Source organism: Accipiter gentilis, chromosome 3 (assembly GCF_929443795.1).
Source record: "Accipiter gentilis chromosome 3, bAccGen1.1, whole genome shotgun sequence".
Classification (NCBI taxonomy): domain Eukaryota; kingdom Metazoa; phylum Chordata; class Aves; order Accipitriformes; family Accipitridae; genus Astur; species Astur gentilis.
In genome coordinates this window covers 7,223,037-7,295,125 of record NC_064882.1, presented here as the reverse complement: position 1 = coordinate 7,295,125, position 72,089 = coordinate 7,223,037, and the positions used below count along the sequence as shown (strand labels likewise).

General features: G+C 37.9%; 2 long non-coding RNA genes across 3 annotated transcripts in view; both read left to right on the top strand.

The window, feature by feature from the left end:
- The window catches only part of LOC126052877 (uncharacterized), a 12,426-nt gene extending 6,548 nt beyond the window's left edge, over window positions 1-5,878 (top strand). For both annotated transcript variants that reach the window (XR_007510173.1, XR_007510174.1), the window contains exon 3: window positions 1-5,878. This exon is cut by the window's left edge and continues 701 nt beyond it. This is a non-coding gene — a long non-coding RNA (uncharacterized LOC126052877).
- A 24,537-nt stretch (window positions 5,879-30,415) lies between these two features.
- Window positions 30,416-41,944, top strand: LOC126052883 (uncharacterized). Its single transcript, XR_007510175.1, has 5 exons — window positions 30,416-30,466; window positions 32,902-33,256; window positions 34,162-34,304; window positions 36,761-37,024; window positions 39,545-41,944. It is a non-coding gene; the product is annotated as an uncharacterized LOC126052883 (long non-coding RNA).
- Window positions 41,945-72,089: the final 30,145 nt, after the last annotated feature.

The window sequence follows — 72,089 nt, the reverse complement described above, 5'->3', positions numbered from 1 at the left end:
GATTACACTCCCTATTGAACTGAGGCAACTCTGGTCAATACACAGACAGCTTTTTATACCAGAGGGTGTTGGGATCACTGGAGTTTTCAACGAGTGCCAGAGGCTTTATGCAAGGGCTGCTATATTTCCAGGGTTTTGTAAGGTCCGCAATATATTATTGTTTAAAGCCTCCTTTACAGTGGAGACCCTAATCAAGATCAGAGCTCTACGGAGTTGTATCATGGATGACATCACTTATCTTGAACAACAAATATTGTAAGAAGCAGAGATGAATGTCTGCCAAAAGGATTATGGATGCAGGAATACTCTTCAATTAACAGGACATATACTTATCAAAAAATATCATTTCACTAGGACCTTCTGAGTTTTTGTTATGAAGAAACAAATAGTAGTATTTTGGTGCCCAGTAAAACAAATACTGAATTTCAACTTTTTGGTGAAACTCTTAACATTTCACAGAGATAAAAATCCCTGCTCCAGTTGCTCTAGAAGTGGGATAAAAACATAGAGAAATCTGGATTTGCAGATCTTATAGCTGCCGCTTGGAAATAATTTCCATTTGGTAAATATTAGACCATTCCTCCTGAGTCCTGAAGAGGGATAGCTAACTACTTGTCATCAGTTTGTTACTTTCATTTAGGAACACTTTTTCCATAGGAACAATCTTTATTTTTCAGTTATTTTCACTTTTTACTCCCCATCATGTGTTTTTCTTTTTATTCCTTTCTTTTCTAAGAGGAAAAATAAAATAAAACATTAAGATATTTTGTTTTCTGAAAACTAATGTGATTTTTTTGTCAAAGAACAAAATATGTCTGTAGAAATTGCAAACCAGGCTGTGTTTATCTGGCTACTCTTCAGAGAACTTTGTAATTTTATAATTACAAATCATGTTGCAAAATACTAGCAGAATTTGAGGAACTAAAGATTTATAGAAAGTGACTGAAGGAATCAGTACAAGTGAAACAGAATTAGCTAAGAAAACTGAGTGAATAAAAATCCAATGTTTATTAATCTCTAACAATAATCCTTATCTTTACCATGAATTTTTTGTGATATTTGGCTTCAGTGGAAATTATCATACTAGCTATTCAGCTTTACAATTTGGTTGTGAACCTGGGAGTAAAATTAGAATATTATCCATAGGTACATATAGTATGTGGTCATCATCGTGAATTCTGTTCTTAACCTTTTCATAGATTTTTAGAATAACAAATAGCATCATAGAATCATAGAATGGTTTGGGTTGGATGGGACCTTTAAAGATCATCTAGTCCAACCCTCCTGCCATGGGCAGGGACATCTTTCAGGTTGTTCCAAGCATCATCCAGCCTGCCCTTGAATGTTTCCAGGGATGGGGCATCTACTGCCTCTCTGGGCAACCTATGCCAGTGTCTTGCCACCCTTATCGCAAAAAATTTCTTCCTCACGTCCAATCTAAATCTACTCTCTTTCACTTCAAAACCATTACGCCCTGTCCTGTCACTAAAGACCTTGGCAAAAACTCTCTCTCTGTCTTTTTTATAAGCCCCCTTTAAGTATTGAAAGGCCACAATAAGGTCTTCCTGGAGACTTCTCTTTCTTCTCCGGGCTGAACAACCCCAACTTTCTCAGCCTTTCTTCACAGGGGAGGCATTCTAACCCTCTGACCATTTTCATGGCCCTCCTCTGGACCTGCTCTAACAGATCCCTGTCCTTCTCATACTGGGGCCCCAGAACTGGATGCAGTACTCTAGGTGGGGTCTAACAAGAGGGCAATCACCTCGCTCCACTTGCTGGCCACACTTCCTTTTATGCAGCCCAGGATACAGTTGGCTTTCTGGGCTACAAGCACACATTGCTGGCTCATGTCCCATTTTTTATCCACCAGTACCCCCAAGTCCTTCTCCACAGGGCTGCTCTCAATCAATTCATCCTCCAGCCCGTATTCGTACTGGGGATTGCCCCAACCCAGGTGTAGGGTCTTGCACTTGGCCTTGTTGAAATAGTGCAGTCCTTTGTAGTTCTTTATCAGCATCATTCACCTACTTATATCATCCTTAAGAACTGGAAATGCTTAGAAGCCTTCAGAGCCCACTGCTATAATATACTGGAAAGTCTAGTAGCCCAAGTGTTGAAATTAAGGGTGACAGAAAGGACAAGCACTTCTTATCAAGAGATTTTTCCACCTAATTTATATCAAAGCAGTGATTTTCAGTTGACTCCTGGACTTAGTAAGACAAAACCCAGATGTAATCCATTGCATGTAAAATACTATGCTTATACCTTTGGTTATGTATCAGAATGATGTGTATTATTTTTTCATTAATATAGGGGAGGTGAAACAAAACCTTGATGCTCTTATGTATTTAGACAAAGGTGGAATTATAATTCCTTCCAAAATGAAAAAGATAGCTTTTTTTTTTCTTTCTGATCCAAAATCTCCCTCCTTTTTCCCCTCCTCCTTCTTTGAATGACCTCTTTAAAATTCTCAGCAGGCTTTCTTCTCCCTCTTGCTCCCAAATTCAGTCACAGAAACTTCGATTCACATGAGTTTCACCGTCATTCCCCATTATCCTCTATTTGATAATTTCACTTTGTATTAAGAGCAGATGACCTATACCCTTGGATTTATATATTTGTATCATTATGGAAAGCAGCCATATAAAGCTATTCCAGCACGCATTATGTCACAAAGTTAATTTGGTATTGCTCTCTTTAGCCAAGGCAAAAATGGAGTTTCTTCTTTTCAGCTAATGGAATGGCTGCTACTCCTGTAGCCACTTGCAACCTTATTTGCATTGCTGTCTGTGTGCAGCCCTGTTTCTCCTGTTATTGAAGGATGCTTTGAGTATTTTCTTTCCTCAGGATTTCCCCTCAGTTAGCTCATTATATCTTTGTCTCTGCGAATGCTGTTTATACCAAATGGATTTGGGTGCATTTTAAGTCACAGGGCTGAATCTTATTTCTTCTTGGTCCTCTATGCTAGCTGGATTTATAAAAAAAAAAGATTTTAGGGATATAATTCTAAACCTGGACTTTTTCGACCTGTGAGTATTTTAATATTTCATATTAGAAAAATATTGTTATACCAATATGAATACTAATATTAAAAAAGGTATTCGTTCTGATATGTATATGAATACAGTCTTTTGAAGCATTAGATTATAAATATCTCAAGATGACAAATAAAGCTGGTGGATGGACCAAACAAAGGAAAGACCAAAGGCTACACATTAAAGCTTGAATAATTCAAATGAAGAGTAAGGCAGACAGTTTAAGCAGCAGAAATGGATAAGAACAAACTTTAATAGGATTCTCCATTGCTTTTAGTCTTCAAATGAAGCCTTGATGTCTTTTCAAAGTCGCCTAATCAAATCAGAGATATACAGGTCTTTTGACTGGGGTGGTTGAAGAAGAGCCCCAGCACAGAGAGGGACCTCAGAAGACCATCTAGCCCACCCCCTCCCAGGAGATGTCTTTGTCCTACCTTGCAGGTGTTTCTAATAGGCTAAAGACTTTCACTAGTGGGCACTCTGGAGAAAAAGTGCCCCTACCTTTCAGTAGTTTTCCTCTAGTACCTAATTTGAATCTTCTTTTGTGGAATTGAAGGAAATTTATTTTATTTTATCCATGATAGAAATTAGGTGTTGGAAGGTCTTCTGAAACTCTCTCACTCCCCCTTGCTCTCATCTCCTTTAAGCTAAGCAACCCAAATTAGTATTTTCTCAGGAGGATGAACTTGGTGCCCTTGAACAGGGATTAAAAAAAATCAGGTTTTTATTTCGCACGTTATATCTTCTGCACATTTGTTGGAATTCAGCCAAAGCCAGGACACATGGCCTCTGGTAGGGGCACAGTGCTGCTGATGGTTTTTTGGGCTCCTTGCCTTGTGCACAGGTGCTATCAGCTTTCCTGTGTGCCACTTGAGCAGTTTTGAGATCTTTCTGAGTTCAAAGCGTGGCGTCTGGGGGTTGCCACCTCTCATCAACATCTCTCTCCATGGTCCCTGGCACCCCACTGTCACCTCTGCATCAAGCTGCTGCCTACCAGCCCCAGATGTGTCCATAGATCCAGTAGATACCACGGATCCAAGGCTGATTTCTAAGCCTTATCTATGAGAATTAGTGCAAGTGGAGAGCTAGAAGTTTCTTACTTTAAAACAAAACCCAGCAAAGCCTCCTTGCGTTGCTCAGTACCTTCTAATAGGATCTCAGAACCTTCTGGTACAATTTACAGACCGCTCTGTTAGTCCACTGGTTTTGAAATATCAATTTCCTGCATGCAGCGCTTCACTTCCATCTGCTTTTTGTAACATCTGATTAGGGATGCCTCTCCAGGTCTGTTCCCTTCCACTTACCATCACTGATGCAGTGTTGATTCCCACCTCTGGGCAGCCTGCAGTCTGGGCCTGCATCCACTTGTTATTTTTCTCTCAGACAAGAGGTTTCTTTTTTTTCTCCCACTCCATATACAGGGACAGACTGCTGCATGCAGTAAATAGCCATGGAAGGTAAAGCAGTATGAAAAGTTACTGCCTTCGGTTGCCCTGTCAAAGCTCCTTGTCTGGAGAACTTGGCAGAGCAGACAGGGTACTGAGGCAAGTGGCTATTACAAAAGGACATGTTTTTTTCTTGTTGGTTCCCCTTAGCTCTAACTCCCCATCTACTTCTTGTTTAATATTTACAAAAACAGTTATGAGGAGAGTGGTTTTTTCTTTCAATTCCATGCTTTCACAATGTCTTGCACATTGAAATCTTCATCTATGACTAGGGTCCCTAGCTATTACAGTGATGAAGACGCTTATGCTGCTGTTAACAATAATAATCATAGGAGTGAACATAATTTGTAATAGGCATTAAGTGGAATAACATCATCTGAGCCTCTGAAGGGGAAATGGAAAGGTTTTGTGGTTTTGGTTTTTTTTTTTCGAATTAAGACAGAGAGTCTGGTTGCGAGACAACTGACTCAGAGCTTACACATGGCATAGACTCTAAATTGAAATATTTGGCTGAAATACTTCGGTAGGCTTTGAAATCTCACTATGGCCCTTGGCATTATTTTGGCTCAAACAGTCAAGAATATTATGAGTTGGAGCTCACTTCCTACTATAGGACAAGAGTGTGCGCATACTACTGTAGTTTAATTAAAAATGTTAAGAATGCTGTTAGTATTACATTAATATTTTAAGTGATTATTACTTATATTTTCTATGTTCTCTATTACTCTGAAATTAGAGATACTTCTTATTAGCTCTGGTTACATATCTAATGCACACAGGTTAAAAAGTAATCTTTTCAACATATTAATATTTTAGCCATGTTTCCAATTTATTTAATGGAACAGCCTACTGCAACTTTTCTAACTCTTACAGCTCCTCTCTGCATTTGTTTTTTAGGCATGATTTTCACTGCAGTTTGTATTCATTGGTTTTGTATCACGATTCTCTATTTTTCAAGCAAGGTAATTTTAGTTTGATGAGAGAAAATTGTGGAACACACCGTACTGGTAAACAGGACATTATGTTGTGCTCCACAGTAGCAAGGAGAGAAGTATCAAAATGAGTTGGGCACTAGAGTGCCACTGGTATTTGGGGCAGCAAGGTGGAAAAAAGGAAAGTCATGGTTGGTTTGTTGGTTCTGTGTTCAGTGCTTGCCTTAACAGGGACCTGCAAAAAGTAGAAACAAATGGAAATCACTGAGTTTCTCAGGAGACCTAATGGCATAAGACAACCTATACCCTTTCTTCCAGAACGAAATTTTGAACATAACCATTTGTTAACCTTGTGTGACGGCCTCTGTGTAAAAACATATAAACAATGTTATGCTGAAAATAAAGCAACATATCAAAATCTATACATAGAATTAGTACCGACTGTTATTTTTCTCATTTTTGTGTATAAAGTCTATCCTTTTCTCAGAAGTCCATTTTAAATGCATGTCTCTTCTGCTGCACTTTTTTTCCCATTTACAATATTCAACTCAACCAACAAATACCAGGTTTTGAAAGAGAGGAAGTTCTTCATAGAAATACAGGACTATGAGAGATTTTTCTTCATATTCACAATGAGTCGGGACACATACATTAAAGACAACAGTGGGAGAAATTTTAAGGAATGTAGAAAAATTATCTATTCAAAAAAATTTTAATATTCTTCTGAAAACCTATTTTATGTGAGTGATTCCTTCAGAAATGATTTGCAAAAAACATCTCAGCATCATGCAGGTTTTTCAGGAAAGCCTAACTGAATGTGCTGTTTTAATGTACAATTATTTACCAGAAAAATAATTTTTTGGTAAATTAATTGTAAAGTTTCATAAAAGTCAGGGGGGGAGGTTTAAATAAAAGACTAAAAGCTTAGTGCAAGGTAATAAAGAAAAAAAACATATTTTCAGATACATAATTTGAACTTTTAACAAAGCAGCGAAAATAATTTGAAATTCTTTTCAGGCATTTCTGACCTGTCTAGCACGAGAAAATAAAATGAAAAACTGATTTTTATATTTACTTTTAAGATACCTTACTTAAAAAAAAAAAAAAAAAAAAGTCTATAGAGTCCCCAAAACAGTGAGAAGTTATTTCTACACCCAGAGTGACATTCTGGGCTGATATGTAGGGTTGGGGTTTTTTTCTCTGACTAAATATGCCCTCTGTTTAATATTACCCCTTTACTATTAAGAGTTTGAAAAAGAAAAATTAAGGCCAAGGTACAGAACAGTGATATTTTAGGGAAAAACAAGTATTGGTAAATTCCTTTAGGACTCATGATTGAACAGCAAAGACATTAAATCACTTGCAAATTTCACAGAATCCCCCAGCTCAATTATATTCTGGCTTAGTGTGTAAATCTTTGATGACTTCTGCCTTCAGCATAATGTGCTTTTTTAACTATTACATTCTGCCATATATTTAGAGAAAACTCCTTAAATGCTGCACACTAGCAATAACTCAAGCTCTTTTTGTACTGTCCCTTGTCTGCACTTCATTCCACAGGTATCGTTGGTAAAGCAACACAGTCATTCATTCTTTGTATCCTATAAATCATAGTCTTTCCTCATTACACTGGCCATAACATGCTGATCCTTTTGAGTTATGTTGTTTACATGGTGCTGACAGCAGGGACTCACTTGAAATCAAGACACTTTTCTTTAAATAGCAACCAAACTTCAAAGGGAAGATGGCTACCCTATGGGCTTGCATTTGAAGCAGCAATATTTCTGGTTGGTTTTTATTTTGATAAAAAAACATCTTAGAATCACGGATGAGATTTTTAAATAGCCAACATACCTAAAAGTAACACCCAACTCTGTGAATGTGAATTTTCTAAAAATGAATGAGTAGTGGTCATGATCTGTGAAATGCGTAACATTCAGTAAATTTGCCCTGCTGTTATGGATGGGTGAGGGCTCTTTCAGAAGGGCAGTCATTGCATTACACTAGCATTACTCCATATTCTTGGCCATATCGCTGTCTAGCAAGCTAAATGTATGCAACATGGGAGTGATGCTGTGGAAGTAGACATCCGTCACTGATTACTAACGTAATGTAAGCCATGTAAACTTACACAGGCACAGTACTATTTAGTGCCATAGCAGCTGTTCAGATACCATTCAATACAACAGATGTGCTGAAGTTCCTAGCTATGAATCTCTGTAGTCTGTACTTGTTTTGAAGGAAAGATCAGAAATTATGTGCTAATCTTCACTATTCATGCATTTCAGCTGCACTTCAGGTCTCCACTGAACCTCAGCAGAGTATTTTAGAGACAAAGCTTTTAGCTCCCCCACCTCTGCCATGTGATTCACTGGCTGTTAGCCACTTTACTGGCTGAAATGTGCTTAATATTCTGATCAGCATAGAAGAAAAGTTTGATTAAGGGGGACTAGGTGCAACTTGTCGAATACTTCTTTAATACTGTGGAACCTTCTGAAGAAAACTTCTGGATATTTAGCTCCGATTTAAGCGTTTAGAGCCTTCCACTGTCCTCTTCAAATCTTCTTACATACCCATTTTGGTTGGGACATCAGTCTATTGAATCTGAAATTCACCGAGGAAATAACTTTCATATAATCTATTATGATAAATGAATATGATGAAATACCAAATAATCCAGGAATATTTATTTTTTCATTACTATCCGATGCCCTTCTCAGTTTTTAATTTATATTCTGCAAGTGTGTATATACTTTTTCCAAGTAGAAGGGGACAGATGCTTTAATTTTCTTTGTTGTTTTTTTGTTGTTGTTGTTGTTAATTTGCTGTACCTTAGTGGTTGAAATACAACCATGCAATCTATCATATTAGTTCTCTTAAATTCCCCTTGTTTTTTTCTAAACAAAGCTTCTCCGTAGCTTAGCTTCTCCTCTGTCATCCTTTATCTTCTGTATAAAATGGGCATCAAAGTATCAAGCTACCAACTGGAATCTGTCTAGATACAAATTGGGAACGGAACCAGTATCACTGTGGATTGGGCACACATAAAACATGTACCATATACAGACCTCCAATATCCATATTTATTTTTAAAAGAAGAGCTCTGGCTGATTGTGTTAGGTAATATGGAAAAAAAAACCCAAATGTAGTTCCCATTCCATACAGCATTCAGCCGTGGAGTAAATCTCTATAATAATAGTGCACAGTGCCCGTAAAGCATGAGACTCAATCAATTTTAAGTTGATTATCAGGTTTCACAAAGAAGACTTGTTATCTGGAAATCATAAACATTATTAGATGGTCAAGTACGTGGTATCTGAATGTAAAGTTCTCCACGATCATGATGAATTCAAAGTTTAAAACCAGCAGTGAATGATGAATAAATACTTATTATAAGGCTGTGTTATGGGGTTGAACAGTCTCTTTTGAAAGGAACCTATGGATTTGTCAGTGATAATTCCTTTTAAACTAAGTTTTAATTTTAAAACAAAGCTCAAAAATAATAGGGAAAGAATCTCCTGTTACTCTACTCTCTGACACTATTTTAAAAAAAAAAGATAATGAAATATATATTTTATTTTAATGCAGTACATTGACCCTCCTTACCACAAAGATTATATAAATTTATTTATGTATGTATTTATATATTTTGTCTTTCTTTCCTATGGCCATAAATTTGCACTGAACATCTGGCAATCAAGCAACTGTAAAAACTTTGCAGAATGCAAAACAGAATCCATTAAGAAATATCCTGGTATCTGACTGGTATCAAGCTTCTTCTAGTAGACTGGCAGATTTCTGACTGTGACTGTGTCTGCTTCCAGCTACAGCTTTTTGAATATAGTTTGAGACAAGATTCTTTTCTCATTTTTTTTTTTTTTTTTCCCCTAGAGCAGTTCCAAATACATTCCAAGTCTGAGCACATAGTTCTCCTTGATTTAATTAATGTTTCCTCTACAGCAGCTCACTTTCTTAATTTAATGTGACATGTTATTCAGTCAGAATAAAGTAGCTTTTTCATTTGCATGTATTCACCCAAGCCAGTCAAACAGTTCACAAACAAGTAAGTACTGGGTGAGAAGTGAGAGTATTTTATAAATTTACATAGAAGGAAAAGATAAATTTTATTAAATTGATGACTGTAGCATATACTTATGTATGTAATCTATTCTGCTTTTTATTAATGTAAGGATGCCATTCCTCAGGTAAATGCTTGAATTAAAGTGTAGTAAATTCATGGCACAAAATCGGATAATATCAAGCTATGACATGCTGATAGAATACCAAATTGTTTTTATTAGTTCTTCAGGGTTATAAAAATGCATCTCTAATCCATTAATGGAAAGCAAAAGGAAAAAAGAAAAGTAAAAATGTTAGATATTAAATGAACAAAAACTATTCCTGTCTTTCTGTTTCAGCCAGGGCTATTCAATCATGTCAGAATGACTTCTGCAGTCCAGTATCTTCATGTCATTGCTTTACCCTACTGCAAAATGTTTTGCACGCTCTCTGGAGAAAGGACAGGATTTTGCCAAATGGAAGGATGTGGAGGGGAGCAGAGAGAGCTGGTTTCCATTCTCCCAAACAGACATCAAAAGCAGCACTGAACTGAAAATCTTGTCCTTATCTGACAGTTTCATGGGAGCAGAGCTCATTGCTGAATGGGAAAACAGACACAAAAAGTTTTACATTAAGGAAAACTAGCACCCTCATCCAGGAGCAGGATCATTTTAGTTTTATGTTTCCTAATTGGTCATTCCCACAACTCACACCATATATTGCCTCAGGGTTTCCATCTACATTTTTTTAATTAGAAGAGAGACTAATTTCTCATTGTAAAAGAGGATAAGAGATAAAGTACTGCACTAGTGTATTTCCTTTGACGTCCAACTGTGGGACGTAAGTGCTTTGGAAGGCCTATTATGCATCTCATCCTAGCATAGCTAAAAGCAGCTCAAGTTAGAAATGTTCCTGAGTCCATTTTCTCATCAAAATGGAACTTACACAATGGTTGCTCCTATTAATAGTAATGGATGCATGTAAGTCTCCTAAAAGCCCTGGTGTTTGTACCAGTGTGGAAGGACACAGATCATTATCATCTTCTTTTTGCACTCACTCAGTGTGCAAAGATGGTCACATGAAACTGAAAGTGCGTTCAAATGTCTTAAATACAGAAATCTTCTGTGTATGGAAAAGGAAGATTTTCACATCACATTGCTTTACTTAGGATAACAGTTTGCCCTACAAAGAGCTATATAAAATGTATATGAGCTATCATGTACATTTTGAGACATTATTTGAGAAGCTTATTTCAGCTATTTTTAGTACCACTATAAAATTCTGCTCCTACATAGCTTCCAAACAGATTTTTTTCCCTATTTATTCCATATAAGACACTCAACCTAGAACAGGTATTTGGAGTACCACTTTCAGTTTGACACCTTCAGTATTTACTACACCTGAGTATACTTATTCTTGTTGCTGTTGCTATTGTCCATGTCCTCTTTTCCATATTTTTCCTAGGTCAGCTTTTTCCTGGGACAAGATTTTCATAATAACATAACCTTAGAGTGCCAGCTATGATGATATATCTCCCTAATAGTTTGTCACCTCAGCTGAGAATTAAATAGAAGGTCTGGGAATAGTCTGTTGTGGAACTTGGTGTCCAGCATAGTCTTTTATGTCATATCTGTACTTTAAACTGTGCATTCACCTTTGATCCAGATAGCATATCCTGAGCCCTGAATATTTTCATTTTTATTAAACTAATACTGTACTTTATTATACTAATACTACTCTTTTCATGACAACATATAGAGCACATAAATAGTTGCTGACTGAACTGGGTAGAATGAATTCCAAATAGTTATCCCATTTTAGAGAAAGCTTAAGTAAGTTACATAACTCCTTAGTCAGGTTTTGTATTTTGGTCAAGAAAGCAGGTAGTTTTCTGAAATACCTGTTTCTGATAAAATTAGGAAATGGATTTGAGGATCATGATAGAATCAAATTTATATCAGCCTGAGTATGCAGTTCTCCATCACAGTAACAGAGGGGGCAAGTTAAAAAGCACAGATTAGATTTTTCTTAGAAATACATTTTTCTACTCAAAACCCAGAAAGCCATTAGTGAGTTTGGGTGTTTGTGTTGTCATGGACAGGTATATGGAGACCCAGAAGTGGAATCTAGAATTCTTATTTATATTGGCATCCACTCTGAACTTGACTGTATGGATCCTTTGAGGTCCAGGGGACCTTTATCAGTACAGACAAGGGCAGATTTAACTATCTACTACAGTCAAATACTCTGCTTTAAGTGATATTAACCTTAATTTTTCCCTTGCCAACACTAGCCTTTGCAGGCAGCTCCAGTTTGGACATTCACAGAGACAATCAATTCCCTCATCATGTATTAATCACATCCTGTGTGCAAGGGCATCCTTGAAAAACATTTTATCCTCTGCTTATATTGTGTACTTAAAAAATTGATTGTGTCTTAACAAATTTTATATACAGATCATGTAGTCCTGTGTGATGGGTGATACAAACCTTCTCCTATATTCTCCACAAAAGCAAGATGCATGGTTTGAATTTATTGTTTTCACTTAGTATGCCCAGGATTGCCATAACTGTGGTGCTTTTATTTGTATTAGTATGTATATGATGGTGCAGTAAGCAGATGATATTTATTACATATTAAATTATATATTTATCATCTACAACAAGCTTTGAAGAAAACTGTTGGGATTTTAGTGATGGCTAATACGTCCAGCTTATATGTTCTGCTTCATTTTTTTTTTTTTTTTACTATACTATCCTGGAAATTAGTATTCCTTTATTTTTTGAAAAATCTGCTCCCTGTTCTGTCTTCCACTAAAACCAAAGAGAAAGGTTTTGCACAAAGATTATTTACCTATGAGTTCACATATTTATACTGTAATACAGACAGCATCCTGTCTTAACAGAGTTATATATTTCTTATTTTATGATACCCAGCAGGGTGCTGGCAGCATCAGAAGAGTCAAAGAGCTCAGAATGTGTGTATTGGCTCCTTCCATGGGCCAAACCAAGGTATCTTTAGTAGTCAAGAGTGCTCTGATCTGTGAAAAGGTATTTCCTGGGGTACAGTGACCCTTGGAATGTGTATAAATAACTTTGGTATATATGTATATAATTGGTTTTGTAGTAACTAGAAATAAAACACGGCCAAATACATAACCATCAATAACACTAACACGTCTGAAGTTAAGTCTTGGTCATTTTTTCCAGCTAAGCCCTTTACAGATGCACACATTACCCTTAGTGAAATCACCTTTCTAATGGGATGTAAGACACAGCTAAGGGGCTTGTACTCAGTCTGTTTTCAGTGTCTGCAGAACTTGTAGGAATAAATATGGAGAAACCCAAACCCCATGTCTTTTCCCTTTTCAGCCCTTTTTTCCATTGCAGATTATTCCGTTGCATCTCTTACACTAGGGAGAAGTGAGCAAGTGCATAGAAGGTGACCGGATGAGCTGGTGGAGTTTCTCATTTACATTGCTATCCCTGTCAGAAAGGTGAATGGCAGTTGGTTCTGTACCCTTTGCCAAAAACATGCCGGAAATGTCTGGAAGGCTCAGCCCACACATTTTCTGTCAAGCTGAAGCATGGATCAGAACATGTGCTCAGCGTCCAGGTATCTTCACTGTCTTCCAGCTGCTCACTCTAGAGCTGCAGCCTGACTCATCTCTGCTTGCCAGAAACGAGTTGTGGCTGCTGTCACTTAGACAGAAAACGCCACTCTGAAACTCATCTGGACCTCTATGTGCCACCAATACTTCAAAAAATAAAGGATTGTATACCTACCTCATTCTTCAGCTCACATGAATAAAAAACCTTTTCCCTCCAAGTCATTTTTTTAGGTTGAAATATTATTCAAAGTAATGATTTAACCTTCCCTTTGATAAGCTTCACAGATGGAGTCTTTCATTCTCCATCCATAAACTAGTATGTTTATGGTGGATAAAGTGTGGGGTTTTTCACTGTCTGTAAGTGCCTTGGGGAATGTATTTGATACCAGGAGGCTTCTCATTACAGAAGGAAAAGATACAACAAAATCCCCCAGCTGGAAGTTGAAGCTAGACCAATTCAAGCTAGAAATCAAGTGGGCAGTTTTGACAATGATGGTGATTGCCTTTAGGACCACTTACGAAATAGTGAAGCAGGTTCTACAAAACTGTTAATACTTTAAGTCAAGACTGGATTGTTGTTGTTATTGAGTTTTAATTAAACAGGAATTACTTAAAGAAAGGTCTAAGGCCTTTTTATGCAGGAGATCTAATGATTCCTTCTGGCTTCAGAACTTCTGAAATATATGCTGTAAAACACAGTTTATTTTTCAAATCTATTCACGCAGCAGTATTTGTTTGCTCTTTTTTGTTGCTACTCTTCTGTGCTTTCAGGAAATTCATAAGAGACAGTCTAAGTCTAATGCCGTTTTAGTCACAAAGCAATGTCCCTCCTGGTAGAAGGAAATCTCTTTCTTCTCTGAAACACAACCAGAAACATAAAGGAAAGGAAACGATTCTCTCACTGTTATATTTATCTTCTTTTTTTTGTATTATTAATCAGTTCACAAAGCTTCAAGCCACTCAGTATGGCTTTCATGGCGTATTAAGAGGATGGAAACGAAAACTATGAAGATACAGATATATGACTGAAGTCAGAGGACAAAATTCTGCTCTCATTTTACACCAAGACAAACCCAGAGCTACCACTTCAGAATTTGTAGATTTTCTCTAGAATTCCTACCACAAAACTAAAGGTAGGATATAGACCATCATAAATTAAAAAAAAAAAAAAAGTTTTTAAACATAGTTTTCAGGAATTATTTTACACATGTTCTTATTTCCCAGCATCTTCTCCCTCCCAAACTTCCCAAAGATGTCATCTGTAGATTTACAGAATCCGGGAATTTTTTTGTGTCATGGAGATGCTTTTGTCTTATACTACACTGCCAGGTAACTCTAAATGTCAAAAGGAACCCATCTCTTTGCAGTGTCACTTATGGCTCTCATCATAATTTCTTTTTTATTTCTGCTGGCTCCAAAGAGCAGGTTGTTGTGTTTCCTACATTACACACAGCTGAAATGATGGTGGGTTTCCAGATGGTCAATTTTGTAATGACTTCTGTGCCCAGATCCATCTATTTTGAAAGTCTAAACCACCAAAAAGTAAAACTGCAAGGAGCAATAAACTTAATGCACTGTAGCTACAGGTCAGTAGTCTTCTGCACCTTGGGACCTGTGAAAGCTGTACCATATCTTCTGATAATTCATTTAACCTCTTCCCACTCTTTAATCAAGGGTTCTAACTGAGGAAATAGGTATTAGCTTCTGTAAATCTATATAATTTTTTACAAAATCTGCTTTGACAGTCTTCCTTTGTTTATTTATCCCATAGCTGTTGTCTGATTACTGCAGGTACAATTCCAATTATGTTGTAAATTGATATATATGATATTTATCTTTCAGTAATCATATGCAAATCATAGTACACACTCTACAGTACAGTATAGTATTTCAGTTTGAAGGGAGCTGCTTCTGAATGCTCTTTTTCCTTAATTCTCATGACTAACTGACATAGAGGGTGCTGAAGATCAGGCTACAGCAGTTACAGTGTATATACTTCAGCATAGCTATTAATCCAGCTTTTTGCTGGACATGTATGCATTATAAACAACTCATTGCAATTGTGATACTTGGATAATTTGACTTTTAAAAGTACTCTTTTTCTTTTCCTTTGGTATGTTTGAAAAATTTAGATATGGCCATAAACTTTTCTTTTTCATGTGGTGATTGACTTTTCTGCCTTTTATTTTACCCTTTTGAAGAGTTTTTGCACTTCTTCCTGTGTGATCAATTCACCATCATTCATGTGAATACTCCATCCTCTGACAGCAGACCTCCATTTGTGGCTCTTAGGATTTCTTCAGACATTTGAAGTGGGTTTGGTCATGCAAACTTCTCTGACATGAATCCTCAGACACATCTGTTCCGTTGTTCCTATTTAATGAAAAAGATCCACAATAAAAGCCCTGAAAGAAGACTGGGTTGAACAACACATATCAATATCCCACCTTTATTAAGGTTTACCAAATACTCAAATTTCACTTTGGACTTCTACCTGGCAGAAGAATAGCATCACATCAGAAACCTAGGACAGGAGTTGCTTAAAATTAAAGGGGGGAGGGGGCAAAAAAAAAAAAGGCACTTGAGAACAGATTTATATAAAAAGCTTGACATATGATGAAAACACTACTCTGAGGATTAAAGAAGATGTGGGAGTTGTGTGGGAATACAAAACTTTTATTTTAAAATTGGCACTGCAGTGAACTATGAAGTCTGGCGCTTTTTTTCCAGATAAGGTCTTAAATTTCATCAGACCTTTAAAAATCTTGCCTAACCTGATAAATATATAGCAATCTCTGTTTTTTTTTTTACAGCTGCTGAAGACTGGAAGGCTTTGATACTTTTATACTTCAATATTGTGTGACCATCACTGAGAACATACTGCTATTATTTTAATGACTGTTTCTTTTTCAGCGAAATCCCAGGCACGGTTACAGTTATGCACAAATCTCTATGATTGTGCTGCATTGCCTTTGTCAAAATAGCAAACATACATTTGGAATCAACATCTTATAGCAAAATATACACAAAAATAGAATTTATCAAATTTTACTTTTGATTTTCATAGGCTTCAACAGGATCTTTGGTTTGGTAGCATCCATATTCTTTTATCACTATCCAGATGAAGGAAGTACAAAACACAATTTACCAATACTGTAACTAATTATGACTAGTTATAATTTAATTACTGCTATTGGTCAGTGCTATCTTATTCAATCAAATTAGTATTTATGTATAGACTGGTAAAAGGCTGTTATTGACATTTAACAAAACACAAAAAATAAAACAGAATGAAGCTTGAAGCCGTATGTGGAGAATAAATAATAAATAAATGATCCAGGTTAGAAATTTCATAATGAATTTACAAATTCGGGTTTGGATTCGGGCACTTTTCAACATAATTTGAAGATAAATTAAATAATTATCTGACTGTTGCTAACCAAAATTTTATGGATAACATCAGCATTTAATTTTCTAGTAACCCATTAGTTATAGGATATTTAAAATGTGTCCAGGGGAGATTTGTTTTCCTACAGGTAGGGATTAGAGGAAAAATAGGGCAGGTTAGAGTTGAGGATATGAAAATGGTTGGAGTTATAACCATCGTGGCTGCAGGGCCATTCAGTGATCTGGAGTGTAGCTTGACTGTGCCCCAAGTGAAAGCATGCATGGACCCAAACATATCCTGTTTTGGCAATTTTCTGATTTGACAATTACTTGGTGCATGCGGACACTGGAATATGTGGGGTGTCTTGACACAGCACTGGATTTTTACAGTTTGGAAATTAAATGGGCAGCAGATCTTCCTTGTCACTGGTTCCCAGGATTGTCACAATGGATGCATTATATGGTATAAGATATCCAGCCAGCCAGGTTAAAGGAAGAAAAATTTCCAGAAAGGTCATGTTAGCTCTGTCTTTTCACTTTTCTCATAGCATCAAAAATGGGGAGCCAAAGGAAAGTCTTGCCTTCTTCCTCCTGCAGAACAAGTGCGGATAGCTCAGTCAATGGCCTCTCCTCAGCAATAAATATATGAGTCTGAGGACATTAGGTTTGAGAAAGGTGCTTGGCAAGACAGAAATATCTCAGAATTCTTACTAACACAGGCCCTATCAGAGCAGGGGTGGCTGACTGTTCTCAGCCTTGGGTCATATGCTGAGTCCTGCACTCACGTAGTGAAAATTACTTGTCTAGGAATGGGTTATTATGAATACACATTGTAACCTGCCTCTCACTACAGCTACTACAGTTCCGTGCCACTCTTTTACTTGCATGCCTAAATCAATTTTCACTGCATGCTTTATAGATGCTTTAATCCACATATTGGCATAGAGGACATCAGAATTGGAAAAAACATTCATCTATTGAATAAAATGCTTCCTACCTATGCTCCACCTTTCCAGACTTTTTTCATTTATCTCCAGGAAAAACACAGCAATCACCGTAGGTGCTTATTAAAAAAAAGGTGATGGTTCACGAAAATGCTCCTATTGCTCATTCTCTTCTCATGAGGGCAAGTGCAAAGCTCTTTGAAATATTTCCTCAATGAGTGGTTCAACAGGAAAAAGCACTGAGGTTAAAAAGTGCAGCAAAATCAAACTACAAGGCCTAAGAGAAGAAAGATTTGTGTAAAACTAACACAGCTTACTAGTTTATTGTTGATGTTGGATCATTGTATTTTATAACATACTTTACCGAATATATGATACTTGTAAATCTTAGAAGCAATGCTATTTTTTGCTTTCTGTTTATTTCTCCTTCATAAATCTATGGGGGTTTTGTAGCTTGTCTTTGTCACGCAGCGGAATTTTCATTTCCAAATGCGATTCCATTGGCGTATAAGTAATATTCATTTCTTTCATACCTTAGTGACTGCACTGAATGGAGAGTATTTTACAGAATGGATTTTATGAAAGTAAATGTAGTGTTTGAATGCCATAGCTAGCTAATAGGTGATATTCTTGTATCTCCTGCAACAGTTCATTTACCAGAAGTATAGGAGTGGATTATAATAGCAAATCCCAGTGTCCGCTAAAACTCACTTGAAACCTGAGATCTACACTTTCTGAGGGCTCTGCTTCTTTACCAGGTACTGAAAGATTGGTGCCACATTTGCAAATCCTCTGCATCCTCTTCCTGACAGAGCACCAGCTAGAATAAAAAATGGACCCTAGCTTCACAGCTGCATTTTTAAATGTGTAAAGCATGGATTATTGCCTTCTGTATTAATGAAAATCTTTAACAAGTCTTTCAGCAAACAAAATAATATTTCCCTTCTTCCTTTCAATCCCCAACACTTTAACAGTTACTCTGCTTAGCAGGGAACGTGGGTTATCAAGAAGCCTTCACTGCCCTTCAGTGAATAGTTAAATGTCTGCAAAGCATATACAAAATAGTATTTATCACTCCATCGTTATTACTTACAACTGTTCTGTTTGCACGATACATATAAATAAGCAGGCAAGTTTTCTGACTAGGACTGGGTACACATCTTCCATAACACTAACTAACTGTGGTATAATCTAATAGGAGCAGACTGTGGATGCCCTGGCAGGTAAACACCAGCAAATACTGTGTCTTGCTTGTGTTGTCACTTTCTTAGGGGTTGTGCTCCTCTTTTGCCCATCACTAGCTTGCCAGTACTCTGGGCAGCAACCCTTTTGTTTTGACTGCATTTAAAAATTCAGAGACAGAATAACTGGAGAGAAAATATTTAATGGTGTTAGCACTGTCTTCTCATTCATTTCAGATGACGTTGCAGAAGTGATTACCAGTTTTCAGAAGAAGCAGTTATTAAAGTAATATTTTAAAAGTACAACAAAATGCAACATAATCCAAGCCAATTTAGCAAGCGTTTTCCCTTGCAGTCGAAAACCAGAAAGTAAGTGGATTAATTAAGAGAAAACATTTTATTCCTTGCTTAAGGAAGCTATACAGGGACAACTGTAGTTAGCTTGCTTTAAAAGCACCTGTGTTCACAAGCATCCTAATTGCACAACAAATTACTTGGTGCCCTAGAAGTTAGTGAGTAATCTCCTCTCAAACAGGAAAACATGCCATTTCAATGCTACAGTACTGCCTGGAGTGAACCTATCTGCTACCTAGAAGTATTGAGTTGACTAACTGTGACAATTTGGGGATGCTGAAGTCATGGGTAGCCTCATCCTTACCTTGCCAATGGGGGAGCAACCTCATTCTCCATGGCTCAGCACGTGGCAGGGCCAGTTCTCAAAGAGCCACTTGCAGGTTGTACGCCCCAGTTAATGTCTTCCAGGTTTGAGTCACTGAAAGACTACCTGCATGCACTGCTTTTTAGAGTTTATTATCTATAGAGGAATAAATGGAAGATTGTGTTTTCCAGCTTCGATTTCACTCTTAATACCAGCCAAACCTAAAAATGAAATGTACTAATTCCTGCATTTCTGTTCCATGGGCTTTAGGCTCTAACCACCAGCAATCTTCAGCTCTTTTTTTGGAGCTGTTGGTGCCTCATTTACCATCATCAACCTTCATTTGAAACAGAAACCTATGTTCCTTGCCTCAAGATAGCAGGCATACACAGATATTCATTACTGGTGTTTTTAATATTAATTACATATAATAATCTAAAAAATATAAATAGTTCCATCAAACTATTATTATAAGAAATATATAATATGGCTATACTATACTAAAGAACATTTATATTATTTGCAGAGAAAAATATAATTTAAAAGAACTGAAGAGACATTGGGTCACTAATTCAGGAGTCTATTTAGGTTTCCCTGAAGGCCATGGGCTTTGCACAGCACTGAAAATAGAGTTAGGTTTATATATAGGTTTATATATTTGTTGTGTAAATTGTGAGGAATGTGTTATGTTCACAAAACAAGTAATCATAATGATAACATTTTCTTGTCCAACCTTTTCCTATTAAGGTGTATCTCACAATATTTAGTACTGTTCAGCTGCTGTAGTTCCTCACCTGTTTGTCTTAGGCATCTTTTAAATTTTGCACAGCACAAGATCTCCTTTACTTTGGAAAGACAGAGCTACTTTGCTGGACTTACAATGAGACATGCCAGCTCTGTGGTACACTTTCTTATTCTACTGCATTTCCTGGGTGCCATCCTTCCACAGGCTCCTTGTGCCTGGCTCAGCTCTGACTGTTCTGACCAAAATTCTTCCTGAGCTCTTTCCCTGATCATTCAATATGAATACTTTTTGGAATACATCTCTGAATCTGACAAGGCTTTGCACTCAGTGTTTCCCTTTATTTTGTCCCAGAAGTTCTTCAGAACATTTAATTCCTTCTCCTGCAAATGTTTTATTCTAAATTCAATGGCCCTATAAAGCTTCCTCCCATTTCTATTGTGTGGCAAATTCTGTTCATTCTTTGAGCTACAGTCAGTCTCTTAATGCTTGTTGCTATGTATTTTTGTTGTGGTTTTTTGGCCCATTTTACTTTCCTCTCTTTTCTTTTTCAAATCCAAACTGCATCATAATAGAGCTAACAACTTAATTTCTCTGTGTTCAGGCTTGGTAACATATAAAACTGAAATAGCAAACAGACATTGACTTCTGTCAATGTGCATAATAAAACTTATCATCCAGAGAGATTGAATATGGAACAAGACAAAGCTCGTATTCACTGAAACATGAAGCCATCGTTACAGCCACCATTATAGCCCTATATTAAGAAAAATTGCTGTAAATTAACATTTTGAAGAGATGGAATTAGAGGCCTAGGAAAAGCTGTTCATGTTTTATCAGGAAGCAAAGCTTTCAGTTACCGTACGACTGAGGCATCCTAAACATACTGTGCTTTTTTTCTTCTAGTCAGCTGGAGCTAGTCACAACATGCTGAGATTGATCTTATCCCAATTGTTACCCCTGGAAGGCTGCTTGAGGTAAGACCAGAATCAGACGTGATTTAAAAGATCTCTGTTCCTCTCAAACACTGAAGACAGAAGTCCAGGACATGGCTATTTAACCTATTCTTTGGTACCAAGCCCATGTTTCAGCCTGCCTGCTCAAACCATTGCAGCACCAACTTGCATCAGATTAAAACAACTTAAACTTTTTCCCTTTGTTGGAAGAATGTTTCATACTTTAGTCTTTATTCAAGTGTTTACTTTTTAAACAGCCACTTTTAAACTGAATGTCGCTGCATTTTGATTAGGACAATGATATGTTGCTGGGCCTGAAGAAAAAAACACACGCACAGACATGATTGTTAGTAAGTCTGACAACTCACAAATTCTAAACAAAAAATCTCCTGGTCTGGGATGTTGTGATCTAGCAGTTATTTATAATACTGTGATGAAGATGACAGAGGTTGCAAGATCATGTCCATTTATTTACAACTAAGAAGCTTAAAAACAAATATTGTTTATGGTGATGCACAAGCTTGGTTATCTAATTTTCCCTCTCATCAATCATGCTTGCTCTCTAGCATTCTTTTGAAGATCCTTTCACTAGAAGCTGACCTATAAAAATGAACATGTAGTTCTGTAAGTTATTTCTGTCTTTCCCTAATTTCCAGATTTCTTTAGCCCATGCAAGAAAGAAAGACTACATTCAAGCATATTTCTTCAGCCATTTTTCATTCAGCTTGAGGTTTCTGCAACCTTTCACACTGTCTGAAGATACAAGTACTGTTGTGAAGTACTCTTCTGGGGTTTGAATATGAAAGCACCAATGAAAACTTAAGCTATTGTACTATGTAGCTGGATGCAAACACAGCAATATTCCTTTCTAGTAGCTTATGACAGTAATTTGTCATTTGTACTAGCCTCTAACTTATTTCCAAATTCAGAAAAAATAATAATAAAAAATCCCCCAAATTGCTCCTGATTCTCAATAATGTAGGAAAATCACAGCTAAAATGTTTTGTTTTTTTTTTTCATGAAAGCCACATGGCTTTGGCTTTAGCTACTTCCATATGCTTTAGCATTTCAGAGTCAAGTTTTGATATGAATTAACAAGCTCCAAATTTAAAGTCGATGCAAAGCTTATTAAAACCCATATATTGAGAATTTATTCCAAAACCTGCTTTGAGAGTCTGCTTTTGAACTTTAGGGCATGCCTCAAGGCTCTATGCCGGGGCTTTTTCTTAAATATGAGAAATTAAAGGGATTGACTTTAACCTTCTTTCTGTAAAATCTTATCAGCCAATTAAATTAATACTTTGTGAATTTATTAAATTCCTTTTAATTTACTGCACACATTTTACATGCACATTTCACATGCACAATAGACTTAAATGTTTATTGATGTCAAAGGCTGTTTTGACTAAATTCACATTTAGTCTTAGTAAGGAAAGAAATTTGGGCTTAGTTTGTTTTATGTCTATGTTATGGGGATGGGAACCAAAATCCCTGATCCTCATCTCACAGAACACATAATAATGAACATACAGACTTAATTTGTTGTAATTTCTCACCCAAGCTGAACTGAGTGGGTTTTGGCAATGTGAAGAAAGCAGACCTTGATATTTGATGCCTGATTGAATACACATTATTAGACCCTAGACCAAGCTTCCAGAAGACTGGGAAGGAAAAACTTGTAGGCAGTCTGCATTCAAAAAACTGGGAGGCCAGGCTGCCTGCCATGTGTATATTTAGCTGTGTGAGGAGTATACTGTGGGGAGACCCAGCTGAAAACAGAGGTGTGGCCAGCAAATCTGCATGTTGTTCAGGTCTCCTATACAAAACCTTCAGTTATGCTAGCACATAATTTGTATTTCAGTGCCGCCTTCCCAAGAGAAAGATGGGAAAGCTGAGAATGAAGCCATTGAGGAAGCTTAATCCAAGATCAGGAAAATATTATTGCTTGTTGCTGCTTTATGCAGCAAGTAAATGTCATAATACAAAAAGAATTTCGTATGTCCTTATCCTAGGTATTCATCTGTCAAGTCTGGAAGCTGACTGTGATCTAAACTAAACTGTTTAAAATAGCTTTATTTATAGTATTATTGACCTGGAAGAGAGGTGATGAACACCATAACATGAAGTATTTTTAGTGAAAATATAGTCTCAAAACTATATGACTTTACAAAAAGTTTCTATTGAAATAGTTACTCAAAACATCTTAAAGAAGGAGATACATGTGAGAGAATACAGGGGAAAACCACATTTGAACAGAAGAAAAATAGATTAAATGATGAATGTAGGAAAAATTTAAATAAGGGGAAAGTAATAAGCTGGCACTTTTCCAAACCTGAAAAATACCAGTAATTTTCCATCCCTTAGAAATGATAACCAGTCACCTATTTTGCCAAAGAAATACTAATGTGCGAAGAGGAGGCAATACATTTAGAATTTATATAATGAGGCAATTTAAATTTATACAATGAGACAAAATGTCCACTGAGGTCAAAAGCATAAATATTATGTTTGTTCCTTACCACAGGTGAATTTATCAGTTCAATACTAAAACCTATTGCATATGTTTCCCTCAAAGACAGGCTAACACCAAAGAAGTTTGGATCTGCTGACAATTTGCATTTTTCATTTCAGTAGAGGCAACATGCTTCTATTTTATTTATTTAAACTCTAAATAACTAAATTACGTGCTTTCTTTAACACAGCAAAATGTCATGTGCAAATCTGATACAGATTAAAATACAGTAAATACAGTATTGGTTTTCCTTCTAAAGACAAAAAAAAAAAAAAAAAAAAAAAAAAAAAGAGAAAGAAAAAGCTGCATAAGCCAAAGGTTTAAGTAAAGAAGGTTTATGTGTAAATAATACACGCGTTTTTATACCTGCCTCATTTAATACATGAATAAGTTTTTTCCATGGAGGTAAAAATGAGCAGAGGTATCCTGAGAGGAAGATCAGCAAAATAAACTGTTCAGGGAGTTTTTCTATCTTGCCTATTTGGCTTGGGATTTTGGAAAGCTGCTCTGTTAGAGGAAATTCTTTCCACTCGGTTTGCTCTGCGAGGATGCTTTAGTGGAGACGAAGTGGCCCTTGCTGAGGGATAGGCCCTTCAAGGGCCCTTTGGCATCTGCCCTTCAAGCAGCTGTATAAGCAAATTCATTATATCCCCATATTCCTCCTCCCACGGATGGCAACAGCTTGATCCCTTCTCTGTGGACCACCAGGAGTTTCAGGGCTACCTCAGCAAGGTCCTTCCAGTGCTTCCTCCCAGGCACTAACTGAAGGTTGTGTGCACCACACGCAGCCTGTGACCGCACCACGTGGGCTGGGTTTTAGGGACCTGCCTGCCCCACACCATTGCTCCTCAGGGCCTTGTCACACAAGGGTGGGATGTGGGGGTGAAGGGCGAACCACTGATGGGAACTCTGGTGGCTTCTGAGTTTTTCAGACTCTTCCTTTAAGGCATCCTGGATCACCCATAAAACACCTGCACAGGGACGTCCTGCAGGCGTTAAGAGTGAGGGCTTTACGCGAGACAACAGCTGAGCATGCCTGCGCAAAGAATGTGAAGGTATATGTGCCTATTTGTAGCAAAAATCTATTTTGTCCAGTTTCTCTTGGCCATCCATCTGGTTCTGAGCAAGAGTCATGTCCATAAGAAATAACACGCTGAGCAAGAGCAGAGTCAGGATGTGCCCAGGGTGTCACCGGTTACATCTGCTCGCAGTGGCTGCTGAGACAAAAGTACAGGTTCTCCTAAATGCAATTGCTGGTCATCCAAGCACATGATAATTGGATGGTAAGACCTCAAGTTTTCATGCTAATCTGCTAAGCAGGTTTTAGTCATGTGGAAGCCCCAGACCAGTATTTGCCTGGAAATGCTGAATCAGAGGTCCAGGCAGTAGAGTTGACTGTCTACGATGGTACACATACTGATCTACTCAAGGTAGAAAGCCATCATCTGTGGGATGTTTTTTCCTTGTTGCTGTGTCCACATGTGAAACCTTTTGTGTGGATGTCTCACTGACACTCCTCTGCTTCAAGAAAGCACAAACATGATAGATGTTCTTACTACTCTTCCTCCCCAGCCTCCTGAGTACCCTCCAAGGCCAAGGCACTTTGGACATGCAGGCATTGTCACTCCAGTGGTGTCTCCAGCAATGTAGTGTAGATGTATGAGCTTCTCAGGAAAAAAAAAAGGGTAGAAGACGGGCTTTGGAAAAAAAATGTAACTAATGAATTACTGTAAGAAGGGGAAGATAACTTTGCCTTCTGGCACCTATAACAGCTGTCAGTAGGTGGGAGCAGGAGGATTCAAGATATACAGAAGCTTGCACAGAGAAGGAGGATTTCCTCCCACTTCAGACCTTTGAGGTTAATAACCTCTTTCAAGATCATGGTGCATGTTAACAATATTATTAGTAGTAGTATTAGTATTTGTATGGTTGTGATATCTATGTTAGTGCTTTCCAGTACATATAGTAAAACTATAACTTCTTCAAAGTTCCTGTGCTCCATAGCTGGACTCAGGAGAGAGATCTGGGTTTTGTGTATCTCAGGGGTCACTTTCTCTGTGCCAGGCAAAGTACCCCCTAAGGGATCAATTAAGTACCAACTCTGCATGTAAGAGAAACCTCAGGGAATTTACTTCTCCCCTACACCAGTTTTATTTGCACAGAAAACAATCTGTCCCAAAAACTTGAGACACAGTAGAAAATGCAGTCCTCTCTGCAGCTCCAATAGTGTAGTCCTCTGGCTTTCTATACAATCCGTATGTTGAAGCACAAATGATATGTATAGGGGCTTTGTGGAATTCTTAAACAGGAACGAAATCCAAGGCCAGCCATGACAATGCATAGGCTTGAAGAAGCACTGCTCAGGCTAATTGCTTTACCCAATATTTGCTTTTTTTCACCATGCAGACAAATGCATCACTAATGAGCAATAGTTATTTCAGTCTGGCTTTATGTGCAGCCTAGCTATTTCTATTTTTTAACCAATCTCCATACCTTGCAGGTAGTTTGTTTCAATCATGAAGCCAGTCAGCTTATGACAAAAGCATACCAGTATGAAGTGAGTGACTTGAATCTGCAAGCATAAATTTGAAACATCACTACAACAAGTTTCCAAACCCTTCATTCCTTATTCATTCTTGAAATGGAGAGACTGGGCAAGAGTAATAAATTCTGTGTTTTATTTGTCAGATTGATTTAACTTTATCTTGAGGTCTGAATTATTTCACTATTTATTAGAGAAAAAAATCATTGGTTAGCCCAACTATGCTATTTTTGATGCAAGTGTAACATTTATTTTGAATTTCAGTGTAAGATCTTTCCAGTAATTGATAGAATCATAGAATGGTTTGGGTTGGAAGGGACCTTAAAGATTATCTAGTTCCACCCCCTCACCATGACCATTGTTTCTTGGAAATCAGTTATTTGCATCGAACTATGAAATAAAAGTACATCTTTTTCTTTACTCGGATGTGGAACTCGCTCAAAGCCCTTTAAAGCATACTGACTGCTTCCATTAAATAATATTAAACAGTTTAAAGATTAACAAATATCAGCTTTCCTAAATTTTCTGATCCCACATGCTTTCTGAAAATAAACTACACACAGTGAAAGTTTTGCCTGAATGGGAATGGTTAGAACATACCCCCATCTGTTCCTGGGGGTGCCATAATGAAATAATTCATATTCAAATAAAAAGGACTTTATCTGATGAGCTTACCATTTAAGAACACAAATAGGAAGAGGACTCCAGATGCTCTTAATATCAAAGGTCGTATCTTGTTAAAATGAAAGTTTGCTGCACCTCATGTTAGATTGAGCTAGCTAGGCAGTGACAGATACATGTTTATATTATTATATATATATTATATATATATATAAAATAGGAATTAAAATGACTTTCTTATTTTCTCCAAAGAAACACAGAAGTGGACTAGTTGTTAAAAGAAATTTATCTTTTCATGTCGCAGTGCAAGCAGATATGGCTAGGATGTGTGAAAACCTTGAGTTTTAACTGCATATTTACTGCCTGACAAACCACAGGAGTCTTTCTCTGTTAATCTTCCATTCTGTAAAGTGGAAGTTGTATTCGACCCACATTTACTCTATGTAAGTGTTATGATGGAAAGTAAAAATATGTGAGTAGTTTGCAAATGTTATTACTACTTAACTACACTTATGCATTATTACCATATGATTCATTAATCTTCTAATGGATAGTTTGCTTCCCACTTGCACACTCTGTAACCTACTACCAGGATATATCATGACCAAATGGAAATTAATTTTTTTAAAGCTTAATCTTGGGTGTTAAACCAAATAATTTATTGTAGATGCATCCTGTGAGTCAGTAACTGTCCTGGAAACCTTTTTAGTTTAGCTGTAGCTCTGAAATAAAATTTCATTCATGTCACTGAATCAGCCAGATAAGACTCCAATTCAAAACTAAATGAAATTAGCTCAAAATTCTCAAAAATGTTCTCATTCGACTTTAAACAACTAGAATTTTACTTTAAAAACATTTCAGCTACCCAGTATATAAAGAGAAACATCACTTATGATTATAATTTTGGTTTTCCGAAGACCCTTACCAAGCTCTGCATCATGGTTAAAAAATGTGAAGACATGGCTGTAGAAACTGCCTCTGGGAGGTATAAAGATAAATTATAAGAACTAAGAACTCAGCTTGGGACTTGACATTTTTTTACCACATTTTTATTACAGTTTCTTGCTGTACAGATTGAGGCATGCAATAGTATGAAACTGTAGTATGAATAGTGCAAATATGAAAAAAGCCCCACAGCTGAGTATATCAACATTACGCATGTATTAAAACTTGTATTGATCATAATCTATTTCAAGCTATTTTCCCAATTTTTTTTTCTACTTTGATGCATTTGTTAGATTTTTCTGCCATCCGCCCAATTTGTGGGTCACTTCTGTAAAGTGCTGAAAACTCAACAGCCATTAAAGTCAGTAGAAGCAGGGCCTGTATTTGTCCCGTGGGACCAAGTCTTTCAGTATTAATGCCCCAACTTTCTGTTTACAAGATGCACAAATATTCATCCAGCTCATCCCTTCAAAGAATTTGCCTTAACCTATGCACACCCTCAGGTCATGATCCTGCATGGTTGCTAGGTGCTATATTCAGGGTATAAAAGTTAGTGCCTTGTTCAGGTAACTCCTCCAAACTTTAACCTGTTGACTGGAAATCTCATGATGTACGTCCTAACCTCAGCAAGTGAATTAGGACAAATATACATCTGAGCTAAGGTAATATGGGAGCTTCTTTACTGAGCATACCCAGCTGATCTTGCTTCTGTAAACTTTATTCTGTTCTATTCTTTTCTTCCTTCATGGGCTAAATTATGCGTAAAAGCCAGAATATTTATATTTTGCAAGTTCTGTTTAGAAGTTAGAACTTTTTTACTAAAGAGAAAACTAATACACTGATCATTGATTTAATCAGAAGCTTCAATTAAAAAAAAAAAAGAGAAAAAAAAAAGGAAGATCCTTGATGTTTGACCCTAGGTCTAAAATGCATACAGGCTGAGAAGTATTTTGGGGAAGAAAAATGACATGCAAATGTAAAATATGACTTCTTTTTACTAGTGACATCATCAGGGCTACAGGTAGATCCATTAGTGAAAATAAATAATGCAACCCCGTTGCTAACATTTCAGGCCTTCACTTAAAATGTAAATCTCTAACAGTGAAAAAGAAAAAAAAAAGAATAAGCTCATTTTTGGTGCAGGCTGGCATGAAATTGTTCCTTTTCACTGCTAAAAGCATTTGCATCTCAGTGCACACTAACTCTCTATTTTCTTTTCCAATGCCCTCTAGTGCTAATTGAAGATTTTTTTACTAACTGAATATGCAGGAAATGCCTACCAGGAACCCAGAGCTTTTGAAATGAATGAAGTTTCTTGCTAACTTGTTACTTAGTGCCAGCATTTGGGCATCATTAGTAAACACATGTCCTCCTCAAGTTAGCTGAAATTAATACAGCTTAGATTTAAAGATGACTCAGAAAGAGTGGGTGTAATTCCACACATTCAGATTAAAAATGTATTGATGAAGCAAAATTGTGTGCTGTAGATATAAATCTGTAAGAAAGATTTTGCAAAGACATGAAAATAAATATCAACACCTAAGTTTTTGCTGGCTTGTTGCTCTTATCTTTTCTGGCAATCTAATTTTCAAAATTGGCTTATTATGCCTAATTTTTTTTAAAGTTACACCTAATGAAATCACCTATAGTAGTTGAGTAACATTGCTGTCACACTAGGGAAGAGTGAAATAAAGCATCTAACTTACGCAGCATTTGTAGATTGGCAGTACAGATTTTATTGGTTTAATAGTTGTGACTCAAACCAGTAACTCCTAAAAAAGTAGATTAATTAATTCTCATATGTTGTGCTTTAACCCCAGGTGGCCAACTAAGCCCCACGCAGCCACTCACTCACCTTCCTCACAGTGGGATGGGGGAGAGAATCAGAAGGGTAAAAGTGAGAAAACTCATGGGCTGAGATAAAGACAGTTTAATACGTAAAGCAAAGGCCACGCACACAAGCAAAGCAAAACAAGGAATTCTTTCACCACTTCCCATGGGCAGGCAGGTGTTCAGCCATCTCCAGGAAAGCAGGGATCCATCACGCGTAACCCTTACTTGGGAAGACAAACACCATCACTCCTAACGTCCCCCCCTTCCTCCTTCTTCCCCCGCTTTATCTGCTGAGCATGACACCATATGGTCTGGGACATCCCTTGGGTCAGTGGGGGTCAGCTGTCCCAGCTGTGTCCCCTCCCAACTTCTTGTGCCCCCCCAGCCTCCTCGCTGGTGGGGTGGGGGGAGAAGCAGAAAAGGCCTCGGCTCTGTGTAAGCACTGCTCAGCGGTAACGAAAACATCCCTGTGTTATCAACACTGTTTTCAGCACAAATCCAGAACATAGTCCCATACCAGCTACTAGGAAGAAAATTAAATCTATACCAGCCAAAACCAGCACATTATATTAGATTAAACCCACATGCATTTCACTGTCATCAAGAATAAACTCATCAGATGATATGCTTTAAAGCCAGATATACAACCTATTTAGGAACCTATCAAGATCTGGAATTGATTTTCTTTTTTAAGTTAAAAAGTAAGAATTTCTTATTAAAAATGCCTCTTTGGGCTTGCTGTTTCAAAATGTCTCTGAAATATAAAGAGTGTCCCAAAAGCAGAAAATGAATCTGTGAGGAAAACTATGCAAAACAAATATGGGGAATATGTGGATGGAGAAGAGAATCACTGCTGGGGTGGGGAAAAATTCTGGGTGGCTTATTAAATAAGCATACGGGTGCACTAAGGCACGGAGAGCTTTTTACAATACCGTTGGTGGAAATTGTGGCAGCAGACTGAAGAATGAAGTGGGATTAAGTAGCACTTTGCATTTTGTGTAATACTTCTAGGTTTTCAAACTACATGGAGATATTGATTAATAAAGCCTCACAACCACATTCTCGTAAGTACTCTTATCCCAATTTTATGGGGGAGGGAAGCAAAGATGTGAAAAATGAAATGCCTTGTGTCACTGAGTCTCTGGCAAAGTTGGGAACAATTTAGGTCTCCAACCTCACTGTTAGGTAGGCAAAGAAGAGTGATGTGTTTCCATGTGTTAACAGCTAGAAATGAGGTTGACTTCACTATTTAAATCATCTCTAAAAGTTGTTGCTTAAAAAGGCTGAACAGAAATAGATTTCTCTTAGCTATTGCTACGGTTTCACTACAGTAATGTCTGAAAAATTCTCTGTTGCTAATGCAAATAACGCTTCTGTGAAGCTGGTATTAGTTACTGTTCCCATTCTGTACCTGGGGAAATAAACCAGGGAAGGTTATGTTCCCATTTAATCATGGCCGGTTTTCAGAAACTCCCCAGTGAAACCTGCAGCCCACCAGTACTCGGGTTTCTGCTGGTACGGCAGTGTGCTGCTGGGCGTGCACACAGCGCTGGTCAACTTGCAATAGCATGCGGTCGTTCAGAGTCTCTGCCTGAGCTATGAGCTATCACGATTCATCAAGACAGTTGTCCTCTGAAAGTGCGAAAGGGCAGGCAGATGTCTGTATATCAATATGTTCCTGGATTGTTAAACCATTTTGTTTTGTCGTTCTGATTGGTATGGATATGAATTATGCATATGACAAGTTAGATCACTCGAATAGTCTTGCCTTCTCATCCTTAATCTTCCTTTCACTAACCGTCAGACTGCTGTGTCTGAATTGTGTCGTCATTTTCACTCAAGAAACGCATTCTGGCTGCAGAGTTTCATCCCTCATTACCAAAAGCAAAAGACTACAGCATCAATGGTCTTTGTCTTGTTGCTGAAAGTTATATACATTGGTGGGAAATTGGACTGATCAATGTGATAACACAGATTTTAAAAGGCCATTTGAAGCTTCTGTGCCCAAGCATTTAAATAGGTCTTCTGATGCCTGGACCCAATAGTCTGTACCTGTTTCCTTTGAATTTCTTACATCCTGTTACTTCTATGTGACTTCAGCCGGCTGTCATGGAACAGTGAATTGATTTTGCTCTTCTAAAAGAATAGTCTTAAATAGTGGCAGTCATCTTATCAAGCTTTTTACATAAAGACTTTTCAGACTTTATTAATTTAAATTCACATTAGAGGCCTTGAGGGCATGTTCAGTAGTCATTTTTTTCAATCACTTTTGCATTGTGTTTATTTCCCCTAAAAAATCCCCCAAGGCAGGGCTGTGTTCCTGACACATTTCAGATTTCATCTCTTGGGTTTTGGCCTGTCTTCCTACATATATCCTGTTAGTTTTACTGTTGCCTGTCACCTTGTGCGTAAGCTAGACCGAACATAGAGAAGCCCCAAGGAAATCCTTGGCTCTGGTCTTTTGAGGGAGGAGAATACAGGTTGTGATGTGCAGGAATGAGGAAAGAGACTGGTTTCATCTGGCTTGCTCTTCTGTGGAGAGGACAGAGTAGCTTTTGGAAGTGCTTCCCTAGGTGGAGTGGCACGTCTTCAGTTTAACCTGCTATTTATTCAAACCAAATACTCTCCGTTTACTTAGGACCAAATTTCTTGTACCCAGAGCTGCATCTAAATAATGTTGTTAGAGGTGAAAATGAAGAAAGAGACACTGGCCTCATCTGGTGAAAGGTAGTAAGCAATCCTATAATGAGAAAAAAATGTAATCTGTACAGTACTGAAATTGCTTCAAACATCTGAAGAGGCAGTGCTCAGACTTTTTCCCCTGTCACAAATCATCTGTAGGCAAATAATAAGCATGGATGTTCTGGTAGAACAGTTGACTATTAAATACTCTAATTGAAAATGGAGCCATAATAGAAACATTTCTGTTTGAAGTCCTAATATGGGTGAAGATGACAGGGTATTAAATATATGTTGTTCATTTTCAGACAGCTTGTGAACAGGAGTGGTATAACTGGTCTTTTTGGCATGAATCCATTGCATTGGTTAGTAAAATGTTTCAGCATGGCAGCCTACTAATTTGATTAAACGGCACCGATTTCACTATACAGCCATAATATAGCAGCTTTTAAAAATTTCCTTGTCATTTTTTTCCCATTTGATGTTGATGTTATTGTGAACATATACTATGTCTCCCTGGAAACTCTCATGTAGTGCTGAAAAGTAAAGCACGGACTTAATCTCCGTGACTGATATATATTATTTATAAAGTCTGGTTTAATGTATTCTGAGCTAGGGGATCAAGCTATTTCTCTGCCTCTCTATCTGTTGTTTATGGGCTACTGACCTTCAAAATATCATTTCTTATAAGACAACGCAGTGGTTTATGTAAGTCGATAGACAAATAGATGGGTTTCTATTAATAGGCTGATTGCTGTGACTGAAAAATTTAGTTATGCAAATGAACAGTCTTTTCCTCTTTGCTGAATTAATTATTAAGGAAGAAGAACAGAGACCAAGGCACAAATTTTCAGCAGAGGTGTAACTCAGCGTTTGCTGGTCCTTGGTGGGAGCCTGCCTGTCCTCCTGAGCCGTGTCCATCCTGGCCCGTGGCTCAGGAGCTGCCCAGGCCAGCCAGTGCCCGGCTCTGGAAGTCAGGGGAGTTTCACTCCCTCTCCAAGGCCGAGGCTCGGCGTCCTGGAAAGCCTGCCGCGGGGTTCCTTTGAAACCAAGCACCACAAATTCCATCCACAGCACTTTTTGGTCAACCACATGGAGGCGAGGACCTGCCTGAAAGCAGCAGGGAAGACTTCAGGCATCTCATCCCTCCGGATTAACTGAGGCAGCACTGGAAGGTGATGAGGAAAAAATAATCTGGCAGCCCCGGTTCGTTTAGGGTTAAATGAATCAAAGTCAAGCCCGGCTTGCTGGGCTGCTGCTAGGCAACAAGTAACTTTCTGCATTCAGAAGTTCCCTGCTAATTGATTCCTGACACCATTCCCTGTTGGTTTGTATAAATAGAGAGCTGTTGCTGGGGGGAGGAGAGGAAAGCTGGGGTGCGAGCGAGCACCCCGCTGGCCCGGCCCCCCCAGGTAGGTCGGACGTGCAGAGGGTCACCTCCCATCAAGGAGGGGGTTCAGTCGCTGTAGGGGATGGCAACCATTTTGAGGATTCATACCTGATAAAGCAACACTGATGTTAAGGAGCAAAGAAATCTACAGGAGCCGTAGGAAATATCGCAGTACGTCAGCCCTTTAATACGTGTCCACCGAGCACACGTCTTTTGCTTCCACTTGTTCCTTGCTCATATGTAAGTGACCAACAAAAGAATTGGAACCAGCCTTCCTTACACGGCTAATATTTTGCAGGCTGGCAAATAGTGAGTGTAGCGTCACCGGGATATCCTCCATGTGGAAGCCTAAAAGCACACAGCGGGGAGAGCTGGAGCAGGGATTTATAGGGGTTGGAGATACTAGGAGAGTCAGGCTAATGGAAAGAAAGGAGAAGCTTGCCTGAAGGAAAAAAACAAGCCCAGCAAGGTGTCTGAGTGTCAAAATCCTCTTTTATTGATGGCTCACTTCTGGAGTCTTTATTATATTGGCTCTATGCCTAACCCTGATAAGATTTTACCCTCACCAACAACTGCAAGACTCAGGCATTTTAAAGACTGCTTCATGAATTAAACTATTGTTCCTTATAAATAAACTCTTAATTCTTTTTTTTTTTTTTTTTTTTTCCTCATACATTATTTATTCCCTAGCTCGCTCTTCTGCTGCAGAGAAATGAAAGGCAGAGAAGGAGGAGTGCAGAAAGGAAGAGAATGAAAATGGGATGTTTCAAAGATGATGGGAAGAACATGATTGGTTTTTGACAATGGTGAAAATTCCCTTTCATGACACGGAGGTAATTGGCAGATGTTACATGTCTATATCTAGCATGCACATGCTAAAACTTACATTATATTCTTACTTTGCTTCCTTTGTGACATGATAGAAAAACATGCATTATTACACTCTTTATATATATATTTCCATATTTTCTTGCAGATGTTAGGGGCTATTTCTTTCTTCTTTGACATCCTCTCTGAAGTGCTGTGTTGCAGTAATGCTGATATTGTGCTGCTCAGGTGATATGCTCCCTTAAACAGCTGGGAGGGTGGGGGGGTGAAAGGAAATAGTTTTTCAGAAATATATCGGTTCTCAAGCATATTGAGTGATAACAGAAAATACTTTGGATTTTGTCATTCATTTCACTTGGCCAATGCCTTCAAACAGGGTTTCATTATTATGTTAAGGGAGTTGTATTTAATTGCTAATGACCATATTCATCCCCTTGCTAGATGAGATGGAACTATTGCCAGTGAGCACTACGTGATATTTTTTATAGTTTCGTTTATAAATCAGTAGCTATTCCATGCATATTTACATGTTGGAAAGATTGCATTAATACATTTTGGCATGCTTTTCAAATATGCTGCTACTGCGCTTTTTTATATCTGATTACCTCTCACTACTTTTCTTTTTTCTTTAACAGTGACGAAATCTATTTAAAGAGCAAATAATAATTTTCTATTTTTTATTAGAATTGCAGATTGTCTGTGTAAGGTACAAGAGAGAAGAAACAGGAGACTTGACTAACATATACTCATTTATAAATAAGTGCATCCTGGTACACTTATCGTTTTTAAAATAGAAAAGCATTCTGAAAGTATTTAGGCAAATTTAAATCCTGACCTCTGCTGTTTGCAATTCCTTGTGGAACAGCAAAAATGAAATGCACTACCCAAGACCAATATGGGGCCAAGAGAAAAATCAAGCTGACGTATTTATTCCTTTTTCTTTAAAAATTACATCTAGTACTCTCTTGATGCAAAATAGTTCTGCTGCCATTTCATACAGGCTTCCAAGAAAATCTGAATAAATTCTTCCAAAACCACTTCTTTTTTTCAGATTTAGACCGATTTTATCTCCAAAGTTATGTAACAATATAGATTGCATATAATCTAATTTACACTACCTAGTTATTCAGAAATATCTACCAGTCGGATCAGTACTCTAAACCTTACCTTTTGCACGTACCAGTGCTGCTAAACTGGCCCTGAACTCTTCATAATTTCTGAATATTTAGGACTCACTGTATAATACATGCTTATCTGGATAGTAATGTAAAGTTACTTTTTGCAGAAACAGAACACCTGACAAAAAGCCAGTGGGCTGCTCACTCCCTCATGGGAAACCTGAGAAGCCCTTCAGGGAGATACAAAGATTCATCTCTAGTGTAATTACAGGGACTCCTTAGAGAGTTCACACATGAGACCAATTAGGCACAGTCTGTGCATTCCCATTGCAATGTTTTTCTGTCTCATCTCTCTGCCACCCTTTGCCACTTTTTGCAGTATCTTTTCAGGCTTTAAAATCAAATTTGCAATCCACAAGATGGAGATGAATTAAACATTAGGTAAAATAAGTTAAGGCCTACACAGGAGATGAACATGAATACCCCGATCATGCCTGAAGAGCCAAAGCACATCTACACATGCTTTAAAAAAGGATTTTAATCTTAGACAATCTTTGGCAAGATTAACTAAAAAGGAGACAGCCACTGTTGCCAGTGATGTCTTGCCTTTGTTTATGTTGTTTTAGGAAAGAAAATACAAGTTAATTGTTATATCAATTTTCTGTAATCATTCTGTATTGTTAAATATTGTTTCTGTTAGAGGAATAACTATTTATTTTATTGTTGTTATTAAAATATTGGTGCACTGCAACAAAAAGTTAAACGATGACTTAAATGTTCCAGAGAAGTTTTTAGCTCTCCTTTTATATTGAATCTTAAATAGAAGGTAATTGCAATGATGACTTTGAGTAACCTCAGCTTAATGAAGGAGTTGTGACTGTCTGCATTTGGAATTCTTGTGAGGCAATCATGTAATAGATAATAATATCTACTGGGTTCTAACATCACCATATAAGCATTATTTATGACTGCTTGCTGGCAAAGCAGTTACTCCATTTTCCAAGCCAAGTTGCGGTGAAAATTCTGGCGGCAAACAAAAAAGAGTCTCAAAAAATATGTATGTGAAATAAATAAGATTTCAGCCTTTTAGACATTATTGACAAGAAAAGGTGAATAGCGTCGCAAACTGTTACCTTTATTAATCTCTTTGTCACTCGTTCTTTTGGATTGTGGCACTAGGGTAAAGAAGGTAAGGTGCAAAGGTAAATAACTTCCCTCTGCTTTAGACCAAGGTGATCTAAACTAATCTTTTTTTTTTTTCAGTACTACATATTTCATTGCTGTTGGAGAGGCTTTATTTAATATGTAAGACTGAAATCTATATATCTGTGATCCCTCAACAGTGTGCTGAAGAAGTGCAGGGGCTTCATGTTCACATTCAGCCTTACCCTGGTGCTATCGGTCTCTGTGACAAGCATTAGTGATAGTGTCCCTGGGATGATCCTCAGACAGCTTCACCTCATGTCTCATCATGCTACCCATGAAGAACAGGTTTCCTTCTGAGCTGCCACTGTCTACAGAAGTGGCCAGGAAACAATCAAGACAGGTATATCTGGTCCAGCCGTTCCCGAAAGAGCACCCACGAGGGTCCGACATCTGCTGACCAGGTAGGGAATATGGACTCAGGGCGAGGGGAGCACCCACGATGTGAAGTTGGACCTGTCTTCATGCTCCTTTCGGCTTGTGTCCAGAAAGATTGGGGGGCCTGACACTATGCCATGTGCACTCTGGCTTGCATGACTGCAGAAATCACTTATATCAGCCACACCAGCCCCGCGGGCAGCCAGGCTTGCCCCCATCTCCTTCTGATGCCAATTTCCCTCATGCTGTCAAGCTCATGGTGAACATCATCTGCCTATGAGATCCTGCCAGAAAGGATATCGTCCTGGCCAGAAGCCTCACGGCTACACAGATGAAACCGAGTACAGTAAAGAAGGACTAAATAAATATTTCATGCTTGCTGCAATGTGATTTTTAAGCAAACATAGTTTCATAAAAGCAAGAGAAGGATGAGTCAGCAACTGATTTTATAATCAGTTTTGGAGTTTTTTGAAGAACTGTCTGTTACTGGCATAAGAGTATGATCATTTCAGAGTCTCATATCCAACACATTAAGGAGATATTTGAGGCAGAGTCCCGGGGTGTTTTAGAAATCTCAGGGACAGAGAGGAGGACTCCCACAACACCAGAACCACTAAAGATTCACGGAAACTAAGTGCACACAGAGTAAAGAAAAAGAATACAATAATATATTGCCAAACCAGTGCCTATATTTTGCCAGGCTCCAGCAATGGGAATGACACAGAGCATGTTGTACAAGCCTAACCAAATTCCCATGGACAGCAAGTTGAGATCTCACATCCTGTCCACCCTTTCTCAACGCTGTTGTAATTTTCCTTGTCTGTTAAATAAGCAAGTAGCGCAGAAACCCTCAAAGGTCTAATGCTGGTAGTCACTATAGAAAGCACACTAAGACAAGCAGAGAGTCTTAGAATAGATGGAGCTGTGCAAAGGTACTCAAGGTAGGAAAAACAGGCACAAGTAATGGAAGGAGAAAAGGAAGCAGACAGAGGAGTTTGCTTCGTGAAAGTTTAAAAGTGGAGTTTCATTCTAAACAGAGTGTTGATCAGCTAGTTTGGGGTGGGAGAGTTGTTTTTAAAGTGTGAACTTCTGTATTTGCAACAGAATTTCCAGGCTGTTAAGAAGTAATTACTGGTTGTGTTTACTGTCACTGTGTAATTGTAAAAAGTTACCAACCAAAATGTGTGGGAGATGAAATATCTTCGATGACAATATCCCTTGCTAAAAAAAATAATTGCCTTTTCCTTGCCCACTAATCATCTGCCAAACAGTAGTTCACATTGGAAATGTTCCATTTTTTATGCTAATGCTACTTGACAGTAACTGAGATTTCAGCACTGGGACCTATATAAGCATCTCAGGAGAAATTCAGAATTGTCTGTCTTAGAGCTGGGAGAATGTACAAAATATTACTTTTAAGGAACAAGGTTATGATTTGGCTATTTTTTAAATAGAACTAAAACTACTCACATACTGCATAAAATAGTCTAAAGCTACGTGTAATGCTAGAGATAAAATTGAACCTAAGGGCCTTAGTCTCTGCTCGTTTCCACCATGTCTAATGAAGTCTGTGGAACTACAATACTGTATGAACAGTTTGAAAGAATAATAACTATTGTATTAAATAGTGAATACAATTAATAGTTTAGGAACAAATAACTTGTTTCAATGAAAAATGAATGAAAAATGTTTTTCCTTCTGTATACCATTAGGATGCAGGAATTATAGCTGACAGACATAAAATATCCAGGGAGAATCACAAGAATACATCATCTTTTGCAGTGTTCACATTTTAGAAAGAAAAACAAAAGATGTTGAGAAGGCAGGTTAAAAAGCAAAGGAAAAATTGTTTACATTCCTTCAAAAAATTTCCTCTGCTTTTTCACATTTCAGATGTTTAAAGTTAGGAATGTTAAAATGGCATAAGAACACACGTCAGTACTGAATCAGATAAAATGCACATCTAATGCAACATCTTGTCTCTTGGCCATAGTCATGCCTAAGGACAAATAAAAAACCAACAAGGATGGACGATATGATGCTTCACAAGCATGCAAGTGATTTGCTTTCACTGCTTAGGGGTCACTATATCTCAAATGCTGTATTTTATTCCTCGAATAACATTACTAAACAATTAGAATTGTACTCAGAGAAGTAATTCATGTAGGATAAACAATTCCCACTAAGTAACAAAGACTTCTGTTTATCAAATACCTGTTGTGCTTCATAAAATATGCATGCCATTGTTTAAGAAAACAGGTAGCTTTTATAGCTATACATGAAAATTTAATATGACTCACAGATTATCATTGATATTGTCTTTTGTTCCCATTATTGAGGTTGAGAACTATTGCGCTAAAAATTCAAGCAACAGTAAAAATCTTTGTAATACTAACAATCTCAACATCACCGATATCTGCTTTCCATGAATCTTGCTTGATTATAATATAAACCAAAAGGACAATAAATGTTTGTACTGAATAAAAGCCAAGGATACTGTGTAAAATGCACTGCTGCTGCTAACGTAATCTTTCTCTTATTTTAAGTTGCTCTGCTCAGGGCACACCAGCTCTTCTGGACGCTGTATCTGGAGATTACTCTTGCTGTTGGCCTGGTACCCAGAGAGGTATGCCTGGAGAGCATGCTACGGTTTCTACTGCCTACTTCTCTTCTGTCACCTGCAGTGAAACAGCCTTCACACTCATCAGACAGCTATGGATCAAAAAGAGCCTCTCTGTATAGGCAAGCTGATCCCTATTTCCTATTCACATCACATCATGTGCTCAGCTGGATTTGTTTTATGGTTTGAAGAGATTTTAATAGGTTCCTCACCTCATTTTTTGACTAGGTTGATCCAATAGCTCAATCTAATATTTGTTTATAGGTCTTGCCTCCCTTTGCTCAGCAAAGTTCCACCAATCTGCTAAGTCTGTTTTCCTCTAATTTCAGTATTTATCAAGGTTTGAAGCAAATAGGTGCTCATCTTGCAGGAGGTTACACCACCAGGTACACTTGTCCGCCACATGAACAACCATTGAGGAAAGTTTGGAGAAGATGTGTACAAATAGAAGGGATTGTTCTGAATCCCCAGCAAGCACTGTGCGTGCTATGTTCACGTTGAATTAAGAGACCTTTCGGTCTGAAAAAAAGCAGCTGAATAGTGGTGCTAAATTAGCTATTACTAATAGATATCCCTTACAGCTAATGGAAGGAGAAAAATTCTGCAAGTTTTAATAAATGTTACTCAATCAGAAAATAGCACATTTCTTCCTTTTCTACATTTCTTTCTTCCAGACATTTTTTCTAACATTCTTCTGTGTTAATTCAGAAAACAAACTGGTAAAATTAGTAATTATCCAATAGTAGCAAGTCTTTAAGTGTATGGAAATGAGCATCAAGAGCAAAAAACCTATGCAATAAGTGGGTTATATCTGTTAAATAGACCACTTTGTCATTGCAACATGCCATTTACTAATTTCAGTTTTTTTTAAAAAAATGTGACTGCCCAAATTAGTAGTAATTATTATTATATCTACATATGGGTGTGCAAAATCTATGCCTTGTGGCTCCTGAAACTGACTTCTGTTTCAGCTGTCAAAGCCTAATGCTAGCATCAGTCCTTTATTTTGACATGACATTTTTTTAAATTGTTCTGAAAAGACAATGAATTGTGTATTGAGAGTAGTACAATTGCCACTTTGAAAACAGCCAACCCTGTTCTTGAAAAAATTTACTTCATGGAGCACTGGCAATGCTTCAGTGAGCAGTAAGTATAATATTATCTGGTTTCCAAACCAAGGTTACATTGTAGAGATAATTAATGACTGTGAAAACATAAAGAGGTCTGTTATATATCCACCATAAAAATAATAATAATTGTAAAACATGTAAAATATGCACAAAGAAATATTCCTTTTTTTAATTACTGAAAGCATATCCTTGTTGAAATATAGACACATCACAACACAAAGTGCATGCAGCAATAGTATTTCATATAGTGATCATGTTTTGTTTTATATAAGGTGGGAAAAAGAATGATTTCACCATTATGCATTACTTTCAGGACAGAAGCTGTTCTTTGGTCATTTTATGAGCATCTGTGCTTTATCTAAATAGCTATAGGATTTCATAAAGTTTGAGTGCTTTAGCAGTATCCTGAAGTTTTTCTGAAATTTGTGAGCATACTGGAATTGACCTGAGTATTAGAACCTGCCAAAGCACAATACACTCTATGCACAATGAATATTTGCTGAGGTAGACTTCTAGCAAAATAGGAAAATTGAGATGTCTTTGTAGTGTATCAGCCTGCAGTAACAACATGTTTGAGAGATACTCAAATGATGTAGAGGAGATGGCTGGTAGGAATAATAATTTTGGCAAAGGTGATGCAAAGGAAGTGCCAAATAGCACAGATAACCTCTCAGCCTTAAACAAATCTAAAAACCTTAAATCTGAAATGTTTTTTTTTTTCTCATGGTCTTATCTTCAGAATTCATTTATTCCCCTTTCTTGTGCTTATTCTTTCCTGAAATGATGCAGGATAATTGTAAATATTCTTGAGCCAGGGTGTATCTGTCCATTATAAGAGGGATTTAATGTGGGTTGGAGCGTGGAAATAAGTTGCATATTGTCATTGCAGAAAATTTTTCTCTCACATGCCTTCCCAAAATGTAATGATAACTCCATATTAAAAGCTTGTACTCAGCTATTATCACTGAGCAGACCTCTCCTGAAGTGGTTGCCAATAATCTCATTTACCACCTGAGAAACTGTTCCTTTTATGCACCTAAAGATTTCCATGTAGCAGAGGTGGAATTTGGTTTGCACAACTTTCAGCTGCAAAACAGACAAATATTTGATATTGTCGGGGTAGTTTTCAAAGATACTATGATGTTTGTACTTGCTTCCAAAAAAGTCCACAGCAACTCTAAATGCATACAACTATACACTTATGTTTTACTTCAGGGTATCCTGACTTGAATAAGCCACAGAAAATCTTTTCTATTTCTCAAATGGGAAAATCTGGAAATGAAATCCTTCCATTTCTCTTTCCTACTTTCCTTTTCCCACTTATTTACGGACCTTTCAATCCCACTCTTTTTTCTCTTTCATCCCTTCCCACCTTCCTGTTCCCTGTTATTCATCCTCCTGTCTTTGTCTTTTCCTTTCTAAATTTCTCTTTGTCTTTTCCTTCCTAAACTTCTCTTCTCTTCCTTTCTCTTCCTTTCTCTTCCTTTCTCTTCCTTTCTCTTCTCTTCTCTTCTCTTCTCTTCTCTTCTCTTCTCTTCTCTTCTCTTCTCTTCTCTTCTCTTCTCTTCTCTTCTCTTCTCTTCTTCTCTTCTTTTCTCTCCTCTCCTCTCCTCTCCTCTTCTCCTCTCCCTTCCCTCCCTCCATCCCTCCCTCTGCTCTTCCTTTACCTCTCCCCCTTCTTCCCTCTCTTTCTCCCTTTCTGCCTCCATTTCTCCTTTTGTTTCTTTCTTTATCTTCTTTCCTTGCCTTTTTTCTTTCTCTTTGCCCTTCTTTCTTTTCTCTTCTTTCCTCTTTCTTCTTTCTTGTTATTCCTTACTTTAATTCTTTTATTCATTGCTCTTCATAGAGGAAAAAAGAACCTAAGTCTCATATGAAGTTAGTGTAACTGAATAATCTTCATTAATCTCAGCATTATTTTCTTGGCCAAAAAAAAAAAAAGACTGCATCTTTGTAGTTAGAGATCCTATGAGGGTTTTTTCTACTGCTGTAATTAAGATATCGTGGCTGGCATTGCCTGTGAAGGTCTTTTCAGATATTTGTTAAGGAAAAAAACAAAGGGAGGGTCTGAATTTAAAAGAAAAATCTTTTCTTCTTTACTCCTGGACTGAAGATAAGACACAGAGGACTAAGATCTGAAGCAGCTCGTGTATCTTTTCTAGCAGTTTTGCAGACTTCTATATCCCAAAGACAGTCTCAGTCATGCCATATGAAAGGTCTCCCAGCATGCAGATGGGCAAATACTAATTTTTTTTTAATTTTCAGAAAACACCAGAGAGGTCAAAGGGAGTCTTTCTGTACTGACCATTTAAAAAAAAACAAGAGGCAACTGCTCAATTAATCCTCTATGGTGTATTCCCAGGTGCCCAAGGGGGAAAATGTGGTCAATATCTTTCTCTTAGGGAGATAGCAAATAAAATTATTTAGTACTTATTGCATGGATTTTGAATCAACGTCTATCTGCACATGTAGAAGTCTTGTCTACTCACAGAGAGTAAAATTCAGACCCTAACAAAAAACTGCAGGAACCAGCAGGAGCTGAATTCCTGCCTGCTTCGTTGCAGCTATCATCCACATGTGAGACTCAGATATCAGCAAGTTCCCCAAAGTGGGTTCTGTTCTTGACCAAGATGGTGTCATCTCTACAAACATGAAAAATGTATCCCTGCTACCTCCCACACTACCCCCAGAAACCCCAGGGACAGTGTTTTGGCAGCATGTCTTGACATCAAATATACAACACAGAATATTATCTTAAAAAGCACATTCAAAAACACATTCAAAATAAAAATCATCAAAATTTCATAGAAGGAAGTATACTTGCTCTTTTCCCAATATTCTGTATGTGCTTTTCAAAATAATCTAAAACAAATTGCTAAAAATACTTTTGCAAAACTAAATAGTTTTACTCCCTTTAAAAGAATTTTGATATTCCAAATATAGATCTCCTTACTCAAAAAAAGGTTGCCTTTTTTTGTGCAGTACAGGTGATCTTGAACTTCCAAAGAGCAGCCTGGGGCTGGTTCAGTCTTCGCCGCAGTTTACAGCCACCCTGAGTCTGCTCTGGGTCACATGCAAGCTGCCTGTGGGATCCCACACTGAACGGTTTTATTACTAGAGTACGGTGTGCTCATGCCACATCTGTCTTCCTAACCCAACCATCTAAGCCTGTGCAAAGGGATAAAAAAACCCACAAGCTTAAAAGAAGGTGACTGGACAGAATGTAACTAGAGTGAAGCCGTAGCTCACAGAGTGTGAAACAGTCTCTGGATAGGCTTTCTAGGTCAGTTTTTGTGCCATTGTATAGCGAAGCCAAAGATAAAGCGTACTGTGCCTATACCCAGGATAGATACGGATATATGTATCTATCACGGATGTTCCATTTAGATACACCTTGTGCTATGACCAATTATATGATTATCCAACTAATTTAAGGATGACTTAAATTCATTACTTTGATTTTTTCCATATCTAATGCAATAACAAGAACCTGTATTTTTCTTTTTAAAATACTGCAGTTAAAGAATGCCAAAAAATATCTAGAGAAAAAACTTGCATTTATGCAACCGATTTCTGTAAATATCCAGCTTGCTAAAAGGGTAGCTGCAACCATTACATGGAAGTGCTTGGATTAATGCATCACTAAGGAACAATTCAGGTGTTAATGAAACACTTTCATCTGCACATCTGAAGAAAAAGGTGGTCAAGTAATTTCAAATGAGTCAGTGAACCACCTACATTAACTACCAGGTCAGCAGTCTACAGGTGAAATACTTGTAAAAGCTTCTGAAATATCTACCCTCCCTAGTGCCTTCTATGAGCATAAAGCAAAGAAAATGTCACATTTTGTCCCTTATGACTGCAAAATGCTTTTAAAGTTAGGAATTCACTTAGTATAGCACATGCCTTTAACATTATAAAGTATTATTTTATTCCTTCAGATGTAGGAAACCTATATTAAAATCACAATCCTGCAAAAGATGTACTGAATTTAGTGTGATAAAGCCTTTTTGTAGATGACAGGAGACATTATATTTGCCTATTTGTTTTGTTTTACGATTTGGAGGTCATTTAAAGTCCAAACTAAAATAACAAATCCAGACTTCATCCAACCTCTGTTCACATACCTTGAAATAGATTTTAAACCCATCACATTTTTTCCCTCCATTTAGGCATTGCTGAATACTGCATCTTGACTGGACTTTGAGGAAGCCCTCTGGTCCGTCCCCCATGCCCCAAAGCAGGAGCAGCTACACCCTGTGTCATTCCTGACAGATGTTTGTCTCTTACCCTTAAAAACCCCGAGTGACAGCAACTATACAACATCCCCAGGCGCTCCGTTCTCATGTTATTCTACACTTGCCATTGGAATTTTTCCTAAATGTCTAATCTAAGTGTCCCTTGCCACAGTTTAAACCCATTATTTCTTCTCCTACCCTCTATGGAGATAGAGAATAGATTAATTACTCTCTTTTTCCTTTCAGTTGTCCTTTAGATATCTAAAGTTAGTTATCGTACTCTTCCTTTGTCTTCACAGTCTCCTCAGGAAAGGCATTGTTATTTAGCATCATAGCAAAATAAGAAGGCAATATTTTCTGGTAATATTTATGTGATTGTTGTCAAGGGAATAGTCTTTCTACTGTATCAGTTTCCAGTGGTATTTGCAATGGGATTATGTTAGGAGAAATGATAATACCGTTCCTTTTTGTAGTTCCATGGGGATAAAAAGAATAAAATGGTCCAATGGGAATAATTGCAAGAGAGACAAGCCTTCAATGAATTTTTAGGCTGCCGCTGGCTGAGAGTGTCTCTTCCAGTTAAACAGTACTCCTTGTCTTACCCCGATTGCTGCTTGTGCAACAGCATGGGAAAGGGAACTTGAGGGGTCAAAAGAAAATGTAAGGGCAGCGTTTTATGTGTGAGGGTGTGTGGGCATGTGCATGTGCAGGGAAGGATGCTCTGAAAACGCTTCTGAAGATGTTTCCTGCCCCATGCGTATAGTCGTGTCAAGTTTTTGTGTTGCTGTACACTATACAAATGTACTACAAGGAGAACATTTGTTTCTACTGACTGATTCTTTGGCACCTGAAGCAACTACTTTGCTCTCTTACAAGTAACATCTCCACTCATCTTGACCTACTTGGGCACCTTTCAGCTGACACTTGGGATCTATGGCCTCTCCTGTTGGATAACAGCGTCAGCAATAGCCTTGGAAACCTGAACATATCTGCCCCTGTTCTGTGCTGCCATCAAAGGACCATTTTTGTCCTGCCCTGTTACAGCTTTGACTACAATGCAGAACTCCAAGGTGAAGCCAGAAGTCATTTTTGCATCACAATTTTCTTACTTTTCATCTCACTGTTGTTTAGGGGAGTCCATTATGGTCACATCACCTGTGCCTCCACGATGTCTGGTGTGGGATGCCAAAAGACCTCTGTCTGGTGAGGTGAGGAGGGCGACTGTTATGAAGACATCTGAGCTCATGCTGTCTACAGATCTCAGGAGTCTTTGCTTAACATTTATATTTATGTTTCTAAGATGTTTTGCAAGGACTTCTCAAGATCTCTCCTGATGTTTATGTTTCAGAGCTTATTCTTCACATTTCTTGAAATTTAGAGCCAGCTATATGCTTCTCTGCAAGTTGAGCCAATGAGTCATAACAGCCTTACCTTATCTAATTTATAATTGTTATTACTTAATGATCTTGAAAGTAGTAAAATTAAAATGATAATAAAGTAAACAGCATACAGAGATTAAACTCAGATGCTCAATAAAGTGTTTTAGTAACTTTACATTACAGAATATAATGGTTCGTATAATTCTTTCTGATATACAAGTACCATAGCAGCATTTGGCGTTTATAAAAATTTTTAGAAGAAATTTTACTTACGGCTAATTTGCAAACTGATGCAGAGAGATGCCAGACCTTATGTCTTAATTTGAAAGTGAGGACATGGACACCTGGGGTTTTAGAGAGCTAATACAGAACTGGAAAACAGAATTATATTTTAGACACCTGTCTCCCCCTCTCCTATAAGGGGAATACATAAGCCACTATTAAGACTATGTGGGAATTATGTGCCTCAAAGGAGAATGCCAAAAACCTGCACACAGGGGCTACCTGCAAGAAATGCTTGGCACACATCCATTCTAAAATCAATCAACCTATCAATCTTTGATTTCAAAGCCCACATGAGAACCTACATCCACACTTTGTAAGCATCTAGAGTGGCAAACCTTCCTTTCTTGTTCCCTTTTCTTTTCTTTTCTTTTCTTTTCTTCTCTTCTCTTCTCTTCTCTTCTCTTCTCTTCTCTTCTCTTCTCTTCTCTTCTCTTCTCTTTTATCTTTTATCTTTTCTTTTTTCTTTTCTTTTCTCTCTTCTCTTTTCCTTTCTTTTCTCTCTTCCCTTTTCCTTTCTTTTCTCTCTTCCCTTATATTTTCCTTTTTTTTTTCCTTTCTTTTCCTCTTTTTTCTATAATTAGGCACAGATTTACCAGGGTTTTTAGTCACCACCTCTGTCAGCCCAGCCTCCCACTGACTCCCCCCATGTTCTCAGCACAGAACTGAAGCTTCTCCCTCCTTCAAATGAAACATGCCAGATACAGGGAGCCAAGCAGAGGCTGTATGGCTGTGCAGAAGTCACAGGGGTGGTGCGCACCCCTGTCCACACCGCATACCGCTCATCTGCTCTATCATGCAGTCTGACCTGGCTGCAGTTCCCCTTAGCCTTCATTTGCAGTGAAGATCTCTCTGCACCTTCAAAAATCAATAGAATTACTGTTGCTCATCTTTTGTGTATCCTGGGTTGTACAAGTGCCTATGAAGTACCCGGCCTTGATCTAGTTTCTTCCTCCAACAGTGAGATTCAAATGTGTACCTTTCTTTAACTGATTAACTACTTTTAAGAAAAAAGCTGAAGATCACTGACTAAGACCTCTGAAAATTATGGAAAGACTAGGAACGTGACTCCCCTGTACTTGTTCAAGGTAAGGGGAGCATGGTAAGGAAACCTGTCTTCCCAAATGAAGATCTCCTCCAGAAACTGCCACAGGAAGGATGAGCTAAAGTGATATATTTTCCATTTTGAAAGTCTTTTCACTCTGACACACCTAATGAAGCAAAAGTGACTGTGCTTCAAATTCTGTTAGAAGTTGTTTATGACTGTGTTGATTTGCCTTGTGCTCTTCTGAGGAAGTTCAACTATTGCCAAAATATCTGTAGGTGTTCAGAGCTGAAGTGTCAGAGGCCACGGAGGGGCTGCATCTATCACAAGACCTAAGTAACTGGTCTGTGAGGTGACTTCTGACAGGAGCAAGCATTAGACAGACTGCATGTGAGAATCACAGAGTCCTTGCCCTGAACCACCTCTAAGTCCTGAGACTTAAAGCGGCTGGATTGCCTTACAGCAGTCTGGTGGGTCTGTGGGGTGTGAGATGTCAAGCTACCAGACAAGTTTCTTCTTGTCATGGGGATGACAGGCTCCCCCTGGATGTCGGGAAGTGGATTAGGTGGCTTCCCATGCTGAAAACCAGGCAAGACTTAAATAGTTACATTCATTTACACTCAGAGGAGCTCAGTGTTTAGCTTTGACTTTTGGACTTACCTTCTCATATATGAACTTTCAATCTTAGTGAGCTTTTTGCATTTGCCCTTTTTCCTCGTGAAAAAATTTTGTTGCAGCATTGAAGGCATCACTCAGCGGCCACCATAGTGAAGCAAACAATGAACTATACGATGATGCATATTTCTTAATTCTCAGTTTGCTTAGTTGTTTTAAAGCCACTTTAGATCGAGACCTCTGCATCTGTGCCTGTGCCCCAGTGCAATTTGTAATCCAGGAAGCATTTGTATTTACGTGGTTCTTGGAGACCACCTCATTGTCCTGATGTAAATATCACACGTAAAATTATTTTCACCCATTTTCCACCTATTGCTCAGAATGCAATGGTTATGGAAACTTGAGATTTCCCATAAAGCCCCCAATAACTGCACTTGACTGTGTTGTGTTCTGTAAGGGTATAAAATAGTATCCTAACAAGATTTTATGGCTAATCTTTCATGGTGATTATGAAATTTATTTACCTCACCACAGTATGTTTGAAATTGTATTTAAAGATTCATGCAGTGTTTATTTGGTTTCAGTAACAATTTAGCTTTCCACACAACAGCAAGTCATACTCATAAAAATAAGACTCATTTTAAACTATTGCCAGTGCACCAAATAAAATTTATGAACTTGGAAATGTGTTTAAAGTCTGAATGTTTCTTATTTCTCTTAACCAAACAAAATGAATAACACTTTCACTAATGTATATAGTCCTCTGTTTAAAAAAAGATCTCAAAGAAGATAAAGGCCTTCCTTAAGCCTCATCTATTTTGATAAGGACTGAAAGATATAATAGTTTATCACCAGATTTTTATTTGATTGTCCTTGTAAGAAGCAAATGTTCAAAATGCGAAAGTCAAAGTTTTGGTGCTCTTATTTGCCTATTAGTCTCGTGCTAGTCTAGACCTAGAGCTTGTGTCATCCTTAGCAGCCTGTGTATTTTTCTGCCAGAAGTGTCATATTTTAAGGTGGCAAGCTAACAGAAGCAAATAGTCCATTAGTCCACACTAAAGTTGAAGGTCATTGCTATCAAACTTTGAGATTTATCTGAGATCAACTGAAGTTCAAGCATATAACTGAAACACAGTAATAAAAGCAAACTGTTGTGCTGGTCTATAAAGTCCCATGACTTGGAGCTTGACCTTTTCTGGTCTTCTGCTACAATTATTTGGGTGCTGAAGTCAGAAACTAACGAGTGAGTGTAGCTTGCAGAAGGCAGCTTCTTTCTGCCCAAAGGAATGAAACGAGGAAGGAATATCTGCAGATATATAAGTGGTTTATTTTTCTTGAATATGAATGTATAAATTAGCAAACAGAAAAAAAAAGGAAAGAAGCATAACATATTTTTTTAGCTATGCTGTTAGCTGACTTAAAAAAATCTCAGTTCCCACTTTCCTTAAATAAAGCACTTTATAGAATCTGTGGGTGAAATATCTGAGGGCATATCCAACACTCTTCTGTACTAATGTGCATATTTGGTACTTATGTATATTGCCTGTTAACCAGTCAGAAAAAGATGGGGGTTTTTTTGCTGTGATGAACCTCACCATTGTTGCACGATGAGAATCATATTTGATTTGAATATCTTTTTGAAGCTACATGCAGCATCTGTTCCTCCTGTTTTCTTCCTCTGTCTCAAAATTCCCATGGAATCTGCTGTAATTGTTCATCAGACTTCCCAAAGCTACATTTAATGTAAAACAGCTCCATTAAATATCACTTATCTATTGGAAATGAATCTATTATACAATCCATGTGTAATGCATGGCTGACTTTAAATTAATAACTCTTTCCATGCACAACAATAAACTCTACTGTAATTAGTTTCTTTGTATAATACACAGAATTTACCATTGTATCATACCCGTGGAACTGTTCAGGTTAGCAGTAAAAAAACCCCAACCAAACCTGAATTCATGTAGATAACTGTTCACTGCCAAGGGCAGACGCCTGGAAACGAGAAGAGGCTGACTTTTTTTCAAGTCAGCCTCTGAATTTTTTATGATCTTAGGCAAGTCATTAATAACTATGCCATAATTTTACAATACGTAAAAGAGGGATAAAGAAGCCTGATGACCTCTGTGAAAGTGTTTTGAGTTTTTATTTTACTAGAAATGTTATTGCTGTTGTTCTTCAAGGAATAAACCTATCCCATGGAACTGTGGAGGAGCTTTAAAGAACATAGAAAGTAAATGAGAAGATTTTAAGTATTCCAGAAGATAAGTTAAAACTTCAAAGCTTTGAATCCTGTTTGGGACTTGCATGAGAGCTAAAGCCATGGAATGCCTTCTCTATGCCCACCAAAGGCATAAGTAAATGGGATACAGATCTTTCCTTACAAAGATCTGCAAATTAAGAGGATGCTACACCATTTAGGCTGTTTGAGCATTGCTAGAGAACTTTTTGGTTGCTTGGCTGCTGAGTTTCATTGACCACAAGTGAGCTACAACTTACTGTAATTTACAGGTACAATCCCCTGTGTGACTGGATCTCATACAGAAAAAATACAAATATCCACATCTCTCCTCCTACCCCCTCAAAAAAAGAAGAAGGGGGGGGGGGGGAGAAAAAAGAAAACAACATAAAAAATAGAATCATAAATCTTCAAATATCATGATATAAAACTTTATTTAAAGTTGGAAGCAACTCAGCAGCACACCTCAGCACTGGACCTGCAGTAGCATATCTTTAGGATTTGAAGAATCTCAGCAAAATGAGATACTACTAACCCAGGTGGGTTTTTAACTTCCTTCCATTCACTTCGCTACTTATATCTACAAAAGATAAAAGAAAATAAAGAACTATGCCTGAAAATTATATTTCTTCTTACTCATCACTCGGCTTCTATACAGTCCACATCTGCACAATCATAGAGAAAACAATGGAGTGGAATGGCATGACATAAGAAGTGATGGAGGCTGTTTACAGCATGTATAAGAGTGAGTAGTCAAACTGTGAATAGACTGCAAATATAAACACCACCCAAAAGTCCTTATTAACCTATACATCTGATACTGAACCTGCCAGGGGAATGCTAGTTACCTAAAAGAGCTTAATTTTATTCTTTCACTGTAATTTTTAACCTGCTGCCTAACAATGTTTGTCCAGAGTAGAAAACATTTGATGATGACATCTAGTAAAGAATATTGGCAGTACATATTGTGGAAAGTACACAGATATTTTAGGTAAGTAAAAGGATAGACTTTCCAAGAAGCACACAAGACAATTAACAGAAAAAGATAAAATGACCAGCTCTGGTTTTTTTTACTATTTATTAAATTTCTAACTTCCTTGAGAAAATTGCAGATTTTCATACCCTACCAGATAAGTAAAACATTCAGACAATAATTCTGTTAGTCTTGCCACTCTATGTTTACCTTCTCCTACCATTTTGGGAAACATCTGCATTACTGGTATTAAAGGCATACTTTTATTAAATTGTCTGCATATTCTGTTTCCACATTCTTAACATTATCAAAACCAAGGAAATAGTAGAAAATATATTTAGCCTTAAGGCTAAAGCACTGATAAAACCAGCTTGAATCGAAGCCTTTGAGACTCTTCTCATTTATTTCAGCAGGCTCTGTTTGAAGCACTGTATCCAGAAGGATCTGTGTATCTCTGAGTGACAATCCTTGTCACAACAAGGTTACAGCAGATAACTGGCTGCAATTCTCATTTGCAATGAGTAAGAGAGGCAGGATTAGTCATTCTGACTCTTGCCATCCATCTTCACAATAGAAAGAAGGGTTATCATGAACGTACAAAAAATGCATACATTATTGCAGCTGCACAAATGAGTATCAGTATTAAATTCCCTTGCATTTCCACCAGAAGCTAATCAATCTCAACAAAATTTCTTCATGTGGCTACATTGAATGAAAGGATGTTTTTCCAATAGTTAATTGAAATTTAATTCTTAATTGTGATGAGAATATTTTGTAAGTAATATCATGGAAAACAAGCTCTTTTGTGATTTGGGGAACTAATGGAGCTGCGTTTCCAGCAGATTTGTGACTTGTGACTTTCCTCCCATTTAAAAAAAACAAAACTCAGGTCACCTTCTGATGCCTTTCATCACCTTTTCTAAACTTCTTCCCAGGATCCTCTGCTTCCTCTCCTGTTCCTTATTTATCTTTCCCTGTGCTGTGCTGAGATTGGGTTAGAATTATTCACAGTGGGTAGGCATGAGGCTTTTAATCAGCTGGTGGATATCTGAATGAAAAGGACTTTTTCTTTCCTGTCTCTCGGTAGATCAGGAACAGAATCCTGCTGAGACCTCCACCCCTTTGTCAGATTTGGCTGAAATTGGCCAATATATTAAAAAATTATTAGAGGAGGACAGACATATGATCATAGAAGGTGAAACAGAAATCTCACTATTCCCCTTTCCACCTCAAACCCAGAGCATGAATGTCATAACCACAAAATGCATCTCCGTGTGGGCTCACAATAACTTAGATGAGTGAAACAAACACTATGCTAGCCAACTAGGTTGCAAAGCTCTTGCAAGGCTAATGCCCTGCAGCAGAGCAATATTTTAGCTGACATGTACTATAGTTGCATACACACTGCTGCATCTCCAAAGCTAACCTTGATAAATGAGATTTGCACTGGAAGATGAGGAGTATTTTATCTTTGGAACTGGACTGTATAAAGAACAGTGTGGAGGTATTATGGTGCACAGGTACCACTAGCATTGCCATCAAATACAAGACTCTACCCACCACCCAAGCACCTGAGTGAGGGCTGATCCCCCTCGAGCAGGGTCTTCCTCACAGTTTGCTATATGGGTATATTAACGTGTCTGTTATCAAGAAATTGCTAGTACAAAGGAAGTGCTAGAAATTTCCAGTTTCCTCCTATTTTCTTTTAGTAAAAGAAATGCCAAAAATGTTAGTCTCTTTCTTTTCTGTTCACTGTGCTTTGGTGGCTGTCAGAAAGATGCAGACACTACATGCAAGCTGCGTTTTTCTTGCAGCATAGATAAAAAAATGTGAAATGTTAACCGTCTTCTCAAAAAATGGTGAGAAAGGGATAATTTAGTTTTCTCTTGGTATACTTTCATTTGTTTTGGCAATCCTCCTTCCTTAAAAGCCTAACCCTGGAATCTAGGGCAGTAATCAAGATGACCTTTCTGTAAAGGGCATGGAAAGCATTCACATCTGAACTTCAGCCACATAAATTCATTGCTTTACATGTTTAAAGCTCACATATGAATCTCCCAAGCCAGAATGGTGAAAAACCTGTCATAATTATCCCAGATCATTTTCAGCCAAAGCTAAAATGCTGTAGCTTCAATCAAACAAGTGAAGTATAATGACTCAGACTTACACTGGCTTTATCTCACAACAATAAATAATAAAAAAAATCTCAACGTAATAAGAAGATGGCTTATTTGTGAGGATCTTGATCTACTGCTTGGGAAGTGACAGGTTCATGCCCCTTCCCTGCCATAGACATACTGTAGGACCTTATGTGGATAATAAACCAGTCTGAACTTTTCCCAGGTATCAGTAGCATTTCTTTCTTTTAAATGAGTGTTGCAAGGGTAAATCTAAAGATGACTGGTGTGCCTGTAGACCGAGAGTGGGGACCAGGTGCAGTTATGTGCAGAGATGGCATAATCAAAAATAAATTAAGTTTTTACCTCCCTTGGGGCTTATCTGTCAATGGTGACTGCCACTTGGATACCATCAGTTGTGGTGGAAGGTGACTGACAGCTGAAGCAGGTGACATATTCAGGTAGGCAACTAGAAAAAGGTGTCTACTTGTGAGGTAAAAGTTTCTGGCTTAACGCTTTTTACTGCACATTGTGAAAAATATTTTGGCAAATCCTCACTTTAAGTCCTGGAGGTGGAAGGAAATTTCAGGAGAAACCTGCAGGAAGGAGGACCAAGCTGCCCACCAGCACTGGCAGGTTGCAGAGGGCACCAAGAGGCCCTAATTGCCTTGAACTGCCTCCCCTGGGACCCCCACCCACGCACCCTTTGCCCATAGGCCCAGAACACCATTTAAGCTCAGGACTGCTACCCCTTCCTTTCTTGAGCTGTGGTGTAGGTATGCTTGTCTCTAGCTCTGCCTCTTTCCTGGCTGGATCTTGGACCTGACATGTGCCTTTGTTTTCTGTGCTGCTCCTGGCTGGACCTGGAGCATCCTCTCACTGCGCCTGGGGCTGTCAATGGACCCGTCTTCAGCACCCAACTTGGATGCAGCACACCCTGGTGAGTGAAGGCCAGCCTGTGCTGAGGTTGCCCTCAGCTCCCAGCTCATCTGTTCCCAGACCCATGAAGCAGCCCTGCTTCCTGGCACAGAAGCCCTCCTGTATATGCTCAGCAGGTGTTTTGCAGGAGGTAGGGACTGTACTGTGAATTTCTCTACAGAAGATGTTAGCCTCAATGCTTTGAAGCAGTCCTAGCACAAAGTCTTCTCAGTTTGACTTTTTCTGTATGTTTGCTTGATTAAAAAAAAATAAATCAAATTCTTTAATTTCAAGGCACTAATTTCCAAGTAGGTTATTTTGGGTTTTTTTTTGTGGGAAGCTTATATGGCGACTGTATAAAGTAGCAACGACAAAAATACATGTGGAGTTCTTCACATCTAAAGAAGATAAGTAACTTCACAGGTTCTGATAATCTGATGTAAACGAGTTTCCTACCCCTTTCAAACTCCTAGGCTAGTTCTACAACATAACTGCTTAAAATAAGTGTAATAGCAACTTTACCAGCTACAGCTAATCTTTCTCTCCACCTACTTTTCAGCTGTTACTAACTCCTTCTATCAGTATTGCTTTTATCAGTAATGTATCAAAGCAGAGTTTTCAGGGAATTGCTTGTAGAGTAAACCCAATAGACACTTTTCTTCCTGCCTATCAGATGTTAGGAAACTTTCTCATTATCCTAGAAAGAGTGATACATTCCAAAAAGTTATAAATATGTTTATGCATCTTTGTACTGAGCAGCTGCCAAGGAAAACAGTTAACTAATTCTTTTCTACAGCATTAACTCTCCTTCAGCAAATGAGTCGTCTTCTGCAGAACTGATTTATTGAAATATCTACAAATCCACAAGCTTTTGTGTCTCATGGCATGCAAAAACATTAAAGAATGCAAGTTCAGAGCAGATGGCAACTACACTGATCTCAATTTAAGTTGACTCAGTCAAACAAGTGGTGTTCCCCAGGGCTCAATATTGGGGCCATTTCTGTTTAATATCTTTACCAACGATCTGGATGAGGGGGTTGAGTGCACCCTTGGCAAGTTTGCAGATGACACTGAGTTGGGAGGCAGGGTTGATCTGCTGGAGGGTAGGAAGGCTCTACAGAGGGGTCTGGACAGGCTGGATCGATGGGTTGAGCCCAATTGTATGAGGTTCAACGAGGCCAAGTGCTGGGTCCTGCACTTGGGTCACAGCAACCCCACGCAGTGCTACAGGCTTGGGGAAGAGTGGCTGGAAAGCTGCCCAGCAGAAAAAGACCTGGGGGTGCTGGTTGACAGCCGGCTGAATTCAATGAGCCAGCAGTGTGCCCAGGTGGCCAAGAAGGCCAACGGCATCTTGGCCTGTATCAGAAATAGTGTGGCCAGCAGGAGCAGGGAGGTGGTTGTTCCCCTGTACTGGGCACTGGTGAGGCCGCACCTCGAGTCCTGTGTTCAGGTTTGGGCCCCTCACTACAGGAAAGACATGGAGGTGCTGGAGCGTGTCCAGAGAAGGGCAACAAGGCTGGTGAAGGGTCTAGAGAACAAGCCCTACAAGGAGCTGAGGGAACTGGGTTTGTTAGGTCTGGAGAAAAGGAGGCTGAGGGGAGACCTTATTGCTCTCAACTACCTGAAAGGAGGTTGTAGTGAGGTGGGTGTCAGTCTCTTTTCCCAAGTAACAAGCAATAGGACAAGAGGAAACAGCCTCCAGTTGTGCCAGGGGAGGTTTAGACTGGATATTAGGAAAAACTTCTTCACTGAAAGGGTTATCAAGCACTGGAACAGGATGCCCAGGGAAGTGGTGGAGTCATCGCCCCTGGAGGTATTTAAAAGATGTGTTGTAGATATGGTGCTTAGGGACATGATGTAGCAGTGGACTTGGCAGTGTTAGGTTTATGGCTGGACTCGATCTGAAAACTGTTTTCCAACCTACACGATTCTATGATTCTAAACTTGTCACCCAAGGACAGAAAGCATGCAGGACTCTTCCAAACACCAGAGAAAAGGATCCTATCAAGTATTTGGTCAATTAATAGGACCGGTAATCTAACCCCTGTTCTAGGGATCTATAGCATTACTCATTTTCTGAACATCTTATGAGCAGTGTCAGAGGAGATTGTAGTTTTCGGTTAGAGGAATCGTTCATGGGTATGAAAGCCTTACATCCCTGCTGCCCTAGCCCACACATGCCTAGTGAGCGTAGCCCGCTTGTGCTTTCTGAAGTATGGAACATTAGGAGGAAGCCCAGGAAGACAGAAAGGCAAGTCCAATGTAGCTGCTGACTCATATCATCCCCAGTAGTTAGGATCTCCTTATGGCTGTGTCTAAGATGATTCAAAGAATTCCTTTGCGTGTGTGGTCTGGACAGCAGGGACAGCCAGGGAAGCAGAAAATGTTCTCCAGTCCTGTCAGTGAGTCATCACCAACCTTGCATAGTCACAGATCAGGCCATGAAACTGATCTCAAGACTTGATTTATTTTTCCCCTCTGAGGCTTCAAATGATGAAATCCTGGATTTTAAGCCTTTTAAAAGATTAATTTGAACAAAACCATAAAGCTTTATATAGGGGTTCGGTGGATTTTTCTCCCCATGTGGTTACAATGCAAATAAGATGCAGAACCCTCTTTCAAACTTTCTGAGAGAAAGTCACCTTTGAGCTGAGATCAAGCAGAGAATAACTTTGGAGACAGCAAAGGACAAACTGAAACCATAGGTTGTACTTGGGAATGGTTTTAGTTAGCACATTTCATTACATGGTGTGTGCTGTTGCAAGCACTGATGTATAAAATGTCAGTTTTGAGACATTTGGGAGGTGCAGATGGAGAGGAACATTTCATAAAGACCATAGATCATATTTTTCATCATATTTTGCTTGCATGTTATATTCTCTAGAATTACCCATTCATATTATTGTAAGGTAAAGTTATAAAATTTCAATTTTATGCCAAAATAGCCATCCATAGCCATCCACTGGTGAATTCATATTCGTAATGATAATAGGATTGAAAGAGTAATTGTATGCAGGATTTTTGATATTTAAAAGGATGGATATGTAAAATTTAGCTCCCTACACTGCACAAGAGGCATTCTGCTTCAAATGAGTCATGAATATAGTAATAAGCTTTGTATGTTGTTAACTGCTTTGTACTGAAAAATGTTGAAGCATATTTTTTTAAGGAAATGTTGGACATAGCCTACCGTATGTGCCCAAGGGACAGAGGTCTTCAAATTCAGTCATCAAGCTTCTATGCAGAACAGTAATTCTTCAAAAATGTGAAGAAAGTTACATAGATCATGACTTTAAATTAACCTGATCTTCAAGAAAGAGCACTGCTTCTTTAGATGGTAACAAATATCACCTTAACCAAAACCAATTTCTCCACTGCTGCTAAGGTACTGTGGGTGTAGCAGAAAATGTAGGAGATAATGTTAATCTTGTTGGAGAACTGGTTAAACCTCCCCAATTCTGACTCAACCAGGCAGCAATTCAGAAGTGTAGCGAAAATCTGTAAATTGTGCCCTCTTGTCTGCTGAGGTGGTAATCATATTCCAGCTGGGTACAGATGAAGTGCTAAGTCATGTTTCAAGCCCTAAGGGGAAAAAGTAGTTTAAAATACCTCCTTAGTCTCCTTTCAACATTTGCTATTGGCATAACTTTCTGCTGGTCTTGTATATCTCATTTGTAGTTGGTCTATACATTATATATGAAGCCTGGGTGTTTACAAGGAGGATTCCAGAAGGCAACGGGTGCCTAAATGTGGGCTGAGTGCTTCAGGAAAAGCTTGCAATTTCAATGGTGCAGTGTCCTGAGGACCCTGCCAAACTAAAGATCTGTCAAGACAAGACTTGAGGGTAGTTCCCATCTCTACCATGCCGTACGAAAGCTACCCTAAACCAAAGCCATGCTCCAAAGAATTCAGCCCAAAACCACTGCATGAATTATTTCAACTTCAGCAGCAGCTGCTGAGAAACAGCTTGCTGGAGTGTCTGTAAAAGATTCTCATAGATTTGGGCTTAGGATCAAGTTTGAATTTTAGAAAAGGTTGGCAGTTTTTTCCATGTAGAGTTCAACTCTGATATATGCTATGCTTTTCATTAACTTTGATCAATGAAATATCCGTTTTAGGCAACAGCAGACTGGAGATGGAATCGTTTGCTTGGAAGGTAGCCAATCTTTATAAAAGAAAACCTTTCTCTTGCTATGTTTTAGCCGATGGATGCTGATGAAGCATTTTAACTGTGTGAACAGCTCACCTATTACTTTTCCTCTTGGTTCTGGGAAATGTCTAATTATGAAGCCTACATGAGGTCAGTCTCATAATTATAGCTGTCACCACAGTCTTCCCCCTTCCCTGGATACTTTAGATCATAATCTGCAAAGCCAAAAGCATCTCCAAGGCTAAAAACTACTGATTGTTTTAACCAAAATCACTACCAAATATCAAGATCTTTGAAGAGAAAAAGTTAAGCTCTGGCTAAAGGCAACAAAATAACCGAATCCTAGAAGAACACAGTGTTAGAGGAATTCTTTGGCAGTCAGATATTCTGGCTGACCAGAATTCTGTGGTTGAACACTAACAAAAATGTGACAAACACCTGATACCTCCAGTTAAAAAACAAAACAAAATTATATCTCTTAACATATCACTTTTTTAATGTAGAAAAAGCCCTAGAAATTCTTGACTCAAATTTTATAAATTCTTAATCTAAATATAGTTATGTTTCAGCTTAAAAAAATACTTTGTCAATCATTCTTACTATTGGCTACCTTGTGTTAATAAACATATTAAACATATTTTGCTATAAACATATAGCAAGAAACTAAGAAACATCTGCTCCAGAGTTTAGTTCTGACTAACAACAAACATGTGGATAGACACAGGTGATTCAGAGGAGTAGTTTTCTATAGTGCAATCAGTTGGGTTTTTTTTTTTAATACACACAATATTCTTGTTTTAGATACTTATATTAGGTACAAGAAAGTGGTGAGTTTTACCTAGGTGTCTTTACTAACTCAGACTGGACAGTCTGAATGTTGCTTCCTGTGACTTTTAACCTCTGCTCTTGGCTGATAAGCTCTAAAGAAAATCACTTAAAGCTGAATGGATGATTTATATACACCTTTATATTATTCTAGTGCAGACCTGCCAGGAAAGTCCTGCTGAAAATTTCTAGTGGCTGTCTGGTGGCTGGAAATAAAGAAGTCTTTTAAATTGAACACTGCTGACAAATGTAACAGGTAGGAAAATGCTTCTATACAGCAGGTAAAGAAATGACTAGACTTCTAGCAGAACCATGAAAATCATATCTGAAGTAGAAGGAAGTTCTAAATCAACACAAGTATTGCAGGCTAATGGCATGTGAGACAAGGACTTTGCATAGGAGCAACATGGTTTTATCAAACTCAGATGCACACAAATCCTTCTCCAGATTTGAGACAGCAGCAACAGACTTGGGAGTTAAACCTGAGTCAATGACTTGAAGACTGGGGAGGTACACATTGGTTAACTCCTCCTTTAGGGCAGTGAGCTTGGGTGATGGGGGATAAAATTGTGCGAAAGATGAAAGGCAATGCCCTTGCACTTACATGCTTAAGTGCATAAGAGGAGGTAGCGTGGTTGTTGAGAGTCTGGCAAGGTATCACCTGTATTTTGGTGTGCTTCAGGTGGCTGATGCTCTTAAGTGTTGGGTGTGAACATAAAATGTTAAGCTTCTCTAGCTGCAAATCTTCTATTGCATATGGATTTAGACCAGTTTCAGCAAAACATTGCAGACTCCTCTCCTACAATTTCCACAAGAATATAGGCCAGAATGTTTAGGTATTGAGAGATAATGAAAGGTATGTGCTCAGAATAGACACAGGAATAAATCTTTCAAAACATCCTGTGGCCACTTACATTAATTATCCAGCATCTAGGAATAACTTTAGTATTGCAGGATTAAAAGGGGAAGGGGATGCTGGAAATAAAATATAATAACATTTAATGGCTTAATCTTGTATTCTCTGAAGCTAATGACAAAGCTTCTAGTTCATGTGCAGGATTAGCTTTTAAAAAAGCATAACTAGTTCAGATATTTTGGTTAATGTCAGCTCTCTCAAGGTAAACATGTAGAAGTCAACAGACATATAATTTTGCCATTTAAAGGGATATGGGATTCCTTTAAGGATTATCATTGTAAGGTTATGTCTTAGTCTTTTTAGACACTGCAGATGCTAAAAGTATTCTAAAATTGTAGTCGTAACTGCTTCAGGCCAGTCACATCTTTTAATGTGAGGCTTCTTTCTCATTTGACATCTTTTTTGCATTTTTTTTTCTAAGGAAGCATATTGTGATTTGAATATACAAATCCTTTAATATATGTAGAAATTATAAACAGGGAATACTTTCATGTTTTAACTCAATGCAGTTTTAGCAGTGTTCAGTTGAAAAGCAGACTTCAGGGACTACCAGGAAGCTCCAAACTCTTTAATGAAACATGATCATATTGGATTTACATTTTTCTCTGTGCATGTAGATTGATATGAGAAATATTGCCACCATAAGAGATCAATTGATGTATACATGTTTTATTACTAACAGGAAAATATTGATATGGTAAATTATTTATGCTTTGGATAATAAAGTAGATTTCATGGAGAAGCCAAGGTAAGTTGTGACTTGGGATTTGTGTTAATGCTAAATTCTGAGAGTGCATTGCATAAGTATGTATATACACAATTACAAAAAGGGGAAAAAGCAGAATAGACATGCTTAAGATGATTGTGGAGCAAAAGCACAAATATAGTGGTAATTTCCATATATGTTTCTTATGAGCAAACTATCACCTTTAGTAGTGTCTTTGAAAAAATCTTGTTTTCATTCTTTTGTGTTCACTTTACTGATTTTTAGATAATTCTTATTTATATAAGCTAAAAGAAACATGTTTTAAATGATGTAAGCAATAAACATAATTCAGGGCTTGAAAAAAAAAAAAAATCATTGATATCATACTGTTGCTTCTAATGTAGAAAAAAAGACCTAATGAGAAGTATGGCTAATCATTCTTCATTACTGTACCACCACATCTGCACTGCATCCTTTGTAAAAATGCTTTCAAATATAATATGCCTAGCAATGTTTGAACTGGTTTTTTTTCAACTGCACTTTCCTTGGCTAATACTACTAGATGAGGCATTTCATATTCTGTTTCACTTTGCTATGCAAAAAGGGTTTCCCTTAGGAAAAGAAGACTTCTTAAAGTACAGCGGTTGAGAAGCATATTTAAAAAACCCCCACAAACCTGCTGGCTCTTGTGAAAGTTCTAAAAAATGCAATTAATTTCTTCTTTGAAAACAAAGCCCTATTCTTCACAAGCAAACAAATAAACTAATTTGTCTTAAATGTTTGACTATATTCATAATCTCTTTAGTATTGACTGAGGAAGCACATGACTGATGCATCCCTGAAAGAGGGAGTTAGTATTGCAGAGTAGCTTCAGCTGCAGTATTTTCTTTGTTTTTAAGCCAACAGTTTTCAGGAATCATTCTTGCAATCTCTAGGGAAAAAATCAGCAGAGACATTTATCTGTCATATACAGTATATACAAAATTCCATAAAATAACACCAAGGACTGTGAGAGCATTGACGAAATGTTGGAATTTTATCCTTCAGATCACAGACAGAAATTCAGTTTAATAAAGTCACTTGTGGTGTTAGTGGCTTGTAAAGTGTCATGCTTTCCCAGTTTCTAGAGAACAGATGTGCACAGTATTAAGCATTCATATTTGACAACATTTAAAGCTAAAGGAATAAATGCGCATGGAGAATGAACCACCTTTTTCCATCTCCTCCAACTTAGACACAGATCTTCCAGTTTGGAAGATCAGATATGCAGCAGGAGATGTGAAAGGTGATGCCTGCAATGCGGCTACTTGTGCAGCTGGGTTCTGCAGAGAGCTCTGAAGCTCTGCAGCTGTCAATCCTGTCTTTCCTAACAACTAATTTTCTCTGAAAATATAGGTTTGGGGTTTTTTTGTTTGTGGTTTGTTTTGGGTTTTTTTTTGGTGGGGAAGTGGGGCCTTAAGGAAAGCAAGGGGTATGGAGACAACAAAAGGCTAGAATTCTCAGTTCTGTGAACACTGTCCTGCTCGGTTCAATCCTTTTAACAGAAGGGCTCTTGAGAACTGCTCATCTGCACCTGAGCAGACCCGTCAGGTACACTGAAGCATCTGTGTTTTGACAAGAATTTGCATCTAAGGCAAGTTTCTGGAAGAAAGGAATCAGAAGTTTAAAGTTGAGGCATGGTAAAGACATCCTCAGGAAGGTGTTTCTGATGGGCATGAATGAAAGCAGGCAATCACAGTAGCGATGGCAGCTTGGTATTGCAGTGGACCATTTCAAACCATTACTGACAGGCATTTTTATGAAAACACAGTTGTTTAACCTGTAAGTGCACAGGTGCAAATAAATAAGAATAAGCATGAAGCATATGGTGTGTGACTTGGGATGTGGTGGGAAGGTATACTGCTAGTAGCATCCAAAAGACTGCACTTAATTTTTAATCTGTGTGAGCCACAGCGGGGAGGCCGTGTGTGGCAAAGAGGATGTGTGATAAAGGGTTTTTTCCTAAGCTGGACTGCTCAGTGGGTGCTGTGGTGAGAGATCGAAGGGTTTTTCTCTCATTTTGCTTTAACACAGGAAAAATCCATACAAATACATCCAAGAAAGAGCATGGCTGGTAGCATATGAAATACAATTTCAAAGTGAACTGCCCAATAGGTGCAATTGTGTATTATTCTTCACCAACACCCAGAGAGGTTTCAGTTATCACCACCCATAGCAAGGTATGTCTACCTTCCTGAATTAGAGATTTATGGTTTTTAAAGAATTTTTAGGTGAACCTAGACTAGCCATTTTAAGTAGTCAGTTTAGTGGTTAAGTGTGTTCAGTTGTTGTGAACTCTGCTGAATACCTGATATGAAATAATCTATTTCAGGTTTTTGAAGTGCCAGTGAAATGTAAGCCAAGGTATGCCCCTCTAGCTAGTCCTCGTAAAGGAAGACTTTTTTATTAGCTTATCCTGTATACCTTTAAACTCTCTCTAGATTGCAAAATGCATACTAATAATTTAATTAGAAAAAAAAATAATAGCAGTCAAGCAAATTGGAATTCCAGTTTTTTAATATCTTAATATTAAGGAAGTGAAACATAACCAGCACATACTAAATCAGTATTGAGGGAAGCCCAAAGACACTACAGTTCTGAATTAACTTTAGCCTGTTGTCATAAAAAAAAAAAGTACTCTTGGAAAAATAAAAAGTTAGGCAGCAGATAGATACAGGTCTTAAAGTTCAGTGATTGCCTGCAAATTTTGCTCAAACTTGCACTGACATCTCATAAGTTTCACAAAATTTCTTTTGGGCTATATAATATCTGTTGAAATACTAGGGCTTGTTGCTTTATTGAAGATAAGTCAGGTTATCTTTAGGACAGTCTATCTAAGACACACTGTCTAAATTGAATCCCTTTTATAAGTGGAATTTCAGTGTAACATCTTGTTTGATTACAGCTGAACATGTTTCAGGAGTGTAGGCAAAGTTGGATTTGAGTGGACAGATTTACTTGCTTCCTTTAGGAAGCAGATTGTGTTAAGATTAGGTTTGACTAGCAATCATTCTTTCTAGTCAAGAAAAATCTTCAAGGGAATAGTTACAATTTTTTAATAGATGCAGGCCTAACTTTTAGTTTTCTTTACAATCTCAAGTCCACAGTATTCTTAAAAGCTTCAGTAGAATTATTTTACACTTATCTGCTTCAGCTGATTTTAATACAGAATAGATACAGCATGTGACCTGAGGCATTTGAGGCAATCAGGAATGCTTACATTGAATCGGTATTACAGCAAATGTAAGGAATGGACACTTGCTGATCCAAGTGCACTGAATGTGTGCCTCTACAACCAACATGAACTCCCAGCTCTAGCCACTGATTACATTATGAAGGATGCTCCCCTTGCATTCACTGATGCATTTAAACTAGGCTTTTGCTATGTAGATCAAAGGAATTTTTCATGGTTAAATTATTTCCAGTAAACATTTTAACTGACATATTTAGTCTGTTTTTCTGTTCATAGATTAGTTTGAAACAATTTCTTTGGTGTACATAAATTTAAATGGTCCAAACAATGGTTTATTAAAATACATTTTGCTCCAGGCTCTCTGCTAGCCCAGTTTGCTTCAACTGTCTCTTATTTGGCACATTTGCTATACACAATTTAGTATACAACTGGTATAACTGGTAGTTTCATTTCCATGCCATTTTTGGATTCCAAACCTATAAGAGCTTTGGAGCTGAGCGGGCAGGGTTTTTGGTGCAAATTCTATTCCTCAGTTCCTGCTACAAAGAAAGTTATGTGTAAGCATTTGTTGGAGAAAATATGTTTGTTTATACTGCAGCAACACAACTGGTTTTTTTCCTTAACACCTGTGTGTTTCTTTTCAGGTTTTATTTATCTTTATTTCTCTTGTACCTGTCCTCCACTTGACCCACAGCATATTTCTCAGACCTGCACATTTTGTGATGGCTTGATGAATGTCTGGACACAGATGACTTACATTAAATCACAAGAGACAGCAAGTGTTAGGCTTTCTTGAAAAAGCAAAAACTTTGAGTAAATTCAGAAGAAGGGGGAATTTACTCTGGGTGTGTGAGACTGCTTAATGTATTGTTTAGCAGATTTTGCTATCTTTTGTAGAGATTATTTTAAATTAATTTCTGCTAGTAGGAAGTAAATTGCAGTCCTGGAAAAGATGCCATGCACATTTTAATTAAAACATTGGACATGGCTGAATAACTTAAGAGGTTTTGAAACTGAAGAAACTTTTGCTCTCATATGTGTAAAAAGAGAGAGATGAGAGATCCAAGAACTACTTCATGTTAATGCCCAAGCGCCTACTTAAACTCTCAACAGTAACAAATAGACATACACATATAATACCTATATGTTTTCCAAGCAGTGAGTCCTGCTTTTACAGATTGATCTCTTTTAACTCCCCTTATTTTTTTCCCCAGGTGCTATAGATAATCTCCTGACATAATGAACAACCTTTCCTTTGAGTACAGCAAGATGACAGTTCAGCCATTTTATTGTCCTATGCATTCAATTTTGTACGGTAAATCCAAGAGAAACATTTTTCTAGTAAAATGTCCTCAGTGTATCTCCCTGCTCTATGGGAACTAGACATGCTCTGCCTAAATCAAAACACCTAAGTGGTCCCCAGTGTAGATCCTGGGAGATGCAGAAAGCCAAGGCTTTCCTTGCAGAGGATCTGCTCATTTGTACCAAACACCTTCTGCTAGTGAGAGTTTGGGCATTGACCAGTTGTTTGGGGTCTTATTCTGTTTAATCGTAATAAGCCCCTTGATGAGGCCTTACAGTATGCTAGTTTTCAAAGAGTAGGTCTGTAGATAATGAAGAATTCCCATATGTGCATGAATGTACATATTGTGGTCCAAGTCATAGGGAATGCATTCATTACCTAGCCGCACAGAGTTCTTGTCAACAGTCTGAGTGAAACAGCATCAGACTCTGTGGCTGCACTGGCCCTTTCTATGGAGGTGACATAAAGCCCACTTGGTAATACTCAGTCTCTGCTACTTGGAAAAAAGGGGATCCTCATAATGAGGGTTCAGGTCAGCTAGGGTTGCTCGCAGACATGCGCTGAACAGGAGTTTCATTGTGTGCTTTCAAAAACCATTACGAGTCACTTTGGTGTTATTGACACTTGATACTTGACACTGAAAATGGCAGAACAGCATTCTGAATAAAAGGAATAAACCTTACTAATCTTTTTCCAGTAGAAAGGCAGCTATGAAATACTGAGAAAAAAATTAAGTGTACTAACCTTTTCATCCTGTAATGGACTTGCACACAAAAGGTACTCAGGATACCTGGTATAGAGGGGGAACCCAGTGCTAGGAGGGTAGGCTTCCCACAGAAAAAAATAGAGGAGTGGGTTAGCTAGAGCTACCTCATGCAAAATGCAGGGCACAGGGGTGTGTTGGCACTGAGATGCTGCAGTTGGTAATTATGTTTAGGCTTCAAGGTATAGGTATATTCCTGGGTCTGCAACCTCTCTGATCATGAGCTTACCAAGGCTGTTTTTCTCCCTGTAGAAATGATGGCCCTTACTTCTGCATTTACATCACAACTTGGAAACAAAAATGCCTAGCCCTGGAATGCTAGGTTTAGTTTTATGACATGGGTGTCCAGTTTTACCTCCACTACCCATCCTTTTCTGCAAACTTTACTGGCTTCCTGCTCGCCTGCCTTTCAGGAAGGAGAGTGTTAGCCATTAGCAGGTACTGCAGTGCCACTCTAGTCTTCATCTGCCCAGTGAATTGTATATATTTTTCCTGTATAACAGTACACCTTTAATGGGAGAATGCAGAATACATCTAGGTAACTCAATCTGTAAATGGTTCTGGCTCTTAATGTTAGCTGTTGCTAATGCTGATGCTTCTGATAACAGCAGCCCAGAGACTAGCATCACATGCTTTTGATTTCAGGGATAATTCACTGTGCTATTAAATAAACATTTGATTACATTGACCATGCCTGTGAAATAATCTACTGACACAAACATTTTCTTAAGTATTTGAATTACAAATTCATACAGATTAGAATTTGAAACATCTTCCTTTTCCCACTTAGACAATTGACCTTCCTTAATTGTTTTCCTTATTCTAAAATGGGCAAGCTGTTCTTCTGTCCAAATTATAAAAACTGTACTTTTAAGCACTATAGACAAATTTCAACACATGCATACTCCCAGATTTTTTTAACAATGTGACTCTACCTAAATGCCTAGTCTTGTCCTTGAGGAACACTGAAGGCCAAAGCATTCTCCAAGAGTAATCCCCAACTTCTTAACAATAGATGGTTTTTATCTTTTTTAAAAAAATAATGCATTCAAAAATTTAAATATCTAGCAGTGTGTTGGAAATATGATTTTCTTTTTAATAAAAGTTTCATTCTGCTTTAGTGATTAGAGAGGTACCATGCCAAACAGAAATTACTTTCATTTGTTGAACTACAAAGAGCCTGGGTGATTATTCAGGGCAACTCAGGGTGGCTCAGTATACAACTCCTTGTGAACAGTGTAGTGTTTATTGTTCTAAGGCCAAGTGATTGGAGTAATAAAAGCTATATAACCATGGGTCTTGTCATTGTCTTTTTTATAGAAGATAAAACTCATTGCTTACAGTTGTAGTGTCCCATGCTTTAAGGAATAAATCCTGGTCCAACTTCCACTGGAATTAATGAGTTTTATATCAACTTTAACAATGCTTGAGCTGTGTTTACCCAGTTTTGGAAACTATCCTCCTTCCTGGGATCACTGGGCTCCCTTCTTCCCCTTTGCATCCCATTCTAGCATTGACAAAAGCAGACGCAGAGGCATAACTGACCAATAGGCAGTGGATGTATAACTTCAGTGTTTTCCTGCAAAGAAACACACAGCTCCCAGAAGGAGGCACAGATCCATTGAATTCCATAGAACTTAGCCTGAGCTCTAGTTTCACGAAACCCAAATTTTTCCCTCTAGCTTAAATGCAAGTTGATCCAGAACTTGAAGTATGAACTGAAAGTGTCCTTCTCTCTGCATGTGATTGCTTCCAAATGTTCTTATAACTAACTCATGTCACAGACAAAACCAACTAGAAGTAAAGCTAGTTAACAGGCCAGTTTCCATTTTCCAAGCAAAGGATCTGTGTATCTTGTTCAGCAATTTGGTTTTATAGCTGATCTGCCTAGGGGCAGGTATAGAAAAAGTAAAGGAAGATCAGGTATTGTTATAATTGGAAGCCCCAGTTAACAGGCTTGCAGACAGATCCAAACTCATGCCCTCTATCTATGAATCTAGGGTAGAAAACTGTTATGACCATTTTTCATGACTGCTTCAATTTCTATTAACAATTCGGCCCTGAACTATCCTCAAATACAACTGTATATATCCCATTGGTATAAATGGGGGAGTCATTTATTTGAATGAATTGTTGTTCAAAATGAGGTGCACTGTCTGGAGATGCTGATATCCATTACCTATAATTATTAGATGCACCTGTGACTTCAAGACATTCCTAAGTTTAAGTTCTGTGTTTTTAAACAGCCTCAAATTATATCTTTCTGTTTTAACCAATGAGCCTCATGTTCTCAAGTGCATTTACACTATTTTTGGCTGATGCAACAGTGTAATATGGTTCCTCCAGAAGATTCAATGACAGCAAGTAGGGCACATGTTTCCTAGGGAAATGGACCATTCACTATTCAGATGCTTGGATGGTGTATAGTAGATAGTTCACTGAGCACATGAATTCTATCTGTAACACACAATTAATAAAAATTCCAAATCTATTCAGATCAATAATAAATTCTACATCATATTTAAGTTGTCAGTGTTTCCAATGCTAATTGCAGAATTCAGTAGCATGTACCTTACAGTTAGCAGATCTTTATGCAAGATTGGAAGTCAATGACCGCTTCAATGTTCTGTCTGTGTATACAAGAGAAAAAGTTTCAAGCATTCAAAGGTTTAAAATGCAAATGATAAATTTTCAAATGTAATTATGCACACTGGTTTTTTTGGTTTTTTTTTTGAGTTGGACGTGTTCAGATATACCATAGACCTAAAAAAACCACAAACACTTATGGCAGAGTTCAAGTCCTTTTAGCTTTATTTTATATGAACTCTTTTTCTTTTTTTTTTCCTTGTAAAAGTCACTTAACAAAAAGCTCTAATTTACAGAAAACTGGATTAGTTTATATCTGTATATTTTGCTATTAGAAAAATTTGATCTCTCCATTCTTTCTAAAGAAGTTTCGAATGCTTTTCAAGCTACGCATGTCTAAATTTTTTTCATGGTAAAAATCATCATTATATGCTTGTATGTCTAAATCTATGTGCTATCTATTTGCAAATAATTTATAACCCTATTGTGATACCTGTCTCTGAGCTGAAGAAGAAAAGAAAGCCTATGCACAATATGCTATTCACAGACCAAAAAAAAGATCCAGGGCAAGTTCTTATTCTCTTACAGAAAGTGCTCTGGGAGCTTTACTGTCCAGGCAGGTCCAGGTTACTGCCACATTAAGCCTCCAGAAAGTCATTAGACTGCATTATATACTCTCTGTGTCTAAATTCTCCTGCTGTACCATCTTGGTGTTATAGAAGCAAAAAGTAATGCTTTCAAAAGTACTTGATGAATGTACAAAAGTGTTGGTGAATACTTTTCTGAAGAGACCTTTAAAACACTGAAAGGAAGTTTCCTATTAAACTCATTGACAACGGGGTGAAATATTCAAGTATATTGATAAGATATATCTGTTTGCACACTGAGTTTACATTTTTTAAATGTCTATTTCCTTTTCACAAGTAATCTTTAATCTTACCTCATAAAAATTATAGTCTTTAATGGCTAAGGTAATTGAGGCAGGTTATGGGTTACAAAGAACCACTTAAGAAACCTTAACTGCTATAAAGGTCTTTCAATCAAGTTCAGGATTTGTAAAGCAGCCTACCAAGTTAAATCTAAAATTGCCATAAACAATTTATGTTGATAACTCATGTACGTTTCCTGTTAAAGCTTTCATTTAAATAGAGATTGAACTAAGAACTGAAGCACAGCATATTCATGCAGAAAAGCTGTATACTGAGTAGTTATGCAAAGCAAATGAATACCAATTTCCTTTTTAATGTTTTCTTACCTGTAGCTATAGCCATCAAAGAAAGCCTGGTAAGCAATAAAGGACATAATATAACATAGCTGAATAGCATCATCAATCTTGAAGAACGTTGAAGAACTTCATTAACCATATATCTTTATATATGTCTTCAGCTCTAATATATAATAACACACTGGCTGGAGGTTAGAAGCTGAGATGGCAGCAAGTACACAGTGTAACAGTAGACTGACAACCGTGAGCTTCTAGGGTTTTTCCCACAACAAAATCCTCAATATCAAAATTCTCTGAGGTCAAGTTTGTTTCCAAATACATTATACCCTTATAAAGATTTTTTTTTTTTTTAATTCTTCTTTGAGTCTGATGGGGGAGATAGGTTTCACTTGCTGCACAAATACCATGTTAAGTGGCTGACTCCACAAAAAAAGAGGAAGGAACAAAGTCTTTGATATTAGGCCAGAAAGCATTTTACAGCCATTCCCTTACCTCAGTGGCCAGCATACCCTGAAGTCACTAGTAGCCCTGTAGGTGGAGTCACAGGATGAGTCTGAGTATTTGCCAGCTTATCCTTAGACCCGATTGCTCTTTTTATAGCCTTAATTTGGAAAAAGCTAAATTGTATGCCAGAGAGTAGAGCTTTCTTTGCTCCATTCCTCAAAGCATGCCTTCCTATATGGCTGAATTCAGATCACTCTGTCACCTCCGAAGGCAGTGGGGACCACCACAAAGTGGGCAAGCTTTTGGGTACTAAACATCCTTATGTCCTCAGCTGAAGCCAAAATCCAATATGTGTTGATCCCAGAAAGAGAAGTTTAACAAACCTAGCACATCAGGCTAAAGAGAGCCAAACTCATGTCACACCAATAATCCTTTTCAGGTGCTGCTGGTGAAACTGTCAGGCATACTAATTTTGCTGACATTTTCTCAGCATCTCAGCTGAGACTGCTTTTTTCATCTAACACCATTTATTACCCTGTTAAAATTTGAATGCTCTAATCAAGCAAAAGGAATCTCTCCTTTATAATCAGAGGTGAAGCTTGTTTCCTCATCATGTCATTAATTATCAGCACAGGTTTCACAGAGTATCTTGCAGGATAAGGGCCTTTATCATTAATTTCAAAGCCATGCATTAAAAAGTCAAGAATTTGAAGTCCTATGTGGATGTTTGAAGTGTGTTTTCAGGAGCATGATTAAGTTATCACAAAGGGCTGAAACTATTTTCCCAATCTAAAAGAACTTTTCCTTTCCCTAGTTGTGCCAGGTTTAAATTCCCAGAGGTAAAGAAGCCCTTATGACGAAAGTAGCATGCTAACAGGCTTTTTCTTCTAGATACTGTGGCCAATAGCCTGCAGTATATTAATTAGTGTATAACTGCCATTTGGCAGAGAAGCTGCTGGAAGCTGTTGAAAAAGCAGGAGGAAGAAAAGGAGTGATAGCTTCTGTTTGGTAATTCCCTGTTAATGATCATCTTCTTTGGAGTATCAGGGTAGGTACAGCTGCCATCTCTTTGTAGCTCTTCACTTCCATGCCTTTAGAAAGTGAAGTGTAGACATTAATTTAAAACTATCGGTGATGTATGATGGGTCATATGTACCAGGCAGCATGTATGTATTGGTAATTCTGTCAGTGTTGTTTTCCTTACTTGCCAGCCAAAATGGCTGCTTGACACTGACTTGTATTGAAACATTGTCTGAAAATTTGAAGTATGTTCCTTCACCTAGTCCTTCTGCACCAAGCACCTATTTTGTAAAGATGTATAGTTTTAATAGGGAAGCTTTTCAAGTCCAGTGTGGCCGGCTGTTAAAAATAAATAAATAAATAAA